This window comes from Moschus berezovskii, chromosome 8, assembly GCF_049115385.1.
Source record: "Moschus berezovskii isolate FMDL1 chromosome 8, NW_MosBer_1.0, whole genome shotgun sequence".
NCBI lineage: Eukaryota > Metazoa > Chordata > Mammalia > Artiodactyla > Moschidae > Moschus > Moschus berezovskii.
The window spans coordinates 103559397-103631485 of NC_142467.1; the positions used below are offsets into that span (position 1 = coordinate 103559397).

A 72089-nucleotide genomic window follows, 5' to 3' on the forward strand; every position below is an offset into this window, starting at 1 on the left:
AGGTCTTGTAGGTCTTCATAGCACCGTTCAACTTCAGCTTATTCAGCAATACTGTTCAGGGCATAGACTTGGATTACCGTGATATCAAATGGTTTGCCTTGGAAACAAACAGAGATCATTCTGTTGTTTTTGAGACTGCATCCAAGTACTGCATTTTGGACTCTTTTGTTGACCATGATGGCTACTCTATTTCTTCTAAGGGATTCCTGCCCACAGTAGTAGATATAATGGTCATCTGAGTTAAATTCACCTATTCCAGTCCATTTTAATTCACTGATTCCTAAAATGTCATCGTTCACTCTTGTCACCTCCTGTTTGACCACTTCCAATTTACTTTGATTCATGGACCTAACTTTCCAGGTTCCTGTGGAATATCGCTGTTTACAATATCGGACCTCACTTCCATCCACAACTGGGTGTTCTTTTTGCTTTGGCTCCATCTCTTTATTCTTTCTGAAGTTATTTCTCCACTGATCTCCAGTAACATATTGGGCACCTACCGACCTGGGGAGTTCATCCTTCAGTGTCCTGTCTTTTTTGCCTTTTCATACTATTCATGGGATTCTCAAGGCAAGAATACTGAAGTGGTTTGCCATTCCCTTCTCCATCAATACAGGAAGTCAAAATGGGTAAAGGGAATTAATCATTAAAATTATTTAAACATTAAAATAAGTATATCCTTTATGTTGTACATTACATCCCAATGACTTACTTTATATAACTGGAAGTTTGCACCTTTTGACTTTCTTTACCTATTTTATTCACCTTCCTTCTCTGGCAACCTTCAAATTTTCTCTGTTTCTGTGAGCTCATTATTTTTTCAGTCAGGATTTGTCATTGTTGTTGTTTTAGAATTCACATGAGTGATTACTATATTTGTATTTTTCTGTCTAACTTATTTCACTTAGCTGAAGACACTCATGGACTTCCTTTGTGGCTCAGACAGTAAAGAATCTGACTACAATGGAGGAGACCTGGATTTGATCCCTGGGTCAGTAGGATCCCCTGGAGAAGGAATGGCAACCCATTCCAGTATTCTTGCCTGGAGAATTCCATGGACAGAGGAGCCTGGTGGGCTACAGTCAACAGAGTCACAAGAGTTGGACAAGACTAAATGACTAACACTTTCACTAAAACACTCGAGATCCATCCATGCTATCACAAATAGCAATATTTTACTACGTTTCATGGTTAAATTAAAAAGGTATATCTTCTTTATTGATCATCACCCATCCCATCATTGATGGACTTATGTTGAATCTGTAGGTTGTGTAGAGGAGTATGAAAATCTTAACAATAATAATTCTTTCAATTATGAGTAGAGTATACTTTTCTATATATTTGTGTCTTCTTCAGTTTCTTTCGTCAATGTCTAATACTTTCCAGTATACAGGTCCTATGCCTCCCCCATTATTCCTAGGTATTTTATTCTTTCTGATACAACTGTAAAAGCAGTTATGATTATTTTATTTTTGATAGTTTGTAATTAATGTATAACAGCCTAGTTTACAAGCCAGAACATGGAAACAACCTCAGTATGCATGAATAGATGAATGGATAAAGAAATTGAGGTGAATGTATACAATGGAATACCACTTAGCTATAAAAAGAAATTAGAAAGTCCTATAACTTATGGCAGCATAAATAGGCCGTGTTGCTAAGTGAAAGAAGTCAAACAGAGAATTCAGATATTATATGATCTCACTTATGTGTGAATTCTTAAAAACTAAAAGCTACAAAAAAATCATAGAGAAAGAAAACAGATTTGTGGATATCAGAAGCAGAGGGTTGAGGCCAAGGCAAATAGAGAAAAGTTCTCCAAAGACCCAAACTTCCAGATGTAAGATAAGCAAGTAGATGTAAGTAAAAAGTGATAACCAGTTCCCTCTAGTAATTGGTGTCCTCACATTTTCTATTTCATAATGATTTAGTCTTAGTAGTTGTGTTTTTCAGGGCTTCCCTTGTAGCTCACCTGGTAAAGAATCTGCCTGCAATGCAGGAAACCTGGGTTAGATCCCTGAGTTGGGAAGATCCCCTGGAGAAGGAAGGGCTACCCACTCCAGTATTCTGGCCTTGAGAATTCCATGGACTATATAGTCCATGTCTTTCAAGAAATTAATACTTTCTCTAAGTTTTCCAATTTGTTGACATATAACTATTTCTAATAGTCTTTTGTAAATCTTTGTATTTCTCTGGTATCAGTTATAACATCTCTTTCGTTTCTGATTTTATTTGAGTCCTGACCATTCCTTCTGCCAGGCACACACTTCCACCACAGTCCTTCATCTCCCTCCCTCTCTTACATGAAGTCATTGTTCAAATGTCACCTTGTTTTCAGGTCTTGCCTAAGTACCCGTCGTAAAAAGAATGCATTATTCACTCTTTTCTTTATATCTGCTTTACATTTCTTGAAACCACTTGTCCCCACTTGAAGTATTATATGATTTTATTATTTGCTTATATATTTTTTCTATGATTGAATTGTAGAAATTTTTATTCTTCATCACCATAACTTATAACCTCAACAGTAACTAAAACATGGTATGAGCAAAACTAACTTACCCGAAATTCATGAAGAATTCTTTATTAAAATCATAGAATACATGACCTTTTTGGGAAAAAAAATCTGATTATAACAAAAATTCCTTGTCAAAAGTGCCACAGGAATCCACTAAAGAACCAGATCCATATACAAACTATTAAAATTAATTTTGTGTCTGTAAAATATAATTTGTAGTATTTCAAATGTATAAATAATGCAAGTCTGTGTGAATATTAGTAATATTATTTCCTTCTTTCCTGCAAGTGACCTTGAACACATGGAGCCAGATAATAATACACACATTTCCAAATTTCTTCTTCTGGGATTTTCAGAGGAACCAGAATTGCAGCCTCTCATATTTGGGCTTTTCCTCTCCATGTATCTGATCACTGTGTTTGGAAACCTGCTCATCATCCTGGCTGTCAGCTCAGACCCCCAACTCCACACCCCCATGTACTTCTTCCTTTCCAACCTGTCCCTTGTAGACATCTGCTTCACTTCTACCACCATCCCGAAGATGCTGTGGAACATCCAGACCCAGAGCCAAGTTATCACTTATGAAGGTTGCATTACACAGATTTATTTTTTCATATTTTCTGCAGCATTGGACATCTTTCTACTTGCTGTGATGGCCTATGACCGCTTTGTGGCCATTTGCCACCCCCTGCACTACACAGTCATCATGAACCCCCTGTTCTGTGGACTGCTGATTCTCGTGTCCTGGATCATCAGTATCCTGGATTCCTTGTTGCAAAGTTTAATGGTGTTGCAGCTTTCTTTTTGCACAAATGTAGAAATCCCCCATTATTTTTGTGAAATCAGTCAGATGATTCAACTTGCCTGTTCTGACACCTTTCTTAATAATATGGTGATGTATTTTTCAGCTGTACTGCTGGGTGGGGGTCTCCTGTCTGGAATTCTTTACTCTTACTCTAAGATAGTTTGCTCTATAAGTGGAATATCATCATCTCAGGGGAAGTATAAAGTATTTTCCACCTGTGCATCTCACCTCTCAGTTGTCTCTTTATTTTTTTGCACAAGTCTAGGAGTGTACCTTAGCTCTGCTATGACCCACAGCTCAGAAGCAAGTGAAATAGCTTCGGTGATGTACACTGTGGTCACACCCATGCTGAACCCCTTCATCTGCAGTCTGAGGAATAAAGACATAAGGAAGGCTCTGAAAAGATTCTTTGTGATGGTGAGTCTAAAAAGGTCAATTATTTGGGTCTAGAGAAGTGCCCATGATTGCAAGACTCAAGGCCTCACTGTCAGTAGTTGTGATTCTTTAGTCAGATTGTGGACATGTATCTGGCTCTTATTTATTTCCTGGACTTTTCATTTTTTCAACTAATCTATACAATCCATTTGGGATACCCTGGTGGTTCAGACAGTAAAAAATCTGCCTGCAATGGAGGAGAGCCGGGTTTGGTTCTTGGGTAGGGATGACCCCCTGCAGAAGGGAATGGTTACGCACTCCAGTATTCTTACCTGGAAAAACCCATAAATAGAGGAGTCTGGCAGGCTACAGTCCATGGGGTCCAGAGAGTCGGACACAACTGAGCAACTAATACATACAATTTACTTACTCACTTTATTAAGCTCTCTTTGCTCTCAAATATATAACAACTTTATCTTTTTTTTCTTTTTACTTTCACTTCATTCTTTTTTTTTTTTTTTTTGGTTTTGCCATACATTGACATGAATCCGCCCCTGGTGTACATGTGTTCCCCATCTTGAACCCCCCTCCCACCTCCCTCCCCATACCATCCCTCTGGTTTTTCCCAGTGCACCAGCCACAAGCATCCTGTATCATGCATCAAACCTGGATTGGGGATTCGTTTCACGTATGGTAATATACATGTTTCAATGCCATTCTCCCAAATCATCCCTCCCTCGCCCTCTCCCACAGACTCCAAAAGACTGCTCTATACATCTGTGTTTCTTTTGCTGTCTCGTATACAGGGTTATCAATACCATCTTTCTAAATTCCATATATATGCGTTAGTATACTGTATTGGTGTCTTCTTTTTCTTCCTTTCCATTTTTCCGTTGAAAAACAAATAATATATTATTTCTTTTGTCCCCAATCTTTGATATGAGAAAATTGGAAATCCCCATTTATCTCACGTAACTGCTTGGATTTAATAAGAACAATTTCCTCTCAAATGACAAATATTACCTCAGTTAATGTATCTTTCACTTCATTAAGGAATATCATGAGGTACCACTATGATACAAAAAATTGAACTTGACAACTAGGCCATTTTTACCACTTTATAGGAGTGAAAAATCTGAGACCACAGCTTTTCACTTTTGTATCCAATATTCCTTTGCATATCACTTACTGTGTTTCACAAGAATCATTGTGTTTTATTCTCCTAATTAGGATTCTGTTCTCTTATTAGAATTGCTTATCTCTCTTGTTTACATTGCCTACTATACTCACTGGCAAAACCAATCATTAAATACATGTCTGCAAGTGTAGTCTACATAGAAACATAAATTGCAGTAAGTCAACTGACTTAGTATGACCTTTCAGTCTGAAATGACCTTGCATATAATGAAGTAAATATTAAATTATACTTTGTATTATTATGCATGACATTTCTTTTCAAGCTGTATTTCTACTCATTGAAGTAGGAAATACTAGTGTCAATGTATAAGAAGATTTATTTATTGAGGTAAAGGATTGATGAAACTGTTCTATATTTTCTTATTGAATTATCTAACTGTTCCTACTTGAAAACTTCCAGTAATACCTACAACTATGATTTTTCCATTGTTTTAAATAAAATATTGCATCCATTCCAAAAGTTTTCATAAACAAAATGAACAAGGAATAAAATATTATCTACTTAATATTTTCCATATTATACAAAGGAATTACATCAGTTTTCATGATCATTTTTCATAGGGCTTCTCTGATAGCTCAGTTGGTAAAGAATCCACCTGCAATGCAGGAGACCCTGGTTCAATTCCTGGGTCGGGAAGATCTGCTGGAGAAGGGATACAATACCCACTCCAGTATTCTTGGGTTTTCCTTGTGGCTCAGCTGGTAAAGAATCCGCCTGCAATGCGGAAGGCCTGGGTTTGATCCCTGGCCTAGGAAGATCTTCTGGAGAAAGGAAAGACTACCCACTCCTGTATTCTGGCCTAAAGAATTCCATGGACAGTCCATGGGGTCGCAAAGAGTCCAACATGAGAGAGACTTTCGCTCATGATCAAAACTGATGCATCAAAAAACTTGAATTTCTGCCAGTCATATGATTCAGGGTCAAGGGTTTTTGTGCAGAAACATGAATGCTCTTGCCAGCTTTCCTGGGTATCTGGAAAGGAACACCAATGAAGTCACTTTTTAATACAATTGTGTGAAAAAAGAAAAGAATTGAATAACAGTGTAATCAGATATACTGTCTTCAAATGTCAGAACACAGTGAAACATAAGAATTAGTAAATTATTATCTTTGTCCTCAGTATTATTCACTTTTTAAAAAAAAAAATTTATTGGGATACAGTTGATTTTGGTTTCCCAGGTGGTGCAGTGGTAAAGAATGCTCCTGCCAATGCAGGAGACACAAGAGACGTGTTCGATCCCTGGGCCAGGAAGATCCCCTGCAGAAAGAAATGGCAACCCTTTCCAACATTCTTGCCTGGGAAATTCCAGAGAAGCTTGGTAGGCTACAGTCCAGGGGATAGTAAAGAGTCAGACATGACTGAGCAACTGAGTGCACGTGGGTGCACACACACACACACATAGTTGATTTTCAATGTTTTGTTAGTCTCAGGTATACAGCAAAGTGAATCTGTTATGCATATAAATATATCCACTCATCTTTAGATTCTTTTCCCTTCTTAGGTAATTACAGAGTGTCAAGTAGAAGTCCCTGCACTATACAATTTGATTCTTACATTTGTTAGCAGGCTGCATAACCAGTCATCCTAAAATCAAATAGTAAAGCATAACATACATTATCAAATGAGATGATATGGTTTGGAGTTGTTTCAAACTCTGCTGGGTTTCTCATGAGTCTGTAATTAGCTGTCAGTCTCTACACAGTGTTTCTAAGGCTCATCCATGGTCCTGCCCTTAGCTGTAGTCCTTTTCTCTCTAAAACCAAGTGGTAGACAGTTCATTCCTTTTTAGTTAATCTAGTTTACAGATAAAAAGAGTTTGCCATATGTAAACTGCCTTAATTTACTCCACTGCTCCACCAGAATACCTTCACAGGAATGAAGCATTGCAGGTGAGGCATCACAGCACCTTGATGAAACAAAATAAATTTTAAAATATGCATGGCATCACAGCTATAATAAAGTTCCAAGGGAAATGGAGTTACAGAAACTTGATGTCTCAGTTATCATGGACCCAGAGTGTGACCGTTTCCCCAACATCACTTCAGATGAGTCTTATAATTTGACTGTGAAAGGACAAGTGGCTACACTCACTGACAACAGAGTTTGGGGAGTATTTCGAGGTTTAGAGACCTTTAGCCAGTTGATTTATCAAGATTCTCATGGGACTTCCATTGCCAATGAATCCAACATTGTAGATTCTCCAAGGTTTCCTTATAGAGGAATTTTAATTGATACAGCTAGACACTTTCTGCCCATTAAGACTATTCTGAAAAATATGCATTAAGTAAGTCAGAAGTACAATTTCACTTGACCCCCACCCCACCCCTACCCCAAACCCAGACATCACAATACAAAGAGAAAAACCTCTAAGTAGGGAAAGAATGGTGAAGTGAGCACCTGACTTCACCTCCAACTCTAGTGTCAGGCCCATCCTAGTGTCAGGCTAGCTCCTGTGGTTCTAGACATCAGACCAGTTCCTGCACACATGAGTTCCCAGCTTACACCAACATCAGGCTACACCTCATGGTCTCAGTGTCCATACAGGCATCTGCAGGTACAGTCCAGTAAGTCTTCTGAAGACATAGGCTCAAGGACCAGGCTGGCCCCTGAGACCCAACTTTGAGCTTTGGCATGGCAGCAACCCAGCATATGAGTCTCCAGCTTCTAGGTGATCTCCCTCAAACTAAAGGCCTCAGTCTTTACCAGGACAAAGCCAATATCCACTGACTGAGTTGCTAAGCCCATCACAATTGTCCCTGGCCCTGGCTGGTGACCCTGGACCATTAACCCCTGCCTGAGCACATAGTACCAGATGCCATGCTCATCACCTCAGGTTCAAGTGACAATTACCCTAGTGACACTAGGCTCCAGGCCCTGCTCCTCATGGTCTCAGACACTAGGACAGACCCCAGGGACCAAAGAACCAGGCATGTCACCTGTTGACCCAAAGGCACTGAACCGGCCCACTCAAGGACTTCAGAAGCACCATCACCTGTAGACAACACCAGAGAGCCCACCTAGTACCTTTGACAGGCTGACTGCTGAAGGTCTTTGCCTACCAAGACTGCATCGTGAAAAAATAGAACCAAAACAGAGAGTAAGGAGAGTGAATCGGTAACTATAAACTGTTTTCCAAAAAACAGAAAGAGCATCATCAACATCAGTAAATTCCAAGGACCTAATGAGTTCACTGTTCAATTCTACCAAAAATTTAAAGAAGAATTAATATGAATTTTCTTCTTTCTTCTTCTCAAACTCTATCAAATGATTTAAGAGTAGAGAACACTCACAGTTTATTTTATATGACCAGCATTCAGTTCAGTTCAGTTCAGTTGCTCAGTCATGACCGACTCTTTGCAACCCCATGAATCACATCACACCAGGCCTCCCTGTCCATCACCAACTCCTGGCGTTCACTCAAACTCATGTCCATCGAGTCAGTGATGCCATCCAGCCATCTCATTCTCTGTCGTTCCCTTCTCCTCCACATTACCTGATACCAAAACCAGATAAAGACACTACAAAAAAAGATACAAGCTGATAATCCTTGATTAATACAGATGTATAAATTATTGAAAGTACTAGCAAACCAAAGTTAACAGCACAATAAAAGAACCCTATATCACTATCAAGTGGAATTTATTCCTAGAATGCAAGTATGGGTCCCTATAAGCAAATAATAAAATTAATGTAATGCACCACATTGATAGAAGTAAAGATAAAATAGACATGACAACTTCAGTAGATGCTGAAAAAGCTTTTAACTCAACCAATGTCCTTTAATGATACAAAATCTCAAAAGCTCTGTTTAGATGGATCATACCTCAAAATAACGAGGGTCATAGATAGCAAGTCATAGCTAACATCATACTCAATAGTCAAAGTTTCAAAATTTTTTCTCCAAAACAAAGAAAAAGACAAGGGGGCAAGACTCACCACTACAATTTGCTATAACACTAGACTCTTGTTAGTTCACTCAAAAAAGAAAAATCACTGAAGACCATCCAAAACCAAAATGTTAAGAATACAAATGTTCTATTTGATGATAATATCATCTTATGTATAAATCACTCTGTGCATGCTAAGTTGCTTCAGTCATGTCTGACTCTTGTGACCCTATGAACTCTAGCCCTCCAGGCTCCTGTCCATGGGATTCTCCAACCAATATTACTGGAGTGGGTTATCATGCCCCACCTCCAGGGGAATCTTCACAACCCAAGAATCGAACCCAAGACTCCAATGTCTTCTATACTTGGCAAGCAGGTTCTTTATTACTAGAGTAACCTGGGAAGCCCAAATAAATCCCTAAAGTACACTAAAAAGAAACTGTTAGAAATACCAAACAAGTTTCGGGATAAAAATCAATATATACACTAACACTGAACCATCTGAAAATAAAATAAAAACACAATTTACATTAAAACAATAAAATATCTAAGATTAAAGTAAACCAGGGAAGTGAAATACATACACACATAGAACTACCAAACACTGAATATTTTTAAAAAAGAACAAGATTGAAGTAAATGGAAAGACTGTGCTAGTTTAGGGATCAGAGAGTTAATATTATTAAAATTTCCATAGAACTCAAACTTATCTACAGATTCCATGAAAACCCTATCAGAATTCCAAAAGCATTAGTCACAGAAATATAAAAAACTATCCTACAACTTATATGAAATCAGCAGTTTAATTCAGTCATTCAGTCACGTCCAACACTTTGTGACCCCATGGACTGAAGGATGCCAGGTTTCCCTGTCCATCACCAACATCCTGAGCTTGCTCAAACTCATGTCCATCGAGTCAGTGATGGCATCCAACCATGTCATCCTCTGTCACCTCATGCCTTCAATCTTTCCCAGCATCAGGGTCTTTTCTATGAGTCAGTTCTCTGCATCAGGTGGCCAAAGTATTGGAGTTTCAGCTTCAGCATCAGTCCCTCCAATGAATATTCAGGACTGATTTCCTTAAGGGTTGACTGGTTGGATCTCCTAGAAGATAAAGGGACTCTCAACAGTCTTCCCAACACTACAGTTCAAAAGCATCAATTCTTCAGCACTCAGCTTTGTTTATAGTCCAATGCTCACATCTGTACATGACTACTTGAAAAACCATATCTTTGACTAGATGGACCTATTTCAGCAAAGTAATGTCTCTACTTTTAATATGCTGTCAATTTTGGTCACAGCTGTTCTTCCAAGGAACAAGCGTCTTTCAATTTCGGGGTTGTAGTCACCATCTGCAGTGATTTTGGAGCCCCCAAAAATAAAATCTCTCACTGTTTCCATTGTTTCCCCATCCTATTTGCCATGAAGTGATGGGACTGGATGCTATGATCTTCATTTTTTAAATGTTGAGTTTTAAGCCAACTTTTTCACTCTCCTCTTTCACTTCCATCAAGAGGCTGTTTAGTTCCTCTTCTCTTTCTGCCATAAGGGTGGTGTCATCTGTGTATCTGAGGTTATTGATATTTCTTCCAGCTCTCTTGATTCCAGCGTGTGCTTCATCCAGCCCAGCATTTTGAATGATGTACTCTTCATTTAAGTTAAGCAAGCATGGTGTCAATATACAGCCTTGACATTTCCCATTTTGGAACTGGTCTGCTGTTCCACATCCAGTTCTAGCTGTCGCTTCTTGACCTGCATACAGACTTCTCAGGATGCAGGTCAGGTGGTCTGGAATTCCCATCTCTTTAAGAGTGTTCCACCATTTGTTGTGATACACACAGTCAAAGGCTTTAGCGTAATCAATGAAGCAAAAGTAGATGCTTTTCTGGAATTCTCTTGCTTTTTCGATGATCCAACAGACATTGGCAATTTGATCTCTGGCCCATCTGTCATTTCTAAATTCAGCTTGAACATCCAGAAGTTCTCAGTTCACATAGCTTGGAGCCTAGCTTGGAGAATTTTGAGCACTACTTTGCTAGCATGTGAGAAGAGTGCAATTGTGTGGTAGTTTGAACATTCTTTGGCATTGCCTTTCTTTAGAATGAAAGGCAATTGGAATGAAAACTGACCTTTCTTAATCCTGTGGCCACTGCTGAGCCTTCCAAATTTGCTGGCATATTGCATGCAGCATTTTAACAGCATTAGTTCAGTTCAGTTCAGTCACTCAGTTGTGTCTGACTCTTTCTGACCCCATGAACCGCACCACGCCAGGCCTCCCTGTCCATCACCAGCTCCCAGAGTCTAGGCAAACTCATGTCCATTGAGTCAGTGATGCCATCCAACCATCTCATCCTCTATCATCCCCTTCTCCCCCTGCCCCCAATCCCTCCCAGCATCAGAGTCTTTTCCAATGAGTCAGCTCTTCGCATGAGGTGGCCAAAGTATTGGAGTTTCAGCTTTAGCATCAGTCCTTCCAATGAACACCCAGGATCGATCTCCTTCAGAAAAGACTGGTTGGACCTCCTTGCAGTCCAAGGGACTCTCAAGAGTCTTCTCCAGCACCAGTTCAAAAGCATCAATTCTTCGGTGATCAGCTTTCTTCACTGTCCAACTCTCACATCCATACATGACCATGGGAAAAACCATAGCCTTGACTAGGTGGACCTTGGTTGGCAAAGTAATGTCTCTGCTTTTTAATATACTATCTAAGTTGGTCATAACTTTCCTTCCAAGGAGTAAGCATCTTTTAATTTCATGGCTGCAATCAGAATCCGCAGTGATTTTGGAGCCCAAAAAAATAAAGTCTGACACTGTTTCCACTGTTTCTCCATCTATTTCCCATGAAGTGATGGGACCAGATGCCATGATCTTAGTTTTCTGAATGTTGAGCTTCAAGCCAACTTTTTCACTCTCCTCTTTCACTTTCCTCAAGAGGCTTTTGAGTTCCTCTTCACTTTCTGCCATAAGGGTGGTGTCATCTGCATATCTGAAGTTATTGATATTTCTCCTGGCAATCTTGATTCCAGCTTGTGCTTCTCCCAGCCCAGCGTACCTCATGATGTACTCTGCATATAAGTTAAATAAGCAGGGTGACAATATACAGCCTTGACGTACTCCTTTTCCTATTTGGAACCAGTCTGTTGTTCCATGTCCAGTTCTAACTGTTGCTTCCTGACCTGCATACAGGTTTCTCAAGAGACAGATCAGGTGCTCTGGTATTCCCATATCTTTCAGAATGTTCCACAGTTTATTGTGATCCACACAGTCAAAGGCTTTGGCATAGTCAATGAAGCAGAAATAGATGTTTTTCTGGAACTCTCTTGCTTTCTCCATGATCCAGCGGATGTTGGCAATTTGATCTCTGGTGCTTCTGCCTTTTCTAAAATCTGCTTGAACATCTGGAAGTTCACGGTTCACATATTGCTGAAGCCTGGCTTGGAGAATTTTGAGCATGACTTTACTAGCATGTGAAATGAGTGCAATTGTGCGGTAGTTTGAGCATTCTTTGGCATTGCCTTTCTTTGGGATTGGGATGAAGACTGACCTTTTCCAGTCCTGTGGCCACTGCTGAGTTTTTCAAATTTGCTGGCATATTGAGTGCAGCACTTTCACAGCATCATCTTTCAAGATTTGAAATAGCTCAACTAGAATTCCATCACTTCCATTAGCTTTGTTCTTAATGATGCTTTCTAAGGCCCACTTGACTTCACATTCCAAGATGTCTGGCTCTAGGTGAGTGATCACACCATCGTGATTATCTTGGTCGTGAAGATCTTTTTTGTACAGTTCGTCTGTGTATTCTTGCCACCTCTTCTTAATATTTTCTGCTTCTGTTAGGTCCATACCATTTCTGTCCTTTATCGAGCCCATCTTTGCATGAAATATTCCCTTGGTATCTCTAATTTTCTTGAAAAGATCTCTTGTTTTTTCTATTCTGTTGTTTTCCTCTATTTCTTTGCATTGATCACTGAGGAAGGCTTTCTTATCTCTCCTTGCTATTCTTTGGAACTCTGCATTCAGATGCTTATATCTTTCCTTTTCTCGCGTCTGCATGGCCAGAGCTGGTGAAAACAACACTGTGATAGCATCAAAATAATAAATGCCTAAGAGTAAATTTGACCAAGGAAGTGAAAGACACACAAAACTATGAGATACTGATGAAAGAAATTGAACAAAACACAAATAAATTGAAAGATTTTCTTTATTTGTGGATCCTAAGATTTAGTATTTTTAGACTGCCCTTATTTCTCAAATCCATCTACAGTTTCTATGAAATCACTAACAAAATTCTAATGGCATTATCTGAAGAAATATATTTTAAAATCCTAAAACTTTTATGGAATCATAAAAGATTCCAAATAGCCAAAACAGTCTCGAAAAAGTAGAAAATTGGAGGCATCATACTTCCTGATTTAACATTTCATTATATAACTATAGTAATTAAACCTGTATACTACTAGCATAAAAACGGCTGTAAATGAACAGAATTGAGAGGCTGAAAATAAACCCTTTTATATATGGTCTACTATTATTTAACAACAGAGCCCAGAAAATTCATTAAAAAGAACAGTGTCTTCAAAATATGTGCTGGTAAAACTGGATAAAAAAGAGAACAAAATGGATCCCTATCCTGCACAAATAAAAACTTAACTTGAAATGGATTTAAAAATTAAACATAAAAACTAAAATTGTAAAATTCCTGGAATAAACTACAAGGAAGACCTCCCTGACATTGGTATTGTCATTGATTTCTTTTGACGTGACGCCAAAAATACAAGGAACAAAAATAAAAATTTTTAAATGGGAAAATAGTAAACTAAAAATCTTCTTTGCCGTGAAATAGTCAACAAAATGAGGAGGCAACTGATTGTCGTTGTTGTTCAGTCTTTCAGTAGTGTCTGGCTCTTTGCGATCCCATGAACTGCAGCACGCCAGGCTTCCCTGTCCTTCACCATCTCCCAGAGCTTGCTCAAACTCTTGTCCACTGAGTTGGTGATACCATTCCACCATGTCGTCCTCTGTCATCCCCTTCTCCCCTTGCCTTCAGTCTTTCCCAGCATCAGGGTCTTTTCTAATGAGTTAGCTCTTCTCATCAGGTGGCCAAAGTGTTGGAGGAAACTGATGGAATGAAAGAAAATATTTAAAACCCTATATCTAAATATTTTCTAAATATAAAAGGAACTCCTACAACTCAATAGTTAAACACAAATAATCCATTTAGAAAATGAGTAAAGGACTTGATAGAAATGTATTCTTTAAAAAAGACATACAAACACCCAACAAGTACATGGAAAGATGCTCAACATGGCTAACCATTAGGGAAGTCAACATCTAAATCACAAAGAAATATCATCTTACATCATTTAGAGTCCCTATTATGGAAAAGATGAGATAAATAATGTTGTTGAAGATGTGTGGAAAGTGAACCCCTGTGCACTATTGATGAGAATGTAAATTGGTACAGCCACTATGTGCTATAGTACGAAGTTCCTGAAAAAATTAAAAGCAGAACTTACCATCTGATCCTTGATCTTTGGAATTAACTGAAGTAGAGCACTAGGTCATTAGCTGAGGATGGATATACAATGAAGTGAAGACGCTTTTTTTTAAGATGGGGCTTATTTGACCTTCTATATTAATGAAAAAAATCCAGAGCAAAGAATGCTTGAAAATATTTTCTTGAAAAGAAATTTCTGAGATATACCTCTCATGGTATCATCTCAGAATGGGTATTCACATGAAAGAAAATTATAGGTGAAAAGAGATGTGTTAACACGTTTTACTTTGCAATTCACCTATGAAGCTTAATGTGTCCGCAGGTTTGTTAGACATATATTATCTGTATCATAATTATCTGTGGGAGTCCTTTACTTTTATATAGTGAGGTCTCGGTGTTTTTATTCCCTTCTTGTTTGCACTTATTCAAACAAATGGGAGTTTTTTTTTCACCAGCTAGCTGTTCATTTATATACATATAAATTTGCTAGGGAGAAAGTAAAAATTTATACACTGTGTGTAGTTAATTCTATCTAGTCATTCATAATGTGTTCCCCATTTTTTTGACAGAGAATAGAGCTGTCACTTTATTGTTATTCATTTGAGAATCTGTAATTCAAACAAAATACAAGGTGGAGATTCTTCTGCATACTTTGTTCTAATATATCACCCTTTATGCATATGTACAACTAGATTTCAAATCTCACTTATTCTTCTTTCTTTCTTTTGTACTTTTATGAATAGATCTGTTTATGAAACTTATGTCACCTTTGTCCATCAGCTGCAAGGCATTCTCTTTTACACTTGATTGAAGATTAGCTTCCAAAGCATCTTTAAACACATATATCTTTATATACGATAAAATTATAACTTTTAGATACTGTTATATCCTCTTTTAGAAGGCTCTTGTTACATTCATTTATTCCCAAGGCTTTGGCAACATAATTGTGAATTAATTACTTATATCAAGGTCACTTAATGACAAACATTTTATATTTATATAAATTAGCTTAATATTTTTCTATCTATTTTGTTTCCTACAGTTATTTTAGAGCCACTGGAGATCAAATCAGTCAACCCTAAAGGAAATAAACCCTCAATATTCACTGGAAGGACTGGTGCTGAAGCTCCAATATTGTAGCCAACTAATGCGAAGAACTGACTCATTGAAAAAGATCCTGATGTTGGGAAAGATTGAGGGCAAAAGGAGAAGGGGATGACAGAGGATGAGATGGTTGGGTGACATCATTGACTCAATGGACATGAGTTTGAGCAAGCTCCAGGAGATAATGAAGGGCAGAGAAGTCTGGCGTGCTGCAGTCCATGGGTATGCAGAGAGTCAGACATGACTGAGCAGCTGAAAATCAGTTCAGACATTGCCAATATCCCCAGAGGACAAATCATCTCTGGTTGATGACCAGTGCCCCAGAGTTTGAGAGTTAGAAGCATCCTGATGGAATTTTCAATCAAGACTACACTCCTTACTTGGTTTATACTGGACAGAATATTAAATCCCTCTAAGATACATTTCTACAATGGAAAATAGAGTTTATAAAACTATTACTTCATAGATTGAAATTTCATTAAAAAATAAATCAAAGAATCTCTTTGTTGTGCTAAGCTAGATTACGGTGCATAAAATCTAAGTGTACCTCCTCCTGTAACTACTAAGTATTTTATAATAAAGAACTAATGATATCTGTGAGCTTGTGGCATAAGTTTGAAATTCTTAATTGTTTTTTTAAAATATTATCATGAAGCCAATGAATTTGGTGCCCAAGTTTTTGTTTTGTTTTTTAATTAAAGATACAATGTTACTCTCTTTTCTGAGGAGGAGAATAATAATTGTCTTGAGATACTGACTTGACCCCACAAGTCAATGCTTTGAAGATCCAAAGTGTTAGTTAAGGCAAATTCCTCAGTATTACACTTTTGAGGAAATTCGAATTCAGTATTGTGATGAAGTGCTAGAAGGTTTACAGCTCTTGAAGACAGGAGTGTTAATATAGGGGTAGTGATAAGACCTGAATTACCTGGCTTCTCTACATAGTCTCCTAGGAGCAGGAAATCAGCTGGAAACTTTCCTTTCTGTCAGAGCAGTGTCCCAGAGGGAAATCATGTTCTTAGAGTTTTGAGTAAAAAAAGGAAACATTCTTAATGAGCAGATAAAGGGAGCAGCAGTCCCTGGGCATGTGCAACCTTAGTCTGCACAGAACACAGTTGTTTAGACCCTTAAATCTTCCTTGGAGACCAAGGCTTGCCCCCTTCCTGTTGCTTTGTCTGGATATAGAGCTTCAGTCTCCATCATCAACCATAAATTTGGACTTCCACCCAGTGTTCTTCTTCTCAGAGTTCCCATCAAGGTGAGCCTGAGATTTCGGTAGATACTGCAGGAAAAGATGAAAGAGAATAGAAGCCTAGAAAGTGACCTGAGGTCACCCAAGGCCCATTGCAGCCTAATGCTGAGCCCAAAGATCACTGTGGCTATTTGCTAGCTTGCTTAATAAATTAATGTATTTATTTATGTGGGAGAGGGCGAGGGTGGGATAATTTGGGAGAATGGATTGAAACATGTATATTATCATATGTGAAATGAATCTGACGTGGTTGGGAGCTCCCCACCTCAACACTCTGTGGATTTAAGAGGCCGTTCCTTCCGGAAGTGTATAAATTAGCCTGGGATAGAACCTGTATGCTGAATTTACTAATTAAGAAATGAGAAACCAGAACTATAAAAATGGCATAGAAATACAAGAATCTATTCTTAAGTAATCTTTTAAAACTTTGAACAGAGTTACAGATTTTACCATTTGTTATAAACTGGTATATATAATTTAATCAAAACCAAAAGAAAATTAGTATTGTGTGAATTCTGAAGCACTTTCAACATGTTGTAGGAATAATGTGGACTTTCTTGAGCTTTACATATTCATAAGTAAATGGTCTGTATCTCGTGCCTTTGTTGGTTTTCTGTGAGCTGTAGTTTCTGGGAAGTGTGCAGCTCTCATTCTTGTAATTCTTGTAATCCAGTCATTCGTGTGCCTCCTTCATGAGGATTCAGTACAGCTGTGGTGCTGTTATCCCTCTGATAGGAACTCTAACTCGGTGTAAAGCCCCAAAGGTCTGTTACTTATTTTTATTTTATATTGTACTGTATTTTATTTACAGTGTTGTGTTTGTTTCAGGTGTATAGCAAAGTGATACAGTTATATATATATATATATATATATATATATATATGAATTAACAAAAGCAGTTCCTGTCTTTTAATGGGGTGCTCATGGTTTATAACATAAATGGTATTATTTTGAGAGAGGGATAATGTAGGTATGGCATTGGGTTTTTTTTTTTTTTTTCTTTTTGCAGCTTGAGGCAGTTGTAAAATAACTTAATGTAGCTTTTTACAACTGTGTATTTTATAGTATTTTTTCATTTGTTGAAATTTTAACTGTTAATGTTTTTGGCATTGTGCTTTGTACCATTTATTAAATAAAAAAAGAAAAAATAAATTAATTAATATATTTATTTATGATGGCAAAGGCGAAGGGAACTTGATCTCAGCAAAGCAATTGTCATTTTTGATACTTAAATAATAGTAGAGTATAAGCCCAAGGATCTTGTTAATAAAGGGGAGTAGAAGAGTAAAATATTGATCTGGCAAGATATACAGTGAAATGATGGCATTTCTTTTATTTTTAAAATGGAGCATAATTGACTTTGTTTCCACATTGATGAGAAAGATCCAGACCAGGGAATGTTTGCAAATACATACTTGCAGTAGCAGTAAATGAGACATACATTTCACAGTATCTTCCCTCATTCTGGGTATTCACATAGAAAAAAAAATAATAGGTTAAAAGTTATATGCAAATAAATATTACTTTATAATTATATCATTCCTTATGAGGTAACACATTTTCATGGGTTAGTTAACCACTTACATTCTCTTTTGCAAATTGTCTGAGTCCTTTATTTTTAACAAAGTGGGTCAGAGCATTTTTATTCCTCATTTTGATTGCTTTCTTTCAAAAGAGAAATTACTATTTTTGTTACCAACTAGAGAATGATCGGAGAAGGCAATGGCAAGCCACTCCAGTACTCTTGCTTAGAAAATCCCATGGATGGAGGAGCCTGGTAGGCTGCAGTCCGTGGGGTCGCTAAGGGTCGGACACGACTGAGCGACTTCACTTTCACTTTTCACTTTCACACATTGGAGAAGGAAATGGCAACCCACTCCAGTGTTCTTGCCTGGAGAATCCCAGGGACTGGGGAGCCTGGTGGGCTTCCGTCTATGGGGTCACACAGAGTCGGACACGACTGAAGTGACTTAGCAGCAGCAGCAGAGAATGATACTTAGTTCTTTTATGTGTATGTAGAAAGAAGGCAATGGCAAGCCACTCCAGTACTCTTGACTAGAAAATCCCATGGATGGAGGAGCCTGGTAGGCTGCAGACCGTGGGGTCGCTAAGGGTCAGACACGACTGAGCGACTTCACTTTCACTTTTCACTTTCACACATTGGAAAAGGAAATGGCAACCCACTCCAGTATTCTTGCCTGGAGAATCCCAGGGACAGGGGAGCCTGGTGGGCTTCCGTTTATGGGGTCACATAGAGTCGGACATGACTGAAGTGACTTAGCAGCAGCAGCAGCAGACATACATGTAGTGACTGTATGATAATTTGTAAATTGTGAAGTTGAGCCTATTAGCTTTACTGATTCTCTCTATTGCTTTTTTTCTTTTTTCTTTTCCACTAAAATGGCTTTCATTCTAGTAATTTTCACTTGTGAATCTTTGTTTTAAGTGAAAGTGACAATGAAAAGTGAAAGTTCTCCTGCATCCCTTAAGGATAATAAATCACTCTTTATATATAGTTCTGACTGTTTTTAACATTCCTTTATTCCTTACTGTTCTGTCTGGCATTTTGGGATTAGATGTATTTCTAAAACTCACATCACCTTAGGCATTTGAAGACATTCAACAAAAGGAAGACCTATTTTTTTTTTAACCATAAGACTAGAGACAACCTATATCTCAGTAAACATGTTGAACTCATATATCTTTAGATAAGATGAAATTATAACACAGATACTACCTCCCACTTGAAAAGGTTTTGCTATATTATTTTATGTCCAAGTCTTTGATAATTTAGTCTTCAATTAGTGACCTATATTGATGTTATTAAATTATTGCTATTTTATATTTTATATGTTGGATGTAGATTTTCATTAAATTTTGTTATAAAGTTGTTTTTAAACCACTATATTTAACCTAATTCATTCTTACTGACAGTTTTTTCATAAGTTGTGATTGTGTCATTGCTAAGTCATGTCTGACTCTTTGCAACCCCATGAACTGTAGTCTGCAATACTCCTCTGTCCATAGGTTTCTCCAGGCAATACTGGAGTGGGATACCATGCCCTCCTTCAGGGGATCTTTCTGACCCAGGGATTTAACCTGCATCTCCCTCAGTTCTCCTGAATGACAGGCAGATTCTTTACTGCTGAGACACCAGGGTTATTACTTTCATTTAAAATTTATTTCTATATCATGCACACATGCCTATTCATACCCTTTTCTAAAAATGCATGAATAGAATCATATGTACATTATAGATACTCTTTTTGTTTAATTCTTTCAGTGGCTGTATATTATGCCACAATGGTGGCAGAAACCAACATGACATTGTAAAACAATTATCCTTCAATTAAAAATAAATTTTAAAATATCCCTGGGTGGGAGGGAAAGGCAACTAGATCTCATGTCTGCTTCTACATTCAGCTATTTTGATGCCACGTGTCATATGCCTGTAGAACCCTCTGCTGTACCTTCATGATGGAACCAGAGTGAAAAGAATCTTACCATTGCTCTGAAAACAGTTTTGATGTCACAGAATTCCTTTGTAAAGTTCTCAGAGACTCTTTGAGAACCATTGTTTTGTGTCATCGGCAGATAAGTATAACCACAAACTATGTAAAATCCTATCATTGTTTTTAAAAAATTGGTATGATGGGACTCGGCTGCTCATAATTTTGAAGGTCTTTCATATTCTCTGTTATTCCACTGCTGTTATAACAAGACTATAAAAATATTGTGGGATTGTGAAGTTCAAACTGTAGTTCTAACCAGGAGTGATTTTTCTCCCAGGAGACATTGAGCAATGTGTGGGAAAATGTCTGTCTGTCACACAGAAAAGGAGTGGATGGAAACCAGGGAAGCTCTAGACATCCTACAAGGCACAGGACAGATCCCACCACAGAGACCAACCTGCTCTAGGTCAATAATGCTGAGACTGAGAAACCTCCAGTTAAAAAACTTCTGTACTATTAATATCTATACCTTTCTTCAGCCTGCTTCCTCAAACTTGGAACATTTTACATTTGTCAGAAGCATTAATGAACTCCTTTGCTACCCATTTAAAAGTCCCAATCCCTATCAATGTGACAGCTCTTTAACATTTTTTTGTGAAAGAGGTATTTATTGTTTTCCAAACTATTCCTGACTTTGGTCAAAGACTCATATATTTGATCACCATTTTGACTTGCCTATATTATTTTATGCACATATACCATATGCCTATTATTCTACCATTGTCAACTTTTCAAATGATTTTTTTTTTAATTACTGTTTCTCAACTGACTTTTGGAGGGTGGTTTAGCTATTAAAATGTTTTACATTGTATTTAGTTAAATGTATCTTATCTTCTTCTGAGTTTCTTTCCTTAGTTAAGATAGTTGGCCCTCTTGCTATATTTAAAATGGGGAACCAACAAGGGCCTACTGTATAGCCCAGGGAACTCTGCTCAATGTTACGTGGCAGCCTCGACGGGAGTGGCATTTGGGAGAGGATGCATACATGTGTACATATAGCTGAGTTTCTTTGCTGTCCACCTGAAACTATCACAACATTTAAAGGAGATCAATCCTGGATGTTCATTGGAGGGACTGATGCTAAAGCTGAAACTGCAATACTTTGGCCACCTCATGCGACGAGTTGACTCACTGGAAAAGACTCTGATGCTGGGAAAGGTTAGGGGCGGGAGGAGAAGGGGACGACGGAGAATGAGATGGCTGGATGGCATCGCCGACTCTGTGGACATGAGTTTGAGTGAACTCCGGGAGTTGGTGATGGACAGGGAGGCCTGGCGTGCTGTGATTCATGGGGTCGCGGAGAGTCGGACACAACTGAGCGACTGAACTGAACTGAACTGACGCTAATATACAAAGTTCAAAAGGAAAATAATAAGATAGTTGGCCTTCCTGTAGATTTTATGTGTGGTTTTCTATTTTCTAAATGTTCACCTGAAGGTATTGCTTACTCTTACAATGAATATATAATCCCTCTGATTCATTGCAGTAGGACCAAGACTGGGAATCAATTTAATTTTCTTCCAATTAGATATCTATTCTGCCAGATTTCATTCAACAATCCAACCTTTTCAAACCTATTGAAATACTACCTTGACATACTAAATACACTTACATACTGAGACCTAATTTATTGATTCATTCAACAAATAATAATCAAGCACCTGCTAAGTGCCAAAATTTCTAGGAACATTATATATCATATTCTTTTATGTCTATGTTTTTCAACTTAATTATCAGTTCATGTTGAAGTCATCAAATTATTTTATATCTCATTTCAGTTATCTTTTGATGCATCTTTCAATTATGTTAAATATAGTTCCTTTGAAACTACTGTGTATAACCTGGTTCATCCTCCCTGTCATTTTTTTCTACTTTATATAACTTCACATTTATTTAAATTTGTAGGTGCACATATTTTTGCATGGCTTCCCCAGTGGCTCAGTGGTAAAGAATCTGTCTGCAGGGCAGGAGACATGAGAGACACGAGTTCAATCCCTGGGTGGGCAGATCCCCTGGAGAAGGAAATGGCAACCCACTCCAGTAATCTTGCCAGAAAAATCCCATGGACAGAAGAGCCCAGCGGGCTCCAGTCCATAGCGTTGCAAAGAGTCAGACTGAGCAATTGAACACAGCACATATATTTGCATACTTTTGAAAATAGAAAAATGAACAAAACAAGTGAAATCCTGCTTGCTTGGATCTTGCATTATAATGAGAAGTCAGAGTACAATGGAATAAATGTTTCTGTCACGTTTGCCCAGGCTTGAATCATAAAAAGTAATTCAGTTATTGAAAGGATGAAATTGTCATGGTATGTATAGAATTTTACAGGCTGTTGTCTGGGAGGTCTTTGCATGTCTTTGCAGGTTGGATAAAGATTGATATTAAAGTATGCCCACTGGGCTTATCAGAATGAGATCAAAACCCGCAGTAGAAGAAAAACAAAGGAAAGATGCCACATAAGAAAACTGAGAAAGGGGCTTCCCTAATCTTCTGTTCAATCACATAAAAACCGACTGGTCAAATACAGGACAGTCACAGGAAAAACAAGTCTCCTTCTGTTTGATATTAACAACAGTCAAGGCATATTTTACTTTGTATATTTCCTTTTGTGAATTATTTTTTTTCCAACTTTCTCATGGTTCTGGTTAAATTACATATACCAGTTTATAACAAATGGCAAAATCTGTAACTCTGTTCAAAGTTTTAAAAAATTACTTAAGAATATTTTCTTGTATTTCTATCCCGTGGTCATGTATGGCTGTGAGAGTTGGACTGTGAAGAAGGCTGATCGCCGAAGAATCGATGCTTTTGAACTGTGGTGTTGGAGAAGACTCTTGAGAGTCCCTTATACCGCAAGGAGATCCAACCAGTCCATTCTAAAGGAGATCAACCCTGGATGTTCATTGGAGGGACTGATGCTAAAGCTGAAACTGCAATACTTTGGCCACCTCATGCGACGAGTTGACTCACTGGAAAAGACTGTGATGCTGGGAAAGGTTGGGGGCGGGAGGAGAAGGGGACGACAGAGAATGAGATGGCTGGATGGCATCACCGACTCTGTGGACATAAGTTTGAGTGTACTCCGGGGGTTGGTGATGGACAGGGAGGCCTGGCGTGCTGTGATTCATGGGGTCGCGGAGAGTCGGACACGACTGAGTGACTGAACTGAACTGAACTGAACTGATGCCACCTTTATAGTTTTGGTTTCTCATTTCTTAATTAGTAAATTCAGCGTGCACGTTCTATCCCAGGCTAATTTATACACTTCCGGAAGAAACGGCCTCTTAAATCCACAGAGTGTTGAGGTGGGGAGCCCCCAACCACGTCAGATTCGTTTCACATATGATAATATATATGTTTCAATCCATTCTCCCAAATCATCCCACCCTCACCCTCTCCCACAGAGTCCAAAAGACTGCTCCACACATCCAAGTCTCTGCTGTTGTCTCGTATACAGGGTTATCGTTATCCTCTTGCTATATTCCATATATGTGTGTTAATACACTGTATTGGTGTTTTTGTTTCTGGCTTACTTCGCTTTGTATAATAGGCTCCAGTTTCATCCACCTCATTAGAACTAATTCAAATGTATTCTTTTTAATTGCTGAGTAATACTCCATTGTGTATATGTACCACAGCTTTCTTATCCATTCATCTGCGGATGGACATCTAGGTTGCTTCCATGTCCTGGCTATTATAAACAGTGCTGCAATGAACATTGGGGTACATGTTTCTCTTTCAATTCTGGTTTCCTCGGTGTGTATGCCCAGGAGTGGGATTGCTGGGTCGTATGGCAGTTCTATTTCCAGTTTTTTAAGGAATCTCCACACTATTCTCCATAGTGACTGTACTAGTTTGCATTCCCACCAACAGTGTAAGAGGGTTCCCTTTTCTCCACACCCTCTCCAGCATTTATTGTTTGTAGACTTTTGGATAGCAGCCATTCTGACTGCCGTGAGATGATACCTCATTGAATTATGAGGTGAATTATTATTTTATTTTCTCTGATCAGTTTTCACTAAGGGGATTCAATCTTTTGGGTTTTTTGTTTGGTTTTTGTTTTGTTTTTATTTTATTTTGTTAATTAATTTATTTAGGGGCATTCAATCTTTAAAGTGTTTTACATCATAAATTTATTACCACTTTTATCTTTTAAGCAATTTTATTATTTTTTTTTTTTTTTGCTTGGCATCAAATGAGGTTAATCAGGGTGCCAGAAACCAAAGAAGTTTTATCTACCTCAAAGTCTCTCAGGGACCAGCTGAGTTTATTAGATATTTTCTTTCTTGAGTCCATTTCAGTCCTCTCTCTCTATGTTTATGGACAGATTGCTTATGTTTATTTAAATACAAAGCAGAAAAATGGACATACCAATATGGAGCCCAAGTCTATTTGTCAATGAGAGGCTTAAGATAGGAATTTCTGGATACCATTTCTAAATTCTCTAGAGAAAAGATATTTGATCTGGACAGCTAGAGTTGTATCTGCTCAGAGCCTAAACAGTGAAACAGTGTGAGAGGGAGTGAAAGAACATGGAAATAACATTGATTCAGAGGCCTGGGAATGTTATGTGAGTGTGTGTGTCTGTGTGTGTGTGTGCATGCCTTGTGAACTGAGAGCAGTCCTCAGAGTAGGGGTACCTGGAATGATATGTTCCAAAGTAACTCATAATACAGGGACCATAACTCAATTCAATAAGGTGCTAAGGAAGAGATCATTTTCAATTCACCAGATGCCTTTGCAATGAGATTAATAAAGTACAAGATTTACATACATAGTGTGGACAATGGGTTCCCTGTATCTTAAAGCCTGAGCAGCAGCAGGCAGGATTCCTCTTTCCTCGACATCCTCTAACATCATCTGTCATCACTCTATGGCTTATTCATTCCCCACCACACACTGGCTCATTCTGGGCCTTGAGTTTCTGAAGCACACTTCTTCCCCAGGGCCTTTGCACTGGCTGTTCCTTCTGCCAGGCACATACTTCCTCAGGTAACCTTGCCTCTTTCTCTCTCTCATTCTTCTTTAAGGTGTCTGTTAAAGTGCTACCTTCTTGGCATGTCTTGGTTGAACTCCCAATAAAAATAACACATTCTAGCCAAGCTTTCCTTTTCTCCACTGCATCTGTGCTATTAGCCATGTTACATTGTTATTATTTTTGTTTGATTATATTTTCTCTCTGTCATAAGTCTTTAGATTGTAAAAACTTCTTTTTAAATATCCCTATACTCTGGCTATGCCTGGAATATGGTCTGTAGTCAATATATATTCCTCAAATGCATGAAAGATATTCTCAAAAACAGTAGTATACATTATGCTTGAATATCAGGCTGACAGTGGGAAAGAAATTTCTATAAAAAATGGAATAAGGATGCCCTTAATGGGCAAGCCACCAAATACAGAAATTAATGTATTGGATCAACAATATAAGCATAGCATTAATTCTAGGTTCTTAAGTCGGTTATTAATTTTAAGTTATTAAGTTGCTTATGTGAAAATTAATCTTTTTAAATTTTTCTGGTAGTCACTTCCAGCACATGGAACCACGGAATGACACACGAATTTCAGAATTTTTTCTTCTGGGATTCTCAGATGCACCAACACTGCAGTCTTTCATATTTGGGCTTTTCCTCTCCATGTACCTGATCTCTGTATTTGGGAACCTGCTCATCATCCTGGCTATCAACTCAAACTCCCACCTCCACACCCCCATGTACTTCTTCCTCTCCAACCTGTCCTTTGTAGACATTTGCTTCACCTCCACCACCATCCCAAAGATGCTGTGGAACATCCAGAGCAAGAGCAAAGTTATAACTTATGAAGGCTGCATCACACAGCTGTATTTTTTTGTACTCTTTGCAGGGTTGGACGACTTACTCCTGACTGTGATGGCCTATGACCGCTTCGTGGCCATCTGTCACCCCCTGCACTACACAGTCATCATGAGACCCCGGCTCTGTGGAGCGCCGGTGCTGGTGTCCTGGATCATCAGTGTCCTGAACTCTTTGCTACAAAGTTTAATAGTTTTGGATCTGACCTTCTGTGAAGACTTGGAAATCCCCCAGTTTTTCTGTGAACTCAATCAGGTCATCCAACTTGCGTGTTCTGATACCTTTCTTAACAACATGATGATATGTTTTGCATCACTGCTTCTGGCCGTTGGTCCCCTGGCTGGAATCCTTTACTCTTACTCTAAGATAATTTCCTCCGTATGTAGAAAAGCATCAGCTCAGGAGAAGTATAAAACATTTTCTACCTGTGCATCTCACCTCTTCGTTGTTTCCCTATTTTACTGTACAAGCCTAGGAGTATACCTTAGCTCTGCTGTTACCCACAGCTCCCACTCAAGTGCAATAGCCTCAGTGATGTACACTGTGGTCACACCCATGCTGAACCCTTTCATTTACAGTCTGCGGAATAAAGACATAAAGAGAGCTCTGAAAGCATTTATGGGACAGCAGCTCTAACCAGGACGACTTCCCTGAGTCTCAAGAAGTGCCCTTGATTGCAGGACAAAGAGCAACTGAGCCAGGAACTGCTTTTCCTTGATCACATTGTGGACGTAGACCTTGTTCTTTCTATTGATTTCCATGAGTGTCCCTTTCTTTGTCTCCACCTCTTTGTACAATTTAAGTAACTCACTTTGTAATTCACTTCCTGAGTCTGATAAAGTTTTCCCATTTATCCTTTGTCCTATGCCACAAATTTTTTCCCAAGTTTTGATCTGAAATATTTGGATATTTTTATTTCGTTCATAGAACAACAAGGATTTCTTTAGAATAATTTCTTCTCAAATAATATATACTATTCCAAGTAATTTTCATCTTATTTTCCTGAAAGGATAGTCATGTTACATAAAAGAGAAAAGTAAATTGTTTACTTTCAATTAAGGGTTAATTTATCTCCCTCATAAAAGAAGAACATGAACAATGTCTCAGGGTTCATTCTATCTCTCTGTTCCTGCATCTATAGTGTGTAGTTTTCCAAGGTATGTCAGCTCCATGAGTCTCATCGTCTTATGCAAATTCCAGATAGAAAGGGAAAAGGCTGCTACAGAGCATTTCAATATTCCCACCCAATAACTTAACATATTATCCATGACTGTCCATGACTGAAAAGGGTGTAGAAAATATGGTATCTTTGCTGGGCATCTGACCACTTCCAGACATAATTAGGCTCTGTCAAGAGGGAAGAGGGGAATGGAAAAGTTACATAACCAATCTATAATGAGCAATCACAAGATTGACAGTATCTAGAACATCAAAGCAAACAAATACTTGATAGAAGCAGGAAGATCTTGTCCAAAAGGACATTGATCTTCCTAATTCTTGTAAAACAGTCACATTGTGTGATGAAGAAAGCACTGTCACCAGACAATTCCTTCAAGGAGCTGAAAAACATTTTAACTTTTTTGAAGTATTTCTTTTTTTAATTTATTTCTTTTAATTGGAGGTTAATTACTTTACATTATTGTATTGGTTTTGCCATACTTTGACATGAATCTACCATGGGGGTACATGTGTTCCCTAGATACATGACACATGATAATCCACACACTGTGGTAAAACTGAGGCAGTGATGTTGTATTATGGCTTGGGTATTGAGGTATTTGGGGGAAAAATTCAGCAGCCAACCTTGACCAGAGTGATAGGGCAAATCCCATCTGAGTGTCAAGAGCTTTCAGAATCCTGAGTAAACACCTAGTGCACTGCCTTAGATAGAGAACAATTTCCTTTATTAACATTAATTTAGTGGCTCCAATCAACACATATGCATCTGATTCAGGGCTTTCCTGGTGGCTCAGACAGTAAAGAATCCGCCTGCAGTGTGGGAGGCCAGGGTTTAATCTCTGGGTTGGGAAGATCCCCTGGAGAAGGATATGGCAACCCACTCCAGTATTCTTTCCTGAAGAATCCCCATGGACAGAGGAGGCTGGTGGGCCACAGTCAATGGGGTCACAAAGAGTCAGACACAACTGAGCAACTAAGCACACTATTCAATCCTAACATATGATGCTGTCAAAGTACTTACTTAATATGCCAGCAAATTTGGAAAACTCAACAATGTCACAATGTCCACAGGATTGGAAAAGGTCAGTTTGCATTCCAATCCCAAAGAAAGGCAATGCCAAAGAATGTTCAAACTACCGCACAATTAAACTCATTTCACATGTTAGCAAGGTAACGCTCAAAATCCTTCAAGCTAGGCTTCAACAGTACCTGAACTAAGAACTTCCAGATGTAAAAGCTGGATTTAGAAAAGGCAAAGGAACCAGAGATGAAATTGCCAATATCTGTTAGGTCATATAAAAATCAAGGGAATTCCAGAAAAACGTCTGCTTCATTGACTATGCTAAAGCCTTTGATTGTGTTGATCACAAAGCATTATGTAGAGGGTACATCTACCAAAAACAAACTTCAACTTGTTTATCTGGGAATGTCTTAATTTCTCCTTCTTTAAAAAATAATTTGAGTTGAAATTCACATAACATAAAATTAACCATTTTAAGACAAACGGGGGAGCACGGGAAGATGGCAGAGGAATAGGATGGGGCAACCACTTTCTCCCCAAAAAATCAGCAAAAGAACATTTGAACGCTGAGTAAATCCCACAAAACAACTTCTAAATACTGGCAGAGGACATCAGGCACCCAGAAAAGCAGCCCATAGTCTTCGAAAGGAGATAGGAAATAGTATAAAAGATAAAAAGAGAGTCAAAAGGGGGAGGGACAGAGCTCTGTCCTGGGAAGGGAGGCTTAAATAAAAAGAGAGAGAAGTTTCCAAACACCTGGAAACACAGGCAAGTCTGTGGCGAGGCTTGGAACCTCAGAGGGCCACAAAACTGGCAGAAAAAAGACATAAATAATTAAAACCCACGGACTAAGTGTCCAGAGGAAACTCTCAGTGGAGAAGCAGCGCAGACGCCTGCACCCCCCACTAGCAGGCACGGCAGCAGCGCTTAGAGAGAGCACCAGGCCTGAACGCCCCAAGGGCAAGCTGAGGGCGCTAACGGGAGGCAGATAAGCAAAGTGTGCAGAGAAAAGTCCCAACCTAAGACTCCGCCAGCCCCACTCACAAAACAAAGGACTGAGCAGAGCGAGCCAGCTGAGGGTGGCAAATCCCCCAGACCCTGCCGGGACAGGCAGGGTAGGTGGCCAGCACTGGAAGTGGCAACCACAGCCCCAGAGAGGCTTCCCATACCAAGCTGCAGGCAGGCTTCATTGCTAACCAAGACTTCTTGGGTTCAGGCCGGTCGATATCCACCTGAGAAAGTGCGCCAGTTGTACACCCAGAAAACCGAGTGACAGGGACCAGGCAGGCAATAAGTAGCAGCGACTGCACTTGCCCAATGCCTGGTCACCTGAGCTGCTTGGACCGGGGAAGGCACAAAACGCAGGCCCAGCCAAGTCTGCGCCTTTGTGGAGTACCCGAGTACCTGAACCTGATCCTCTCAAACCTGGGAAGTGCATGCAACGCAGCGCCGGCCACGGACAGCTCCCAGTAGAGCGACCTAGAGCCTGAGCAGCATAAACAGAGAAAGCACACACACCGCGACTAGGAGCATTTCCAGTCTAGTCGAGACACTGCGAGCACTCCCCACAGATGCCAGTGATATTTGTTAGCAGCGTTCCTCCCTCCCCACAGCACGACTGAACAGGTGAGCCAGAAAAAAATGTGTCCACCACCGCCCCCTGGTGTCAGGATAGGAATTAGACACTGAAGAGACCAGCAAACAGAAGAGTTTTTACAACAGAAGGAACTGCCTTGGAAGTAACAAAGGGAGAAGTCACGAGCCTACTGCAAGAATAAGACTGAAAACCAGAGGCAGAGGCTTAAGTCCAAATCCTGAGAACACCAGAGATCTCCTGTTCCAGTGAACATTAATTGAAAGGTGCTCATCAAATGCCTCCATACATACACTGAAACCAGGCACCACCCAAGGATCAACAAGTTTCAGAGAAAGACATACCACGCAAATTCTCCAGCCACACAGAAGAATAGCACTGAGCTTCAATATAGAGGCTGCCCAAAGCCACTCCAAACCCACTGACATCGCAAACTCATTACTGGACACTTCATTGCACTCCAGAGAGAAGAAATCCAGCTCCACGCACCAGAACACTGACACAAGCTTCCCTAACCAGGGAACCTTGACAAGTCACCCATCCAACCCCACACGCAACGAGGTAGCTACATAATATAGAGAACTCTACAAACTGACAAGAGATGGAAAGGCCACCCCAAGCACAGCAATATAAGCAAGATGAAGAGGCATAGAAATACCCAGCAAGTAAAGGAACAGGATAAATGCCCACCAAGACAAACAAAAGAGGAAGACATAGGGAACCTACATGATAAAGAATTTCGAACTTTAATTGTGAAAATGATTCAAAATTTGGAAAGCAAAATGGAGTTACAGATAAATAAACTGGAGAAAAGGATTGAGAAGATGCAAGAAATGTTTAATAAGGAATTAGAGGAAATAAAAAAGAGTCAATATACAATGAATAATGCAATAGATGAGATCAGAAACATTCTGGAGGGAACAAACAGTAGAATAATGGAGGCAGAAGACAGGATAAGCGAGCTAGAAGATAGAATTGTAGAAATAAATGAAACAGAGACAGAAAAAGAAAAACTAATTAAAAGAAATGAGGACAATATTAGAGACCTCTGGGACAATGTTAAACGCTCCAACATTCGAATCATAGGAGTCCCAGAAGAAGAAGACAAAAAGAAAGACCATGAGAGAATACTTGAGGAGATAATAGTTGAAAATTTCCCTAAAATGGGGAAGGAAATAATCACCCAAGTCCAAGAAACCCAGAGAATCCCTAACAGGATAAACCCAAGGCAAAATACTCCAAGGCACATATTAATCAAATTAACAAAGATCAAACACAAAGAACAAATATTAAAAACAGCAAGGGAAAAACAACAAATAACACACAAGGGGAGTCCCATAAGGATAACAGCTGATCTTTCAACAGAAACACTTTAGGCCAGGAGGGAATGGCAAGACACACTTAAAGTGATAAAAGAAAGTAACCTACTACTTTGGCCACCTCATGCGACGAGTTGACTCACTGGAAAAGAGTCTGATGCTGGGAGGGATTGGGGGTGGGAGGAGATGGGGATGACAGAGAATGAGATGGCTGGATGGCAACACCGACTCGATGCACATAAGTTTGAGTGAACTCCGGGAGTTGGTGATGGACAGGGAGGCCTGGCGTGCTGTGATTCATGGGATCTCAAAGAGTTGGACACGACTGAGCGACTGAACTGAACTGAACCTACAGCCCAGATTACTGTACCCAGTAAGGATCTCATTCAAATATGAAGGAGAAATCAAAAGCTTTACAGACAAGCAAAAGCTGAGAGAATTCAGCATCATCAAACCAGCGCTCCAACAAATACTAAAGGATCTTCTCTAGACAGGAAACACAGAAAGGGTATATAAACTCGAACCCAAAACAATAAAGAAAATGGCAATGGGATCATACTTATCAATAATCACCTTAAACGTAAATGGGTTGAATGCCCCAACCAAAAGACAAAGGCTGGCTGAATGGATACAAAAACAAGACCCCTATATATGTTGTCTACAAGAGACCCACCTTAAAACGAGGGACACATACAGACTGAAAGTGAAGGGCTAGAAAAAGACATTCCACTCAAATAGAGACAAAAAGAAAGCAGGAGTAGCAATACTCATATCAGATAAAATAGATTTTAAAACAAAGTCTGTGAAAAGAGACAAAGAAGGAAACTACATAATGATCAAAGGCTCAATCCAAGAAGAAGATATAACAATTATAAATATTTAGGCACCCAACATAGGGGCACCACAATATGTAAGACAATTAATAACAAGTATGAAAGGGGAAATTAACAATAACACAATAACAGTGGGAGACTTGCAGCAGCAGCAGCACACCTATGGATAGATCAACTAAACAGAAAATTAACAGGAAACACAAACTTTAAATGATACAATAGACCAGTTAGACCTAATAGATCTCTATAGGACATTTCACACCAAAACAATGAATTTCACCTTTTTCTCAAGTGCACACGGAACTTTTCCAGGATAGATCACATCCTGGGCCATAAAGCTAGCCTTGGTAAATTCAGCATTCCAAGCATCTTTTCTGACAACAAGGCAGTAAGATTAGATCTCAATTACAGGCAAAAAACTATTAAAAATGCCAACAAGGGGAGGCTGAACAACATGCTGCTGAATAATGAACAAATCATAGAAAAAATCAAAAGAGAAATCAAAATATGCATAGATATGAATGAAAATGAAAACACAACAACCCAAAACCTCTGGGACACTGTAAAAGCATTGCTAAGGGGAAAGTTCATAGCAATACAGGCACACCTCAAGAAACAAGAAAAACGTCAACTACATAACCTAAATCTACACCTAAAGAAACTAGAAAAGGAAGAAATGAAGAACCCCAGGGTTGGTAGAAGGAAAGAAATCTTAAAAATTAGGGCAGAGATAAATGTAAAAGAAACAAAAGAGACCATAGCAAAAATAAACAAAGCCAAAAGCTGGTTCTTTGAGAAGGTAAATAAACTTGACAAACCACTAGCCAGACTCATCAAGAAACAAAGAGAGAAGAACCAAATCAATAGAAATGAAAATGGAGAGATCACAAACAACAGCACAGAAATACAAAGGATTATTAGAGAATACTATCAGCAATTACATGGCAATAAAATGAATAACTTGGAAGAAATGGACAAATTCCTAGAAAAATACAACTTTTCAAAACTGAACCAGGAAGAAATAGAAAATCTTAATAGACACATCACAAGCATGAAATTAGAGGCTGTAATCAGAAATCTTCCAGCAAACAAAAGCCCAGGTCCAGACGGATTCACAGCTGAATTCTTCCAAAAATTTAGAGAAGAGCTAACACCTATTCTACTCAAACTCTTCCAGAAAATTGCTGAGGAAGGAAAACTTCCAAACTCATTCTATGAGGCCACCATCACCCTAATCCCAAGACCTGGTAAAGATCCCACCAAAATAGAAAACTACAGGCCAATCACACTGATGAACATAGATGCAAAATTCCTTAACAAAATTCTAGCAGTCAAAATCCAACAACACATTAAGAAGATCATACATCATGACCAAGTTGGCTTTATCCCAGGAATGCAAGGATTCTTCAATATCTGCAAATCAATCAAAGTAATACACCACATTAACAAACTGAAAAATAAAAATCATACGATTATCTCAATAGATGCAGAGAAAGCCTTCGACAAAATTCAACATCATTACCATTTATGATAAAAACCCTCCAGAAAGTGGGAATAGAAGGGATCTATCGCAACATAATAAAAGCTATATATGACAAACCCACAGCAAACATTATCCTCAATGGTGAAAAGCTGAAAGCATTTCCCCTAAAGTCAGGAACAAGACAAGGGTGCCCACTCTCACCACTACTATTCAACATAGTTCTGGAAGTTTTGGCCACAGCAATCAGAGCAGAAAAAGACATAAAAGGAATACAAATTGGAAAAGAAGAAGTAAAACTTTCACTATTCGCTGATGACATGATCCTCTACACAGAAAACCCTGAAGACTCTACCAGAAAACTACTAGAGCGAATCAATGAATACAGTTGCAGGATATAAAATCAACACACAGAAATCCCTTGCATTCCTATACACTAATAATGAGAAAATAGAAAGAGAAATTAAGGAAACTATTCCATTCACTGTTGCAGTGAAAAGAATTAAATACTTAGGAATATATCTACCTAAGGAAACAAAAGACTTGTACATAGAAAACTATAAAACACTAGTGAAAGTAATCAAAGAGGACACTAACAGATGGAGAAATATATCGTGTTCGTGGATTGGAAGAATAAATATTGTCAAAATGAGTATACTACCCAAAGTAATTTATACATTCAATGCAATCCCTATCAAGCTACCAACGATATTTTTCACAGAATTAGAACAAATAATCTCACAATTTGTATGGAAATACAAAAAAACTCGAATAGCCAAAGCAATCTTGAGGAAGAAGAATGGAACTGGGGGAATTAACCTGCTGGACTTCAGGCTCTACTACAAAGCCACAGTCATCAAGACAGTATAGTACTGGCATAAAGACAGAAATATAGATCAATGGAACAAAATAGAAAGAAATAAATCCACGCACCTATGGACACCTTATCTTTGACAAAGGAGGCAAGAATATACAATGGAGTAAAGACAGTCTCTTTAACAAGTGGTGCTGGGAAAACTGGTCAGCCACTTGTAAAAGAATGAAACTAGAACACTTCCTAACACCATACACCAAAATAAAATCAAAATGGATTAGAGAGCTAAATGTAAGACCAGATTCTATAAAACTCCCAGAGGAGAACGTAGGCAAAACACTCTCCGACATAAATCACAGCAGGATCCTCCAAGACCCACCTCCCAGAATATTGGAAATAAAAGTAAAATTAAACAAATGGGACCTAATTAAAATCAGAAGCTTCTGCACAGCAAAGGAAACTATAAGCAAGGTGAAAAGACAGTCTTCAGAATGGGAGAAAATAATAGCAAATGAAGCAACTGATAAAGGATTAATCTCCAAAATATACAAGCAGCTCCTGCAGCTCAATTCCAGAAAAATAAACGACCCAATAAAAAAAATGGGCCAAAGAACTAAACAGACATTTCTCCAAAGAAGACACAAAGATGGCTAACAAACACATGAAAAAATGCTCAACATCCCTCATAATCAGAGAAATGCAAGTCAAAACCACAATGAGATACCATTTCACACCAGTCAGAATGGCTGCTATCCAAAAGTCTACATGCAATAAATGCTGGAGAGGGTGTGGAGAAAAGGGAACCCTCTTACACTGTTGGTGAGAATGCAAACTAGTACAGCCACTATACAGAAGAGTGTGGAGATTCCTCAAAAAACTGGAAATAGAACTGCCATATGATCCAGCAATTGTACTCCTGGGCATACACACCGAGGAAACCAGAATTGAAAGAAACACATGTACTCCAATGTTCATTGCAGCACTGCTTATAATAGCGAGGACTTGGAAGCAACCTAGACGTCCATCTGCAGACGAATGGATAAGAAAGCTTTGGTACATATACACAATGGAGTATTTTTCAACCATCAAAAAGAATGCATTTGAATCAGTTCTAATGAGGTGGATGAAATTGGAGACTATTATACAGAGTGAAGTCAGCCAGAAAGTAAAACATCAATACAGTATACTAATGCATATATATGGAATTTAGAAAGAGGGTAACCTTAACCCTGTATACAAGACAGCAAAAGAGACATAGGTGTATAGAACAGTCTTTGGGACTCTGTGGGAGAGGGTGAAGGTGGGATGATTTGGAAGAATGGCATTGTAGCATGTATATTATCATATATGAAATGAATCACCAGTCCAGGTTCAATGCATGATACAGGATGCTCAGGGCTGGTGCACGGGGATGACCTGGAGGGAGGATATGGGGAAGAGGGAGGTGGGAGGGGGGTTCAAGAAGGGGAATACATGCACATCCGGGGCGGATTCATGTCAATATATGGAAAAATCAACCAATATATTAATGTAAAGTAATTTTCCTCCAACTAAAAAAAATTTTTTTAAAGACAAACAGTTCAATATCATTTAGAGCATTCAGAGTATTATACAACTACCACCTCAATATAGTTCTAAAACATTTTCATCATTTCAACATAAAATCATTTATACATTATAAGAATAGTTGTTCCCCATTACTTCCTTTTCTAGTCCCTGAAAAAGTGTTCCATGTATGGCTCTATGTATCTATATATTATATGCAGTTTACATACAAGGAATCATACAATACACAGTCTTTGTGTTGACCATCCTTCACTTTCATAATATTTTGCCTTTTCATGCAAGTTGTATCATGGCTTAATTTGTTAATAGATATTATTCTTCATTTTTGAAGGATAGTTTTGCTGGATATAGTTTTGCTGGTTAACACTTTTCCCCCGGAACTTTAAATATGACATCCCATTACCTTCTAAGGCTCATACTTCCCATTAGAAATTAACTTTTAATCTTCCTAATACACTTCTTCTGTGAGAAGTCACTTCTCTTGTGCTGCTTTCAAGGTCCTCTTTTTCTCTTTTCTCAGTTTGATTACAATATGTCTCGGGATAGCTCTCTTTAAGTTTATCCTGTTTGGAGTATTTTGAGCTTCCTGAACACATAGATTCGTGTCTTTCATCAACTTTGGGAACTTTTCAGTCATTATTTTTTTAAACATTTGTTCTGCCACTTTCCCTCAACTACTCTTCTGGGACTCCCTTTATACATAAATTGTTTCATCCTCCTGGTTTCTTTTACTTCTTTGTACATGGCTCTCTTTAGCTCTCAGAGTATATTTAAGACAGTTTATATTCTTTTTCTGACAAGTCCGGAGTCTCAAATTCAGATTCTACTGTTTGATTTGTTCTTGTGAAAGAGTCATACTTTCTCATTTCTCTGCATGCATCATATTTGTTCTCCTTATTGTTGAAAACTAAATATTGTGAATACTAAATTGTCACAATTTCAGAAATCAGGTAGGTACCTCCTCCTTGAGATATATTGTTGTTGTATTGTAGACTGCATTTGTTTGTTTGCTTAATGATTTTTATAGACTATATTTTTTGCTATATGGGATCACTAAAGTCTCTGTTCTGTTATCTTAATGATCAGTTATAGATTTCCTAAACTCTGGATCCAAATAAACTTTCTCAAACTTTATTGTTTGGCTGTGTGTGTGTGTGTGTGTGTGTGCACACACGTGCGCATGTCCACATGCCTGTGTACACTTGGATTTCTTTTAATCCTCTGCTGAACGTTTAATAATTATTTACCTTTGTCTTCACATGCTGCTTGCCCAGAGCCTTGACTATCAGTCAGAGGTGAGAAATTAGGACTTTTTTTTCTGATCAGGCTTTTTGCCCAGTCTTTTGATTCTAAATAATATGTGAATACTTTCATAGTCATACTTCCAAAGCATCTCCCTCTCCAGTCTTTCCTCTCAGAAATTTCAGTGTGCCTAGTATTTGCCCCATTTCATATCTTCTGCCCCAGACACCAGGAGGTAGTTCATCTGTCTTTAAATATGCTCAACAATCACATTCCATATGGCTGCTTTCCCACCTTGAGAGAAATTCCAAGTTAGGCAAAGTAACTTAGAATCTCCTTGTTCAAAGTAAATTTTGCAAATCCTTTGAGGAGTCAAAAGAAAGGTCAAAACAGAAAACCACATCTTTTTGCTCTCCATCACTAAGAATCCACACAGGGACTGTGGTGCCATCTACAACACTGCCACTGACCCAGGAAAGGGATGTTGGGGAAATAATAAGTTAAATTATCAAAAAGCTTTCTAACCGGATTCCAGTTGCCTTCTTCTTAAGTGTTCACTGCTTTGCTCTGAACCATCGCTAGTTTTTCATATTCATGAAGTTGATACTGACCATTTTCCCTGTTATTTTACGTGTTTTTGTGGAGTGTTAAGACATTAGAGTTTCCTGTAAAAGCAGAAAAGTTTGGAAAGATGGGAGGACAGAGAGAATAAGAATTGAAATCAAAGATATAAAGAGTTTCAAGGAAGAAATGTTGAAATGTCAAACATCAGAAGATAATTAAATGAATGATCATCAGATGAGGCTATTAGTAGATTATTAGTGATATTAACAGGCACAAGTTAGTTGATATTAAAAGTGGAAGCCAGATTATGGGAGAAAATAGATGAAAAAAAATGTTCAAGTATAGGAAGTACCCAGTAGTTATAAAATTTGGGAATTCAGATCCACCATGAGTAGAATAGAAAACAGCACATCCCTCATGAATGGAGAAAAGGAAGTAAAATGTAACAGACATGCAAGATCATACCTAAGCACCCTACATGATGGCCTGTTCCTATTTTCTGAAAATGCTTTGATAGTGTTGATTATGACTTTAAAAACTCTGTGGGAGAGGGCGAGTGTGGGATGACTTGGGAGAATGGCATTGAAACATGTATATCATCATATGTGAAATGAATCGCCAGTCCAGGTTCGAAGCATGATACAGGATGCTCGGGGCTGGTGTACTGGGATGAACCAGAGGGATGGGATGGGGAGGGAGGTGGGAGGGGTGTTCAAGATGGGGAACACATGTACACCCAGGGCGGATTCATGTCAATGTATGGCAAAACCAATACAATAATGTAAAGTAATTAGCCTCCAATTAAAATAAATTAATTAATTTTTAAAAGTACCTTATGAATTAATAAAGATGGTGTTATCCTCTGGATTGGAAAGTCAAGGAGGATCTAATGGACTTGTTTTGACCTTGTAAAGCTATGGATATCTGCAGAGTCCTGCCTATATAGCCAGACATCCACCTCTTATCTTACCATAGTTCTCTCATTGAATGCCTGGAAACTTCTGTAGATTGCACCTTGAATAGTGTGAATAGAAATAATTAGAAATGGTTTTGTTAGGAGGTGGGTATGTGCCAGTTCTTTCTTGACAACTCCAAGTCCAGGTGCTTGGGGCTCATGTGGTCCTGAACCATTTGCCAGCATGTCTTTGATAGTCAAAGAGATTTCAACTGAAATGTTGATGAAATACTCATGGGAAAGGACACTAGAGACAAGACCTATGGAGAAAAGAGCATCATGACTAAGGTGCATGGGAAGGAGTATGCATATCTCAAAGCCAAGATGCCCCCATGGGTACAAACCTAGCAGAAAAAAAATACTCCTTTCTGTTTTAGCTTCCTCACTCATGGGAACCAAATTTCTCCTGGAATAGAGTGATATGGAACAATTAATTTAATGAGCACTTGTGAGAATTCAACCTCAGAAGCCCCAGAAATGGTAAATATGCCCCTTTCTCCTCTCACTATAGCTCCACAGTCCCAGGAAAGAGGAATTTCAGTGGTGCCCTTTCAGAGAATGTATGCCTGATGTCACTTCTCTGCACTTCCTTGGAGCTGAGTTGACCATCCATCACCCAGGAAAGAAAGGACCGAGGGAACTAGAGACCCACTGAGGGTGTTAGAGTGTGTGCCGTGGGAAACAGGTACAGAGACAGGCAGAATTCTCAGAGTATTAACATGGGTGGCACAAATGAGGATAACACAATAGTAAGAGTCAATTTGCTAAAACATTCTACACAATTCACATCCTGATTCTCTTTCGATCTCTTTCAGCTTTCTCCTCTCTTCTGAAACCCAATTCTGAGAATATCTCACCATTCTAATGGGAACTGATACCTTGGCTGCCAAAATGTCTCCAGAGATTCTTATCAAGCTGTCTTAGGCATTTTTAAGGAGCCATTACAGGTTCCTATATTTTCCTCTATCAAAGATGCACCTCTATTCTTTCGTCTATCAAATTCCATGCATTCATTCGTCCAAAAAAGAAACATTCCCTGGGATTCCATATAGTTAACACTTGCAAATCTGTTTATATTCTTCTCACATTAAGTTAGTTAACGATTCTGGATCTCAATTTTAAATTTTGTAAAATGGGGGTCATGGTACTATCCACTTCATAACATTAAGATGATTAAGTTAAAGGAGAAAATGAGTTTTTATAAATTTGTATTTGTTTATTTTTGGCTGTGTTAGGTCCACTACTGCAAGGGCTTTTCTCTAGTTACAGCATGTGTGGTCTACTGTCTAGGCATGGTGCACGGCTTCTCACTGCTGTGACTTCTCCTGTTGTGGAGCACAGGCTTTAGGGCACTCAGGCTTCAGCGGCTGTGGCTCCCGGGCTCTAGAGCACAGGCTCAGTAGTTGTGGCACAAGGGCTTAATTGCTCCTCAGCATGTGGGATCTCCCCCAATCAGAGATTGAACATGTGTCTCCTCCACTGGCAGGCAGATTCTTTACCACCGAGCCATCAGGAAAGCCCAGGAGATAATGTCTTTTAAGTCCCTAAATTGGCCCTAACACTCTGTGATCATCTATACATATTAATCATTATCACTGCATTACTGTAAACACATATTCATTCTTTTAAAAATGTAGTGAAGCACTGTTTATAATAATGAGGACATGGAAGCAACCTAGATGTCCATCTGCAGATGAATGGATAAGAAAGCTGTGGTACATATACACAATGGAGTATTACTCAGCCACTAAAAAGAATACATTTGAATCAGTTCTAATGAGGTGGATGAACCTGGAGCCTATTTACAGAGTGAAGTAAGCCAGAAAGAAAAACATCAATACAGTATACTAACGCATATATATGGAATTTAGAAAGAGGGTAACCTTAACCCTGTATACAAGACAGCAAAAGAGACATAGGTGTATAGAACAGTCTTTGGGACTCTGTGGGAGAGGGTGAGGGTGGGATGATTGGGGAGAATGACATTGAAACATGTATATGACATTGAAACATGTACATGTTTCATATACATATACATGTATATGTATATACATATACATGTGAAACATGTATATGTATATGTGAAACGAATCACCAGTCCAGGTTCGACGCATGATACAGGATGTTCGGGGCTGGTGCACAGGGATGACCCAGAGGGAAGATATGGGGAGGAGGGAGGTGGGAGGGGGGTTCAAGAAGGGGAACACATGTACACCCAGGGCGGATTCATGTCAATGTATGGCAAAACCAACCAATATAATATTGTAAAGTAATTAGCCTCCAATAAAAAAAATAAATATAAAAAATTTAAAAAAATAAAAGTAAAGATAAAAAAGTAGTGAAGTTCAGTATCTGCCTGAGACAGTGGGTGGAATGGGTTAAGGAGGTCAAAAGATACAGATTTCCAGTTGTAAAATAAGTGAATCATGGAACTATAATGTACAGTATGGTGACTATAGTTATTAATACTGAATAGTATATTTGGAAGTTCCTATGAGACTAGATCTTAGAAGTTCTCATCACAAGAAAAAAATGTCATAATTACATATGGAAATAGTTATTAATTATACTTATTATGATCATAAGTTTGCAGTACATACACATATCAAATCATTATGCCATACACCTGAAACTAATATAATGTTATTTGTTAACTATACCTCAATACGGGGCATCCCCAGTGACTCAACATTAAAGAATCCGCCAGCAATGCAGGAGCCACAGGAGACAGTGGTTTTGATCCCTGGGTTGAGAAGATCCCCTAGGGGAGGAAATGCCAACCAGCTCCATTATTCCTGCAGATAATTCTATGGACAGAGAAGCCTGGCAGCCTACAGTCCATTGGGTCACAAAGAATCAGACACGACTGAAGTGACTTAGCAGGCACACACCAATTGTGATGATGATAAAATGAGCTAAGGCTATTAAACATAGCACAGGTCCTTGACATTTGGTAGTCCTCAATAATTTTTAGCTTAGATAAAAAATTTATCATTCTTATTTACTGTATGTTTGTGGTTTCCAGTTCCTGTTCCAGATTTCTATTTTTGTTACTATTTAAATGATTGTAATCTGTTTTTGATAATGATACTGTTCATGGGGTTCTCAAGGCAAGTATACTGAAGTGGTTTGCCATTCCTTTCTCCAGTGAACCACATTCCGTCAGACCTCTCCACCATGACCCGCCCGTCTTGGGTGGCCCCACATGGCATAGCTTAGTTTCACTGAGTTAGACCGGGCTGTGGTCGGTGTGATCAGATCGACTAGTTTACTGTGATTATGATTTCAGTGTGTCGGCCCTCTGATGCCCCCTTGCAATACCTACCATCTTAAGAACCTTGGTCGTGGGGTATTCTCTTCACGGCTGATCCAGCAGAGCACAGCCGCTATACCTTACCTTGAACGAGGGGTATCTCCTCAAGGCCGCCCCTCCTGACCTTGAACGTGGAGTAACTCCTCTCGGCCCTCCTGAGCCCGCGCAGCCACAGCCTCTTGGACATAGGTCAGCTCTTCTTGGCCACCGCCCTGATCTCAGGGGTTGGGTAGCTCCTCTCGGCCGCCACCCCTGACCTCGGGCGTGGGGTAGCTCCTCTTGACCAGGCTTCTGCGCGAGGTCGGTTGCGCCACAGCCGCCTGCCTCTCTCAAATCTGCGCTGCCAGAGCCGGCGTCTCTCCCGTCTGCGCAGCCGGAGCTGCCTGGTTCCATATAGGAAAAGGAGTACGTCAAGGTTGTATATTGTCACCCTGCTTATTTAACTTATATGCAGAGTACATCATGAGGAACGCTGGGCTGGAAGAAGCACAAGCTGGAATCAAGATTGCTGGGAGAAATATCAATAACCTCAGATATGCAGATGACACCACACTTACGGCAGAAAGTGAAGAGGAACTCAGAAGCCTCTTGATGAAAGTGAAAGAGGAGAGTGAAAAGGTTAGCTTGAAGCTCAACATTCAGAAAACAAAGATCATGGCATCTGGTCCCATCACTTCATGGGAAATAGATGGGGAAACAGTGGAAACAGTGTCAGATTTCATTTGTTTGGGCTCCAAAATCACTGCAGATGCTGATTGCAGCCATGAAATTAAAAGACGCTTACTCCTTGGAAGGAAAGTTATGACCAACCTAGATAGCATATTAAAAAGCAGAGACAACACTTTGCCAAAAAGATCAGTCTAGTCAAGGCTATGGTATTTCCAGTAGTCATTTATGGATATGAGAGTCGGACTGTGAAGAAAGCTGATCGCAGAAAAATTGATGCTTTTGAACTGTGGTGCTGGAGAAGACTCTTGAGAGTCCCTCGGACTGCAAGGAGATCCAACCAGTCCATTCTAAAGAAGATCAATCCTGGGTGTTCACTGGAAGGACTGATGCTAAAGCTGAAACTGCAATACTTTGGCCACATCATGCGACTAATTGACTCACTGGAAAAGACTCTGATCCTGGGAAGGATAGGGGGAGGGAGGAGATGGGGACGACAGAGAATGAGATGACTGGATGGCATCACCGACTCGATGGACAGGAGTCTGAGTGAACTCTGGGAGTTGGTGATGGACAGGGAGGCCTGGCGTGCTGTGATTCATGGGGTCGCAAAGAGTCGGACACGACTGAGCGACTGAACTGAACTGAACTGAATCTGTTTTTAAGAGATTAACTGTAATTATGAATGCTACTTTTTTCTCTCACACTTATTTTTTCTGCCAATTTTCATTTTTGAATATTTTGAGATTTACAGAAAAGTTACTACAGAGATTTCCATAATGATGATAATGTTTTGGAACTATATAGAAGTGATTTTTGTAAAACATTATAATATATTAGTAGCTGCAACTGAATGTCACCTTAACATAGCTATTGGTTTTTACAAACTTGTGTTATATCACCTGCCTTATTAAAATCATATTCAGTGAAAGAGGTTTTCAGCATTCAATTCATTATCAGAAACCAATCTATAATCTTCAAACAATAATTTCAGATCTCAATGGTGTTAATAAATAGTATTAGTGATTGTAAACTTTCTTTTCTTCTTTAATACTTAAACGGGAATTCTTTTAATGTTTCTCTCACATATTTCCATGGTAATTTTGAAGGTAAGTTTTGATGTTGTTCTAATTATTGATCTGTTATCCTACATGCTGAATTAACCAGTCAATCAATGAATTTATTTCTTAGAGATTTTCAATTTTTAATGAGGATTTATAAGTAATATCATCTTGCAAAGTTAAGTATTTTCTTCTATGTGTGTATGTTTTTCAAGACTCTTGAGAGTCCCTTGGACTGCAAGGAGATCCAACTATTCCATTCTAAAGGAGATCAGTCCTGGGTGTTCATTGGAAGGACTGATGCTAAAGCTGAAACTCCAATACTTTGGCCACCTCATGCGACGAGTTGAGTCACTGGAAAAGAGTCTGATGCTGGGAGGAATTGGGGGTGGGAGGAGATGGGGACGACAGAGAATGAGATGACTGGATGGCATCACTGACTCGATGGACATGAGTTTGAGTGAACTCCAGGAGTTGGTGATGGACAGGGAGGCCTGGCGTGCTGTGATTCATGGGGTCGCAAAGAGTCAGACACGACTGAGCGACTGAACTGAACTGAACTGAATTTTAGACATTTTTTGTTCTTTCTCTTTTTATTGCTTTCATTAAGCATCTGATTTTCTCTATTTGACTTTTGTCAAAGAATTAGCACTGGAATTTATTTCTTGGTTGTAAAATTTTTCTTCTTTTTCATTTATTAGCTCTGTTTCTAGCTTTATTTTCTGCTTTAGTTAGTTTTGTTTTGTAAAACTTAACTGCATCTTCAAATTTTTTCACTCTTGGGATAGAGTATCCGTGTGACTATTTTTGAAAGAAATAGTAGGATAAAATGAATCTAAAAATCCAGACTTTTGTTACCACTCAAAGATGATTCCTGTCCACGATTTAGTGTATCTTGTTATAGGTCATTTCCCCTTGGGTTTGTACAAGTATGTGTCTAATTATAAAAGATCTGCATGCTGATTTAATTTCTCAAGGCCAGAAAAGCAGGTCAACTATCCTCTCATAGCAAGTATTTGAAATTTTATTTTTCTTTCCACGTGATGGAATTTTGACTTCTTAATCTTTTTTGAAGAGACATAAATTCTAGCAATGAAGACAGTATCCCTCATAGATCAATAGTAGAAAGAATTTTTTTTTGTTTGTTTTTTTTTTTTTTTATTGGAGGCAAATTATTTTACAATATTATATTGGTTGGTTTTGCCATACATTGATATGAATTTGCCCCGGGTTTACATAAGTTCCCCCTCCTGAACCCCCTCCCACCTCCCCCCTCCCTCCATCCTCCCTCTGGGTCATCCCCGCATGCCAGCCCCGAGCATCCTATAACATACATTGACCCTGAACTAGTGATTCGTTTCACATATGACAACATACGTGCTTCAATGCCATTCTCCCAAATCATCCCACCCTCACCCTCTCCCATAGAGTCCCAAAGACTGTTCTATACATCTGTGTCTCTTTTGCTGTCTCGTATACAGGGTTATCATTTGCATCTTTCTAAATTCCATATATATGTGTTAGTATACTGTATTGGTGTTTTTCTTTCTGGCTTACTTCACTCTGTATAATAGGCTCCAGTTTCATCCACCTCATTAGAACTGATTCAAATGTATTCTTTTTAATGGCTGAATAATACTCCATTGTGTATATGTACCAAAGCTTTCTTATCCATTCGTCTGCAGATGGACATCTAGGTTGCTTCCATGTCCTGGCTATTATAAACAGTGCTGCAGTGAACATTGGAGTACACGTGTCTCTTTCAATTCTGGTTTCCTCGGTGTGTATGCCCAGGAGTGCGATTGCTGGATCATATGGCAGTTCTATTTCCAGTTTTTTGAGGAATCTCCACACTGTTCTCCATAGTGGCTGTACTAATTTGCATTCCCACCAACAGTGTAAGAGGGTTCCTTTCTCTCCACATCCTCTCCAGCATTTATTGCATGTAGACTTTTGGATAGCAGCCATTCTGACTGGTGTGAAATGGTATCTCATTGTGGTTTTGATTTGCATCTCTCTGATTATGAGGGATGTTGAGCATTTTTTCATGTGTTTGTTAGCCATCTGTATGTCTTCTTTGGAGAAATTTCTGTTTAGTTCTTTGGCCCATTTTTTGATTGGGTCATTTATTTTTCTGGAATTGAGCTGCAGGAGCTGCTTGTATATTTTGGAGATTAATCCTTTATCAGTTGCTTCATTTGTTATTATTTTCTCCCATTCTGAAGGCTGTCTTTTCACCTTACTTATAGTTTCCTTTGCTGTGCAGAAGCTTTTGATTTTAATTAGGTCCCATTTGTTTATTTTTGCTTTTATTTCCAATATTCTGGGAGGTGGGTCATGGAGGATCCTGCTGTGATTTATGTCGGAGAGTGTTTTGCCTACGTTCTCCTCTAGGAGTTTTATAGTTTCTGGTCTTACATTTAGCTCTCTAATCCATTTTGAGTTTATTTTGGTGTATGGTGTTAGGAAGTGTTCTAGTTTCATTCTTTTACAAGTGGCTGACCAGTTTTCCCAGCACCACTTGTTAAAGAGACTGTCTTTTCTCCATTTTATATTCTTGCCTCCTTTGTCAAAGATGAGGTGTCCATAGATGCGTGGATTTATCTCTGGGCTTTCTATTTTGTTCCATTGATCTATATTTCTGTCTTTATGCCAGTACCATACTGTCTTGATGACTGTGGCTTTGTAGTAGAGCCTGAAGTCTTGCAGGTTAATTCCCCCAGTTCCATTTTTCTTCCTCAAGATTGCTTTGGCTATTCGAGGTTTTTTGTATTTCCATACAAATTGTGAGATTATTTGTTCTAGTTCTGTGAAAAATATCTTTGGTAGCTTGATAGGGATTGCATTGAATGTATAAATTATTTTGGGTAGTATACTCATTTTTACAATATTTATTCTTCCAATCCATGAACATGGTATATTTCTCCATCTATTAGTGTCCTCTTTGATTGCTTTCAGTAGTGTTTTATAGTTTTCTATGTACAAGTCTTTTGTTTCCTTAGGTAGATATATTCCTAAGTATTTAATTCTTTTCATTGCAACAGTGAATGGAATAGTTTCCTTAATTTCTCTTTCTATTTTCTCATTATTAGTGTATAGGAATGCAAGGGATTTCTGTGTGTTGATTTTATATCCTGCAACGTTACTGTAATCATTGATTAGCTCTAGTAGTTTTCTGGTAGAGTCTCTAGGGTTTTCTGTGTAGAGGATCATGTCATCAGCGAACAGTGAAAGTTTTACTTCTTCTTTTCCAATTTGTATTCCTTTTATGTCTTTTTCTGCTCTGATTGCTGTGGCCAAAACTTCCAGAACTATGTTGAATAGTAGTGGTGAGAGTGGGCACCCTTGTCTTGTTCCTGACTTTAGGGGAAATGCTTTCAGTTTTTCACCATTGAGGATAATGTTTGCTGTGGGTTTGTCATATATAGCTTTTATTATGTTGAGGTATGTCCCTTCTATTCCCACTTTCTGGAGGGTTTTTATCATAAATGGATGTTGAATTTTGTCGAAGGCTTTCTCTGCATCTATTGAGATAATCATATGATTTTTATTTTTCAGTTTGTTAATGTGGTGTATTACGTTGACTGATTTGCTGATATTGAAGAATCCTTGCATTCCTGGGATAAAGCCCACTTGGTCATGATGTATGATCTTAATATGCTGTTGGATTCTGATTGCTAGAATTTTGTTAAGGATTTTTACATCTATGTTCATCAGTGATATTGGCCTGTAGTTTTCTTTTTTTGTGGGGTCTTTACCAGGTTTTGGGATTAGAGTGATGGTGGCCTCATAGAATGAGTTTGGAAGTTTCCCTTCCTCAGCAATTTTCTGGAAGAGTTTGAGTAGAATAGGTGTTAGCTCTTCTCTAAATTTTTGGTAGAATTCAGCTGTGAAGCCGTCTGGACCTGGGCTTTTGTTTGCTGGGAGATTTTTTATTACAGTTTCAATTTCCGTGCTTGTGATGGATCTGTTCAGATTTTCTATTTCTTCCTGGTTCAGTTTTGGAAAGTTGTATTTTTCTAGGAATTTGTCCATTTCTTCCAGGTTATTCATTTTATTGCCATATAATTCCTGATAGTATTCTCTAATAATCCTTTGTATTTCTGTGTTGTCAGTTGTGATCTCTCCATATTTGTATATGAATTTTTGTATAATATTTGTTGTCTTTTTACACTTTCTTTTATGAACCTTTAATATCCTATGCCTTTTTCTAAATTCATGCATTAATCTTTCTATGATTACACTGAGGACTTCATAAATTAAACACATTAATTTTTATCAGTCAAATAGATTATTTTTTACATACTAATTCTCTCCATATTATATTCTCATTTATAATTTTTCTACTTATGGTCCAATTATTGACCTTTTCTCCCTTTATTTCTACCAAATACTTTTTATTCAGAGAGAGCTACCAAAGCTAGGAACAGATTTTCCAAGTAGCAATGGCAACCACAATTTGTTACCAAATAGATCAAAATTTTAGCCCCAAATGAATGACATCTCCCTGGATTTGGGTTAAGGATATTTCTGTCATTTGCAGAAATTATTATCTGGAGTGATTTCTGTATTTCTTTTCAGCTGATTCTGAACAAGCCCAGCAGCCACATGGAAATAAACCAAACAAGAAGCTTTCTCCTCCTGGGATTCTCAGAGGACCCAGACCTGCAGCCTCTCTTCTTTGGGCTGTTTCTGTCCATGTACCTAGTCACATTCACCGGGAACCTGGCCATCATCCTGGCTATCATCTCAGACCACCATCTCCACACCCCCATGTACTTCTTTCTCTCCAACTTGTCATTTGCAGACATAGGCTTCACCTCTACCACCATCCCAAAGATGCTATGGAACATCCAGACACAGAGCAAAGTTATCACCTATGAAGGCTGCATCAGCCAGATATTTTTTTTCTTTGTATTTGGATGCCTGGACAATTTAATCCTAAGTGCGATGGCCAATGACCGCTTCATAGCCATCTGTCACCCCCTGAACTACATGGTTATCATGAACCCCCACCTCTGTGGGCTGCTGGCTCTGGGGTCCTGGTGCCTCAGTGTCACAGGCTCCTTGCTTGAGACTTTGACTGTCTTGAGGCTGTCCTTCTGCATGACCATGAAGATCCCACACTTTTTCTGTGATCTTCCTGAAGTGCTGAAGCTCACCTGTTCTGACACCCTCATCAATAACGTAGTGGTGTATTTTGTGGCTATTGTTCTAGGTGTTTTTCCTTTCTTTGGGATTCTCTTTTCTTACTCTCAGATTTTCTCCTCCATCCTGGGAATTTCATCGGCCAGGGGCAAGCATAAAGCTTTTTCCACCTGTGGATCTCACCTTTTTGTGGTTTTCTTGTTCTATAGCACAGGCCTAGGGGTCTACCTCAGTTCTGCAGTCACTTCATCCTCTAGGACAATTCTGGTGGCCTCAGTGATGTACACTGTGGTCATCCCCATGCTGAATCCCTTCATCTACAGTCTGAGGAACAGAGACATGAAGGGGACCCTAGGGAGACTCCTCAGTAGGGCATCATCTCTCAATGATGGGATTGTTGTAGGACTCTCATAAGTAGCAAGGATCAAACCATTGTAGGCATTTTTCACAGTCTTGGATGTATCTAAACATTAGTTTAATTTTTCTAGTCCTGTAATCACTATATCTTACTGTGCCTTGACTTTGACTATATTTAAAGGTGGTGTATTATTTTTCTGGAGCTATTATGACAAAGTACCATAAATCAGTTGGCTTAAATTTATTGCTTCACATTTCTAGAGACTAAAATTCTGAAATTAAGGGGTAAGCAGGGTCCATTCATCCTGAAGCTGTGATCAAAAACGTATTCCATACCTAGCTTATTTTAGTTTACATTCTGTAGTTTTCTAGTTTCATACAATTGTGGTCAAGGAAAATGCTTGATGTAATTTCTATTCTCTTAAATTTGTTGAGGGTGTTTTGTGACCTAGTATGTGATCTATTCTGGAGATCATTTCATCTGCACTTGAAAAGAATGTGTACTCTGCTGGGTTTGGATGTAATTTCCTTTAGATAGCAATTTAGTTCAATTGGCCTATTTGTCATTTAGGCCCACTGATACCTTATTGATTTTCTATCTGGATGATCTTCCCATTGGTGGAACAAGGGTGTTAAAATTCTCTGCTATTATTATATTATTGTCAGTTTCTCCCATCATGTCTGTTAGTATTAGCTTTAAATATATAGGTGCTCCTGTATTAGGTATGCATATGCTAACAACTGTAGCATCCTCATCTTGTAACGATCCCTTCATCGTTATAGAATGTCCTTCTTTGTCTTTTGTTATAGCCTTTGTTTTAAACTCTGTTTTGTCTTACATGAGTAGAGCTACCCCTGCATTCTTGTTGCTTGCATTTGCATTAACTATCTTTTCCATCCCCTCACTTTCAGTCTGTTTGTGTCTTTAGCCCTGAAGGACTTTTTTTCCCAACCAGCCACCCTATGTCTTTTTACTGGAACGTTTAGTCCATTGGTATGTAAATATTGATAGCTGTGTATTTATCGCTATTTTATTCCTTGTTTTTCAGTTGTTTTCATAGTTCTTCTCTGTTCATTTCTTCTTTTTGTTTCTCCTGTTATGACTTGATGAGTTTATTTAGTGGAATACTTGGGTTCCTTCTTTTTTTTTTATTTTTGTTTATCTCTTATAGGTTTTTGATTTGTGTTTGCCATGAGTTCATATTTCTTCACTCATAATTATATCTACTTAAATAAATTGATAGTCATTTAAGTTCAAACATATTCTAAATATTTACATTTTTATACTCCGGGCTTCCCTGGTGGCTCAGAGGTTAAAGCGTCCACCTTCAATGTGGGAGACCTGGGTTTGATCCCTGGGTCAGGAAGATTTCCTGGAGAAGGAAATGGCAACCCACTCCAGTATTCTTGCCTGGAGAATCCCATGGATGGAGGAGCCTGGTGCACTATAGTCCATGGGGTCGCAAAGAGTCGGACACGACTGAGAGACTTCACTCACTCACTCATACCCCACAGGTTGTGTTTTTATGTCATATTTTACATATTCATGCTTATCTCTTTACTGTCTATTATAGTTATAGTTGCTTTTAAATATCTTTGTCTTTTAATCTATGTACTGATTATTTAAGTAATCTTTAATCCTTACTATATATTTGCCTTTCCTAGTGGAATTTTCCCTTTCTTGTAGATATTTCTTTTATATTTAGAGAAAACTACAACTTTTCTTTTAGGGTAGGTTTCCTATTGATGAAATATTTCCATTTTTGCTTGTCTGAGAACTTCTTTGTCTCTGCTTCTATTCTAAATGATGATCTTCCAAGTTAGGAGATTCTAGGTTGCAGGATTTTCCCTTTCAGTAGTTTGAATGTATCAGGTCACTCTCTTCTGGCCTGCAGACTGTCTACAGATAAATCAGATGATATGTGAATTCCCTTATATATGACTGTTTTTCTCTTGCTGCCTTTAGAATTCTCTCTTTATCTATCTTTTCCCATTTTGATTATAACATATTTTAGTGTAGGTCTGTTTGTCATCATCTTGCTTTGGGGCCCACTGTGCTTCCTATACTTGGATACCTGTTTCTTTCTTAAGTTTGGAAAGGTTTTAGTCATAATTTCTTCAAATACCTTTTCAATACACTTCTCTCCCTCTTCATTTTCAATCCCTATAATGCAAATGTTGACACAATTGATATCACCCCAGAGATCTCATATGTTGTACTGTTTTTTTTAATTTCTTTTTTCTGCTCTTATGATTAGATAATCTCCACTATTCTATCTTCCAAATCACTTATGTGTTCTTCTGTGTCATTGAGAATGCCCTTCATTTCTTCTAGAGTGCTTTTTATTTTTGATATTGAATTATCTATTTTTTATTGGGTCTTCTTTATACTTTTGTTGTTGTTCAGTCACTCAATCATGTCCAACTCTTTGTGACCCCATGGACTGCAGCATGCCAGGCTTCCCTGTCCTTCACTATCTTCTGGAGTTTGCTCAAACTCATATTCATTGAGTTGATAATGCCATCCATCCATTTCATCCTCTGTTGCCCCTTTCTCCTCCTGCCCTAAATCTTTCCCAGCATCAGGGTCTTTTCCAATAAGTCAGCTCTTTGCAACAAGTGGCCAAAGTATTGGAGCTTCAGCTTTAGCATCTGTCCTTCCATTGACTATTTAGGGTTGATATCCTTTAGGTTTGACCGGTTTTATCTCCTTGTTGTCCAAGGGACTCTCAAGATTCTTCTCCAGCACCACAGTTCAAAAGCATCAGTTCTTTGGTGTTCAACCTCTTTTACTGTCCCACGACATCTGTACACGACTACTGGAAAAACCATAGCTTGGACTATACAGAGCTTTATACCTTTGGGTCTATGCTAAGTCACTTCAGTCATGTCTGACTCCTACAGACTGTAGCTCACCAGGTTCCTTTTCCATGGCATTCTCCAGACAAGAATATTGAATATTGAATTGGGTTGCCATTTCCTCCTCTAGGGGACCTTCCCAGGGATTGAACCCGCATCTCTTATGTCTTCTGCATTGGCTGGTGGTTTCTTTGCCACTAGTGCCACCAGGGGACTTTTAGTTCCCTATTAAATTGATCTGTGTTTAGGTTAATTCTTTTCCCTAGTTCATGTGTATTATCAATATATTTTTATTACAAATGATTTTAATTCTTTGGTATATTACTTATTTCTGTCTGTTTCACTTACATTTCTTTTAATTTATACAGAGATTTTCTCTTGCTCTTTCAAAAGAGAATGCTGCTATTTAGTTGCTTCAGTCATGTGTGACTCTGTGGGACCCTATGGACTGTAGCCTGCAAGGCTCCTCTTTCTATGAAATACTCCAAGCAAGAGCACTGGAACAGGTTGCCATTCCCTTCTCCAGGGGATCTTCCCAACCCAAGAATCAAACTCAGATCTCCCGCATTGCAGGCAGATGCATGGCTGGATTTGACATGGATGACAGTCATATCTTTCCATGGGGGTGCTGGCTGCTATAACCTTGGTGATGGGAGAGCTAGAGCCTGGTGTAGTGTGTGACATGTGTCTTCCTCTTTACTTAGTGGCCACCACCATCCTGTTAGTGTCTTGTTGCTCCCAAGTTGCTGGAGCAGAAAGCCTGTTCATCAGGCTAGAGCTGGCTCTGTTCTCTTTCAGTGTATGTTTTCCTTCTTCACACACTGGGACCTTTGTCTCAATAAAGGGGAGTGCTGAAACAATAAAGGTTTGTGTGCTTATGGAGGTCCAATACTCTGCCTGTGTAACATCTTTGGATCCTCTCAGATGCAAGCCACAGTTATATCCCCTGCTACAGCCACCCCAGATCTGTGCTAGGCTGTAGCATGGAGCAGTTGGGGCCAGAGCATCCACACAGCTTGGGTTGGGGTACACAGTGAAGCAGTCAAGGGAATTCACAACCAATATTATCAAATAACCTTAAATGGGGCATAATCTATAAAATTTTGAATCGTTGTTTATATGCCGGAAGCTAATATGATATTGTAAGTCCACTATACTTCAATAAAAAATTTTAAGCATACAAATAAAAATACACTGAAATAATTTGTCATAGTAATTATCTGATTGGTAATGGTAGGATGAATGATTTTGTCTTTGCATTTTTTAATACTTTAAAGCCTGCTTGCTTTTTGCTATCAGAAATAACAATATAGGGGCTTCCCTGGTGATTCAGTGGTTGAGAATCAGCCTTGAAATACAGGGGACATAGATTCAGTCCCTGATCTGAAAACTAAGAACCCATGCACCACAACTAGAGAGCTACACAGCACAACTACTGAGCCCATGTGTTCTAGAGCCCATGCCCTGCAACAAGGGAAATCTCTACACACTGCAACTAGAGAAAACCCTGTGTGCCCCCAGGAAGACCCAGCGCAGCCAAAAGGGGACAAAAAGTAATTGCATATGTTATGAGTTAAATGAATCTAACAAAACATAAGGCATCACAAAAAATGAGTTGAGAAACTTAAATTCAGTTTCTAAAAAGAATTATTAAATAATTGTCTGTATTACATTTATTAATACATCCATAGCTATGGTAACAAATTACCACAATAGGGATTGAAATAAAAAATATAGTGCTCTTACAATTGGAAATCAGAAGACAAATACCTCAGTGAGCTAAAGTCAACATGCCTGCATGGTCTCTGAGGAGAATCTGATTCATTTCCTTTTCTAGTTGGCAATAGCACCCCACTCCAGTACTCTTGCCTGGAAATTCCCATGGACGGAGGAGCCTGGTAGGCTGCAGTCCATGGGGTCACTAAGAGTCAGACATGACTGAGCGACTTCACTTTCACTTTTCACGCTCATGCATTGCAGAAGGAAATGGCAACCCACTCCAGTGTTCTTGCCTGGAGAATCCCAGGGACGGGGGAGCCGGGTGGGCTTCCGTCTATGGGGTCGCACAGAGTCAGACACGACTGAAGCGACTTAGCAGCAGCAGCAGCAGCAGTGACCACAAGAATTTCTTGACGCCTAGGCATTTCTCCAGCTTCAAAGACAGCAATGTAGCATTTTCAAATCTTTCTCTGATTTCAATCTTTCTGTCTTCCTCTTCTACAGTCAGAGGTTCACTGTGATTCCATTAGTCTCTTCAGATAATCACAGTCGATCTTCTTAACTTAAAGTCGCTGATTAGCAACCTTCCTCCATCTGTTACCTTAATCCCCTCTTGCTACATAAAATAATATAATCAAAGGTTCTGGGATTAGGATGCAGTCATCATTTGGAGGCTCTTACTCTGATTATCAAAAGTAATTTTCATAGACTTATTATTTGCTGTCACTTAAGGACACAGCATCACTACGAACAAAGCTAGTGGAGGTGACAGAATTCCAGTTGAGCTATTTCAAATGCTGAAAGATGATGCTGTGAAAGTGTTGCACTCAATATGCCAGCAAATTTGAAAAACTAAGCAGAAGCCACACAACTGGAAAAGGTCAGTTTTCATTCCAATCCCAAAGAAAGGCAACGCCAAAGAATGCTCAAACTACCACACAATTGCACTCATCTCACATGCTAGTAAAGTGTTGCTCAAAATTCTCCAAGCCAGGCTTCAGCATACGTGAACCGTGAACTTCCAGATGCTCAGGCTGGTTTTAGAAAAGGCAGAGGAACCAAAGATCAAATTTCCAACATCCACTGGATCATCAAAAAAGCAAGAGAGTTCCAGAAAAACGTCTATTTCTGCTTCATTGACTATGCCAAAGCCTTTGACTGTGTGGATCACAATAAACTGTGGAAAATTCTGAAAGAGATGGGAATACCAGACCACCTGACTTGCCCCTTGAGAAACCTGTATGCAGGTCAGGAAGCAACAGTTAGAACTGGACATGGAACAACAGACTGGCTCCAAATAGGAAAAGGAGTACATCAAGGCTGTATATTGTCACCCTGCTTATTTAACTTATATGCAGAGTACATCATGAGGAACGCTGGGCTGGAAGAAGCACCAGCTGGAATCAAGATTGCCAGGAGAAATATCAATAACCTCAGATATGCCGATGACAACAACCTTATGGTAGAAAGTAAGGAGGAACTAAAAAGCCTCTTGAGGAAAGTGAAAGAGGAGAGTGAAAAAGTTGGCTTAAAGCTCAACATTCAGAAAACCAAGATCATGGTATCTGGTCCCATCACTTCATGGGAAATAGATGGGGAAACAGTGGAAACAGGGTCAGACTTTGTTTGGGGGGGCTCCAAAATCACTGCAGATGGTGAATGCAGCCATGAAATTAAAAGACGCTTACTCCTGGGAAGGAAAGTTATGACCAACCTAGATAGCATATTAAAAAGCAGAGACATTACTTTGCCAACAAAGTTCCGTCTAGTCAAGGCTATGGTTTTTCCCGTGGTCATGTATGGATGTGACAGTTGGACTGTGAAGAAAGCTGAGCACCAAAGAATTGATGCTTTTGAACTGTGGTATTGGAGAAGCCTCTTGAGAGTCCCTTGGACTGCAAGGAGATCCAACCAGTTCATTCTAAAGGATATCAGTCCTGGCTGTTCATTGGAAGGACTGATGCTAAAGCTGAAACTCCAATACTTTGGCCACCTCATGTGTCGAGTTGACTCACTGGAAAAGACTCTGATGCTGGGAGGGATTGGGGGCAGGAGAATAAGGGGACGACAGAGAATGAGATGGTTGGATGGCATCATCAACTTGATGGACGTGAGTTTGAGTGAACTCCGGGAGTTGGTGATGGACAGGGAGGCCTGGTGTGTTGTGATTCATGGGGTCGCAAAGAGTCGGACACGACTGAGTGATTGAACTGAACTGAATGGAATGAACACGGATGTTCTCCTCAAATATAAGAGTATATGCCAAAAATAAAATGCGATAGATTATTATAATTGCTCTCAGTTCTGTTCATTTGGATTATTGTATCAGTTAGCTGTTGCTGCATAACAAGCCATTCTATGTCAATTTGGTTACCATAATACCCTTAATATCCAGTGAAGTTTTATGCTGCGGATTTTTTTGTGTAGCTCATGAGTGTGTAATCAGCTGTCAGTCTCTATACTGTGTTTTTAGGGCTCATCCATGATGTTAGTAAGGCTGTAGTGGTTTTCTGTCTTGAATCAACTTATCTTCGGTTTACTATAGTTCTGTTAAGAGTAGTCATATATTTACAGAAAAGAATCGGTTTACCATGCAAATTACTTAAATTTAGTTCCACTGTCTCTACATCCATAAATAATACTTGGCTTTCTTCCCTGTTAGACGACACATCTCCTACCTTTGCTAAATGAGAACCAGCTACCTATGCTTACACCCTACCCTTAGCCATACACCATTGAATTCTTTAAATTTAATTAAATAATCACAGTATAATTGCACACAAAAAAAATGCATACTTAGAGTGTAAAATTTAATAAATTAAAGCAGTTATACAAAAGTTAAAGAGCATATTGCATGTTTCCACTTCTGTATAATTTGATAGTTTGCATATCTTCAAATGCTTTGTTACAATATTATGAGAAATTTCAATTCCTTGAGCCTCAGTTTGCATGTTTCTAAAGTTATTGTGGGGATACTAAACGAAACTTCACGTAGATGCTCTGAGAAATAAATGAAAGGTGTAGAAGTTCATTTTTCAGTCCAAAGAAATCAAGGGTAAATGTTGTATTTGATTATCTGTGTGCTTGTATACATTTTTCCTTCAAATAAACACAATCATACACACACATATACACATGTGGACACAATTATGAATTCCTCTATGTTAAAAGGAAACCTGAGAGAAATAGAAATGAAAACAATGAACATTTTGGGAGTTCACTGGTGATCAGGTGATAAGAATCCACCTTTCAATGCAGGGGACATGGGTTCAATCCCTAGTCAGGGAAGTAAGATCCCACATACCATGGGGCAACTAAACCTGTGCGCCACACCTAGAGCCCGCATGCTGCAACTAGAGAAACCTACAAGCAACAACTACTGAGACTGCTAGCCCTTGAGTTCATGCACAACAAATAGAGAAGCCTGCACCCCACAAAAGAGAGCCTGTACACTGTAGAGACCCAAAAAAATGTTGAACATTTGAATTATCATGAAGCAGAGAATGTAGAAATATAGACACAAAATTTTAAGGTACAATAGGTGACCTCAACTTGCATAATGGGTTCTTTTTCTACCATGATATCACAAGGCATCCTGGTCAGGCAACATTTACAATTATCTAATGAGGAGTTCACTGTATCAGCTAATGAGGTGGAAGATCTTCAAATTGATTTAAATGAATTTTTTTCCTACGTACACTTTTCCACATAAAATGCCCTTACCCAAGGCCAGCTAATGAATGAATTGAGAAGTTTAAAATCAGTTCTTGTAAACAAATTTTATTAAATGAATGTCTATATTAGATTCATATTACTGTTGTAAAATACTGCCAAATAAGTTGCTTAAAATAAACAAATATATGCTTTTATAGTTCGGGTGTCAAAAGCTTAAAATGAATCTTGTTGGGCTAATATCAAATGTTGGGGTGGCAGTTCAAGATGACAGAATAGAAAGATCCTAAACTCACCACAACCCATGGAAACACCAAATCTACAGCTACATGTGGATTAACTTCCTCTGAAAACTAGCTGAATATCTGTGCTGCTGTGCTGTGCTTAGTCACTCAGTTGTACCCAACTTTTTGTGACGCCCATGAACTGTAACCTGCCAGGCTTCTCTGTCCATGGGGATTCTCCAGGCAAGAATACTGAAGTGGGTTGCATGCCCCTCCTCCAGGGGATCTTCTCAACACAGGGTCAAACCGAGGTCTCATGCATTGGAGGCAGATTCTTTACCATCTGAGCCACCAGGGAAGCCCATGAATACTGGAGTGGGTAGTCTATCCCTTTCCTAGGGCACCTTCCTGACCCTGGAATCAAACTGGTGTCTCCTGCATTTCAGGCAGATTCTTTATCAGCTGAGTCATCAGGGAAGCCCCAAATGAACATCTGCTCCACAGCAAAGGATAATAGGACCACATCAATATGGCAGGAGAGACAGAGAAGTAGTCTCTTCAAAAATCTCACCCCCAGCATAGTAACCTACAAATGGGCTGGATTTCACATTTACAGGGATCTTTTCCTGGTGACTCAGATGGTAAAGAGTCTGCCTGCAATGCGGGAGACCCAGGTTCAATCCCTGGGCTGGGAAGATCCCCTGGAGAAAGAAATAGCAACTCACTCCAGTACTCTTGCCTGGGAAATGCCATGGACAGAGGAGCCTGGCAGACTACAGTCCATGAAGAGTCGGACATGACTGAGCAACTTCACTTTTTCCTAAAAGACGATAGGTTTGTGCCATACATTTTACGTATCAAGCCTTGGAACCTGCACCAGAAAGACAAGTCCCCAAAATATGTGACAATAGGGCTTATTTCTAGAAGACCCCAAAGTCAACGTGGAAGGGAAAACTTGGGATAAAGTACTAGAAGTTTGGAACTCTAGAAGGCAGAAGAGTTCATGGAGAAGGATTAGTATAAACAGGATTCACCTGACTTCTAACTTGGTCTCTTGGGAACAGAAAATCATTATGAGAAACTTCTCTCCAGGCCAGCTCACTGTGAGAAATCACGTGCTTAAGGATGGAGTAACAAGAGGGAAATGTCCCTAATGACCAAATCTAGGCATCCATAAATATCTCCGATGCTACAGTCCTTCCGCTTCTGCCACCTCTGAGTAGAGGAGACATGCTCATTGCTTTCAGAGTCCTGATCTGCAAACGGACTTTAGTTCCTCATGGTGTCTTGTCCAAGAACACAGCTTCAGACTCCATCATAAACCATCCTTAAGGAATTCAGACTTCCACACAAGATCTTCCTTTCAAAGAACTTAACTAGGTGGGTCTAGGGACTCACAGATACTTCAGGTAAGATTCGGAGAGAATGGAAGATGAAAAATTTTACCTGAGGTCACAAGAAACTCTCAGGAGACTAGTTCAGAGCCAAGACGTGGACATGTTTGTTTGTTGGTTGACTAATTTATTTATAAGTACTGTATTAGTGGCTTTTCGGATGACACAGTGGTAAAGAATCTGCCTTCTAGACTTTAATTATATTTCACTTAATTTTGTTTTGATACTGCCATATTTAACCTAGTTTCGTTTCCACCTCATTTTCAATTTTTTTCCATATATGAGCACACATTTATGAAAACAAAAATGTGAACAAGCAGAGGAGATTCTTGCTCATTTGGATATTATAATAGAGAAAACAGAACACAATAAAATAAATGCATGAATAACATAACATCCTCAGGGATAATTCATCTGAAGAATGGAGACAGATAGTTGCGGCAAATGCAGTATATTACAGAGTATGAGCTGGGAAGAACTTTGCATGAGGTATAAGGAGCAGAAGCTGGACTGGTGTCAAAAAGGATGCCTACTAGATATGTCTGAAAGAAAAAGAAAGAGAGAGAGAGAGATAAAAATTTACAGCCCAAGAGTAACAAAGAAGAATTCCACAGAGAAAAATAAGAGAAAGGCCAACCTCATTCACTATTGAACCATATGAAAACTAGTGTGGTAAATAAGCAGGAATAGGTACAGGATTAAAAATTAGATCAGGGACCTGACACTGATAACATGACGAAGCAAGTGAAGCAATAAAGGTTCAGTGGTCTGTGCTCCCTTGAATCCAAGGTACTTCAGCACCCAAACAGCTGCCTCTTCTCTCTGAAATCTGGCTCCTCTTTAGGGCTCTTTATTCATATTGATTTTCCCTCATTAGCAGGAACTGCCCTTTTTTTTTTTTTTTTACATTACACTTTCATTTTTAATTTTTCTGTCATTTACTGGTATGATCGGCAAGCATGTGCACACACACACATATATACTTTTCTTTTTTTTAATTTATTTATTTTAATTGGAGGCTAATTATTTTACATTATTGTATTGGTTCTGCCATACATTTACGTGAATCTGCCCCGGGTGTACATGTGTTCCCCATCCTGAACCCCCCTCCCACCTCCCTCCCCATCCCATCCCTCTGGTTCATCCCAGTACACCAGCCCCGAGCATCCTGTATCATGCATCGAACCTGGACTGGCGATTCGTTTTATGATAATATACAGGTTTCAATGCCATTCTTGCCTTTACTGTGGTGGATTCCAGACATTTTGACTAAGTCCCAGAGTAAGTCCCAGATCATGATGCATTTTACATCACGGTCCTGGGTTGATTGAGAAGAATCAGATATGACTGCACAACTGCACATGCAAACTATTATGTCTGTATAGACAAACATAGATAAACATAAACAAACACATATACACACACAACCATGCATATGACTGAGCAAAGAGGGCCAGAAATGATTTTGTGTGTATCCTTACTAGTTATGATACACTCTGATACTTTTTGTGTGTTTCATTTATTATATTCTATTTAATTTTTGCAAACCATAGTTCAGACCCCCAATGGGACCTAATCTGAGAACATGAAAACATTCCTCTTGCTTGTTCTCCATGCCTATTTTAGTGCTTTCCCCTGCATCTTTTCTGTCTCTTATTGTCTTTTATTAGGTGCAATTTTTGTGAGGCCATGTTCTTTCAAGTCCATGCAATATATATTGAATTTGTTACAGTTCCCCACTAAATCTGCTCCGAGTCAGGTGGGGAAAAGGTGGTGAATGCGTGTAACATTGCTGCATGTGTCAAGGTTCTCACAGTCTAGGAGGGAAAAAAGACATGGAATTAAATAAAAGTTACAGAGAGAAGAAATACCCCACCACAGTGCTGTGTGTGTGTGTGTGTTGTAGGCCCTGAGAGTCCTCAAAGGAAGAGTACATGAACTGGTGTACACCAAAATGTTCCCCTGAAAATACAGATGACAGAATGTCAACCAAATATGAAAACAAAAAGTGGATTGATTTCTGTGCTCAGGATTCCTTGGAAATAAAATTAATAAGGTGAAAAGAACAACTTGTGAATTAGGGACTCCCTGTATCTTAAGAATGAGTAGCAGCAGGAAGGTCACTTCATTCCTTAGCATCCTCTGGCCCCCTCTCTCATCACCCTCCCTCTTGTATCTTCCCCTTGGGAAACTGGATTCTTTGGAGCCTGAATACCTGAAACAGGCGTCTTCTTCGGGGCCTTTGCACCAGCCATTCCTTCTACCAGGCAGGCCTCTCTTCCTTGAGATCTCTGTTCAAATGTTACTTGCTTTGCCAGCCTACCTGAACACCCGGTAAAGAATAATACCTCAGCCTCTCTGCCTTATGCCCCCTTTTTCTTCATTTTACCTGTCACCATTTAACATGTTATATGATTTTATATTTGCTAACATTATTTCTCCATCATCCAATTATAGGAACTTTTGTCTCTCAGCACACTCTATCCTTTGCCTTGAAGCTGGTAAGTACTCAATTTATGAGCCCCAAAGGATTGACAGAAATCTCATTAAAAGTATGCAATACCTGACCTCTTGGGGAAATGGCTGCAAAAGAACAGGAATTTATAATCAGAGATGGAACAGGGAATGCCCTGAAGGGGACAGATTACACACCAAAATTATAGGTACTGATTTCATGACTGCAAAATATAAATTGTATCATTTGACTATGTCAGTAATGCTCATTTTTGTGAAACGTGATCATATCATTTTGGGGGATTTAATTCCAGGTCATTCCCTCTACCACATGGAACCAGAGAATGATACACATATTTCAGAATTTCTTCTTCTTGGAATATCAAATGAACCAGAACTTCAGCCCCTCATATTTGGGCTTTTCCTCACCATGTACCTGATCACTGTATTTGGAAACCTGTTCATCTTCCTGGCTGTCAGCTCAGACTCCCACCTTAACACCCCCATGTACTTCTTTCTCTCCAACCTGTCCTTTGTAGACATCTGCTTCATCTCCACCACCATCCCAAAGATGCTATGGAATATCCAGATGCAGAGCAAAGTTGTCACCTATGAAGGCTGCATCAGCCAAATATACTTTTTACTACTCTTTGCAGGGTTGGATGACTTCCTCCTGACGGTAATGGCCTATGACCGCTTTGTGGCCATCTGTCACCCCCTGCACTACACAGTCATCATGAATCCCCGACTCTGTGGATTGCTGGTTCTGATGTCATGGATGATGAGTGCCCTGAATTCCTTGATACAAATCTTAATGATGTTGCCGCTGTCCTTCTGTAGAGTCCCAGAGATCCCCAACTTTTTCTGTGAGCTCAATCAGGTAGTCCGAAGTGCCTGTTCTGACACCTTTCTTAATGACATGATGGTGTATGTTGCAGCTGGGCTACTGAGTGGTGGTCCCTTCATTGGCATACTTTACTCTTACTCTAAGATAGTTTCCTCCATACGAGGAATCTCATCAGCTCAGGGGAAGTACAGAGCATTCTCCACCTGTGCATCTCACCTCTCAGTTGTCTCCTTATTTTATTGTACAATCCTAGGAGTGTACCTTAACCCTGCGGATACCCACAACTCACTCTCAAGTGCAATAGCCTCAGTGATGTACACTGTGGTCACCCCGATGCTGAACCCCTTCATCTACAGTCTACGGAATAAAGACATAAAGGAGGCTCTGAAAAGATTCATTGAGCAATAAAAGGACAAACTCTTCTGGGGCAAATAAGTGGATCCAGAAATTGCCATTCTTCCATAAGACTGTGAATATATAATTTGTCTTTTCTATTGCTTCCTTAATTTTACATTTTTTTAACTTCATCTTCTGTTTATATGTAAATAACACAGTTTATTAAGTTTTCCCATTTATTTCATTTTCCTGCTTTCATGTATTTTCTTCCAAACTTATATCAGAAATATTTGCAAATTCCCTTTTATTTCTTGAGTCTATGTGAATTTCTTAAGAATAGTATCTTTTCAAGTGACATATATCAAGTTTTTCCTTTTATTTTACTAAAAGAATAGTTAGAAGTTGTATTCAGTTCAGTTCAGTTCAGTTCAGTTCAGTCACTCAGTCGTGTCCGACTCTCCGCAACCCCATGAATCACAGCACGCCAGGCCTCCCTGTCCATCACCAACTCCGGGAGGTCACTCAAACTCATGTTCACAGAGTCGGTGATGCCATCCAGCCATCTCATTCTCCGTCATCCCCTTCTCCTCCCGCCCCCAACCTTTCCCAGCATCAGAGTCTTTTCCAGTGAGTCAACTCGTCGCATGAGGTGGCCAAAGTATTGCAGTTTCAGCTTTAGCATCAGTCCCTCCAATGAACATCCAGGATTGATCTCCTCTAGAATGGACTGGTTGGATCTCCTTGCAGTATAAGGGACTCTCAAGAGTCTTCTCCAACACCACAGTTCAAAAGCATCGATTCGTCGGCGATCAGCCTTCTTCACAGTCCAACTCTCACATCCATACATGACCACGGGAAAAACCATAGCCTTGACTAGACGGACCTTGGTTGGCAAAGTAATGTCTCTGTTTTTTAAGATACTATCAAGGTTGGTCATAACTTTCCTTCCCAGGAGTAAGCGTCTTTTAATTTCATGGCTGCAATCAGCATCTGCAGTGAGTTTGGAGCCCAAAAAAATAAAGTCTGACACTGTTTCCACTGTTTTTCCATCTATTTCCCATGAAGTGATGGGACCAGATGCCATGATCTTTGTTTTCTGAATGTTGAGCTTCAAGCCAACCTTTTCACTCTCCTCTTTCACTTTCATCAAGAGGCTTTTGAGTTCCTCTTCACTTTCTGCCGTAAGTGTGGTGTCATCTGCATATCTGAGGTTATTGATATTTCTCCCAGCAATCTTGATTCCAGCTTGTGCTTCTTCCAGCCCAGCGTTCCTCGTGATGTACTCTGCATAGAAGTTAAATAAGCAAGGTGCTCATATTAAATAAGCTCTACTTGGCACCTTCACTATGTAATTTAAGTAACTCACTTTATCAGGCCTTTTCTTCTGTCTCATACAGAATAATGACTGAGAACCAATAACTTAGAGCAAGAGAACTAGAAAAATCTCATGTTCTAATCACCACACACACCTTACTCACTTCATAGCTTTGGTTTTTTAAATATAAATTTATTTATTTAAATTGGAGGCTAATTACTTTACAATATTGTAGTGGTTTTGCCATACATTGACATGAATCCACCCTGGGTGTATGTGTGTTCCCCATCCTGAACCCCCCTCCCTCCCCATCTCATCCCTCAGGATCATCCTAGTGCACCAGCCCCGAGCACCCTGTCTCATGCATTGAACCTGGACTGGCGATCCATTTCACATATGGTAATATACATGTTTCAATGCTATTCTCTCAGGTCATCCCATCCTCACCTTCTTCTAGAGTCCAATAGACTGTTCTATACATCTGTGTCTTTTTTGCTGTCTCGCATATAGGGTTATCATTACCATCTTTCTAAATCCCATATATATGCATTAGTATACTGTACTGGTGTTTTTCTTTCTGATTTACTTCACTCTGTATAATAGGCTCCAATTTCATCCACCTCATTAGAACTGATTCAAATGTGTTCTTTTTAATGGTTGAGTAATACTCCATTGTGTAAATGCACCACAGCTTTCTTATCCATTCTTCTTCTGATGGACATCTAGGTTGCTTCCATGTCCTGGCTGTTATAAACAGTGCTGCAATGAACATTGGGGTACACGTGTCTCTTTCAATTCTGGTTTCCTTGGTGTGTATGCCCAGCAGTGGGATTGCTGGGTCATATGGCAGTTCTATTTCCAGTTTTTTAAGGAATCTCCACACCCTTCTCCATAGTGGTTGTACTAGTTTCCATTCCCATCAACAGTGTAAGAAGGTTCCCTTTTCTCCACACCCTCTCCAGCATTTACTGTTTGTAGACATTTGGATAGCAGCCATTCTGACTGGCGTGAGATGATATCTCATTGTGGTTTTGATTTGCATTTCCCTGATAATCAGTTTAATCACCTCACCCTTCTGAACCACAATTTTGCAAATTTAGAATGAGGCTTATAATTGTACATCCTCATAAGATATTCTGTTGCAAAGTAACAAATGAGACAACAGATAAAAGATGCTAAGCTCAGTCCATGGTGCATTAAAAGATCTATGTGGATCTCTTATCATTACCAAGTTTTTTATGGTTAAAGGACTGAACCCTAGCTTTTCACTTGTGTTAAAACAGAAAACACCTAATTGATGTGTCAAAAGCATTTTGAAGTCAAGGATTATTTTACCTACTGTTTCATAGCAAGGGAACATAGATCTGTCCCTTATTGAGGAGGAAATAATAATTTTCCAGAAATATCAGGAGCTGCATTCCCATCGTGCTTTTGAAACCCAAGGGCCCTAGTCCAGACAGGTTCCTCAGACTTAGATTTGGAGGACACTTTGACCCAGGGTTGCAAAAAGTGTCAGTGTTAGAACTCTGGGATACAGGAGGGTTCATGGAGTAGTAATAAGAATTGGATACACTTGACTTCTAACCTGGTCTCCTGGGAATGACCAATCAGCTGAAAAAATTCCATTCTGTCCAGACAAGTTCCCCTGAGGAAATAAGGTGTTTGAGGACTGAAGTAATAGTGGAAAATGTGCTGAACACATATAATGAGCAGATACAGCAAATACACAGAGCTATAAATATCTCCGCTGCTGCAGTGGCTGAGCAGCTCCACAGCTTTTTGAGCTGAATGGAGCATGGTTTTGCATTTGGATTCTTAAGTATGGTTCAGAGACCCACGCTTCACTCTTTCCTTCTTTCTCGTCTGGATTCAGAGCTTCAGTCTCCACCATCAACCCTTCAGGAGGAATTTGGACTTCCACACAGAGACCTTCCTCTCAGACTGCTTATCTGGGTGAGTCTGAAAGCCCAGCAGGAGAAAGTCAGAGAGGATGAAACCCAAGAACATTTACTTGAGGTCACCTGAAAGCTCAAACTGCTGGTCCAGAGCCAAGGTTGTCTTAATAATTTCACCCGGGGCAGATTCATGTCAATGTATGGCAAAACCAATACAATAATGTAAAGTAATTAGCCTCCAATTAAAATAAATAAATTAAAAATATATATGTAAAAAAGACAAGTGTCTATGGCATTCAGAAATTCAAGAATTGTTGATAATTATGTGATGGGGATGAAAATCTAGTTAGGGGAGACTCAAGAAGAAATGGCAGGCATAGTGGTGTCAGTAAAATTTGAACATTTCCAAGGAGATTTGCAGTTTAAGAGAGTAGGAAAACACTATATGGTCAAGAGTGGCTTGCAGTGAAATGATGACATTTTATGTATTTATTTTTTATTTTTGAGATGGGGTATATTTGAGCATGTTCTAAATTCATAAGGAAGATCCAGATCAATGGAATAGCTACTACCTGGAAGCTTACAGTTCTTAAGACACACATTTCAAAGAATCTTTTCTCACATTGAGTATTCGCTTGAAAAAACTGAATTTAGTATACAGAGTCACATTATGCTAAAAGGCTTAATTTTGCATTAGGTTCGTTACCTGAGAGGCTGAATATATTTGTGGGTTGATTAATCAATTGCTTCTCTATTACATATTATCTATGCACATTGTTTCATATACTGGCATTTGAGTGTTATTGTTCCTTTCTTTTTTTTGCTCTATTATTTCCTCTGTAATTTTATTCATACCTCTATGAAGGCACCAGAGTGTATAAAGCAGGTGAGGTCTCTGATGATTTGGATCTAACATTTTAATGGAGAAATATTTCAGAATAAAATAAACGCATATATTGCAAAGTGTCATCAGGTACAAATCACATGAAAGAACGGGTAGGTTCTGTGGCATTATAAGACTTTGTAGGGTATATCGTGAGGAGGTTATCACAGGTGGGACAAGTCTCAGAAACAGAAGTAGAGTGTGACCATGGGGTTTGCCACCAAAAAAAAAAAAAAATCAAAGCCTGGGAATAACAAAGAAAAATGTCGCTTAAGAAAAATGATAGGGGGTTTAAGTACTGGCTCAGTAGTGAAGACTCCCCCTGCCAATGTAGAAGACATGGTCCGATCCCTGGTCCAGGAAGATCCCACACACTGTGGAGCAACTAAGTCGGTTCACTAAGCCTCCTGAGCCTGCGGTCTAGAGCCCTGGAGGGGCAACTCCTCAGACCCACACACCCTAGAGCCTGGACTCTGCAGCGAGAAGTCACAGCAATGAGACAGCCACACCACAACTACAGAGTAGCCCCTGCTCGTTACATCAAGAGAAAAGTCCGCACAGCGGTGTAGACCCAACGCAACCAAAATTAAATAAATAAAATCTTCTTTAAAAAGAAAGAAAAGCAATAGAAGAAAAAGTCTCCTTCCCTACTGGACCCTATGAAAATGAATGTGGACAAATACAAAGGAATAAATAGGCAATAAAGAATTGACCAAGGGCCTGATGTGGACACTGGAGGAATCTAAGTGCAGTCAGCGTGTGGGCCCTTGAATCTGAGGTCACTTCAGCCCCCACACTGCTGTCTGGTCCTTCTGAAACCTGCTCTTGCCTTGGCCTCTATTTATACTGCTTCTCCCTCAGCAGGGACTGGTCTCTTATAAATGTCTTCTTGCATTTATTGCAGTGGATAAGAAACTTTTTTGACTCTGTCCCAGCTAAGACATGCCTTTTACATGTGATCCAGCCATAATGTATGCATGGGCATGAGCATACACAAACACAGGCATCTAAACAAAGAGAATCAGAAAAGTCTTACTATATGTGATGCACTCTGACATTTTAATTTTGCATTTTATTTTTTCTACCTTATTTTGTTCTTACAAACTACATAGTCTGAACCTCTAGTAGATGTGAATCTCAGAATATGGGAAACGTTTCTCCAGCATGTCTTTGAAAACTATGTTAGTGTTTCCCTGGTCCTTTTTGTTCTCTCATCGTTAGCAATTTCTATGAGAACATGTCTTTTTCATTCCTTCATGCAGTATGTATTTATTCAGGTACTGCTCACAACTAAACTAAATCTAAGGGGTTGAAGAGTATGTGTGATATTAACATAAGCTTCAAGGCACTTATAGTTAGCAAAGAATAAAAGATGCAGAATTAATTAAAACTTCACAATGATAACCCTATATCTAAATGACTGTAAGTGAAATTCCCCATTTTCTGTACAAATGTTTAAAAAGGGGGAGGGCTCATGAAAGAAATTATCTAGGCAGTCTAAAAAAGATGGTGTTTTGGAGATAGGGAGGGATGAAATTCCAAATAGAGTAGTTGATTGTCTAAGGAGGTGCATATAAGCTCTGAGTCTTGAGCCCGTGGCATCAAGTGAAGCTGTGCCTCAAGTTTAATGTTCTTGAGATTGATGTGAGTGAGGGCAGCACGAGGGTGAAGTGGTGCTTCATTCAGAGAGTCAAGGCTAGGATTTGAAGCTGTGGAATTTGGGGCTCGTTTCACAGTGGGGAGTCACTGGGAGAGAAGGAAGTCAGGGAGTTGGTTGTTTCGAAACACAGCTGTTCCCTCTGACCAGCACACATTTCTACCCAAGAGACTCATGTCTCCTTCTTTCTCTTTCTTGAGGTCTCTGATCAAATGTTTTCCAGGCTACCTGAACACCCAGTAAAAAGTGACACCCTCATCAACTCTCTTCTTTATATTTGATCTATTTTCCTTTTCAACACTTGTAAATGTATGATCATTTGTATGAGTTTTTAAATTTTTTCCTTATATGTTTTCTCCACCACCTAACTACAGGACCTATTGTCTCTCAGCACCCTCTCCTCTTTCTCCAGAATTTGGTAGGTCTTAAATTTGTATTCCCTCAAATGCATGACAAAATCCCTCATTACAAATGTAGAATACCTGACCACTGGTAGAAAAAACTGACCGTAAGATAGGCTTTCCTATTCAGAGATGGCACAGGAGATTGGCTTGAAGGGGAAATTTCTATGCAAAGTCATGACTATTTTTTGAATGCAAAATATAAGTGTTAGAGTTCCCCTGTGTTTGCAATGCCAATTTTTGAAAAATTAATCATGCTATTTTTTCCAGGTAGTCATTTGCATCACATGGAACCTGGGAATGAGACACCAATTTCAGAATTTATTCTCCTGGGATTATCGAATGAACCAGAACTGCAGCCCCTCATATTTGGACTTTTCCTTTCCATGTACCTGATCACTGTGTTTGGAAACCTGCTCCTCATCCTGGCTGTCAGCTCAGACTCCCACCTCCACACCCCCATGTACTTCTTCCTCTCCAACCTGTCCTTTGTAGACATCTGCTTTATCTCCACCACCATCCCAAAGATGTTGAAGAACATAGGGACACAGAACAAAGTAATAACCTATGAAGGCTGCATCACCCAGATGCATTTTTTCATACTTTTTGCAACATTGGACGTGTTCCTCTTGACCGTGATGGCCTATGACCGCTTTGTGGCCATCTGCCACCCACTCCACTACACAGTTATCATGAAACCCTGGGTCTGTGGACTGCTGGTTCTGCTGTCCTGGATCATGAGTGCTCTGAATTCCTTGATACAAAGCATAATGGTGTTGTGGTTGGCCTTCTGTACAGACTTGGAAATCCCCCACTTTTTCTGTGAAGTTAATCAAGTGGTTCAACTTGCTTGTTCTGACACTTTTCTTAATGACATAATGATGTATTTTGTAACTGGAGTGTATGGTGGCATTTCCCTCACTGGAATTCTTTGCTCATATTCTAAGATAGTTTCCTCTATACTAGGAATTTCATCAGCTCAGGGGAAGTATAAAGCATTTTCCACCTGTGCCTCTCACCTCTCAGTTGTCTCCTTATTCTATTGTACAGTCCTGGGAGTGTATCTTAGCTCTGCTGATACTCACAGCTCACAATCAAGTGTTGTTGCCTCGGTGATATACACTGTGGTCACACCCATGCTGAACCCTTTCATCTACAGTCTGAGGAATAAAGACATAAAGAGGGCTCTGAAAAGGATCGTTGGGATGGCAGCTATATAAGGACCAGTTTTCCTGGGGCTGAAGAAATGCCTGTGATTTTAGGGCTCAAAACCTCAGAGCCCAATTTTTTTATCAGGTTGCTGAAGTAGAACTTGATCCTTCTATTTATTTCCCAAAATTTCCATTTTTTTGAATTCAAAGCCTCTACATTTTATTATCAAATGAAATTATATACTGGGGAAATGTACCAATTTCTATTGTGCTCCCTATGAGTGTGTAGTCTGTAAATCTGTCTATTATGTTTCTAAGTGGTATTGAGTAAGGTTGCCATGCCCTTCTGTCTTGGATTGGTTTATGGTTATTTCTGTATCTATGCTGATTTTCTATTTACAGAAAAAAATGAGTTTACCATGTGAATTACTTATATTTAATTTCATCATTTCTATATCCATAAATGATGTTTGACTTTCTTCCCAGTTAGAAGACAACTTTAAACCATGTTAAGTGAGAAACATCTGCCTAGGCTCTAGATTCAACCCTTAGCCATGCACCATCGGATTCTTTTCCATTTAGTTAATTTATTGGAATATAATTACACAAATAAACTGCATATTTAAAGTGTTCAGTTTGGGGGGGCTTCCCTGATGGTCCAGTGGTTAAAAATCTGCCTTCCAATGCAAGGGACACAGGTTCGATCCTTGGTCCGGGATCTAAGATCCCACATGCCACAGGGCAACTAAACCCCTGCACCTCGACTAGAAAGCCCACAACTAGAGAAAAGCCTACACACCATAATGAAGAACCTGTGCAGCCTAAAGAAGTAAATAAATAAAAAGTGTACAATTTAATGAAGTAAACAAGCTATCCAAAACTGAGAACATAATACTACTTCTCTTTGTGTTTAATTTGACAGTGCACATAGCTTTACATGCTTTATTATGTAACTGTGAAAAAATTTAAGCTCCCTGAGCCTGTTTCGTTGTTTATGAAGGTGTTGTGAAATACTAAACAAAACTTCATATGGATGCTGTGAGAAACAAATGAAATGTGTGGAAATTTCTTTTGTAATCCAAAGAAAACAGCTAAGGGCTAAAGTCTGTTTCTGTGTGTAAACATTTTTTTTCTTTCAAATAAACGCTGTAGTACACATGTGTGCATGCACCCAGACATCTTTTATGTGGAAAGGAAACTTGAGAGAAACTGGGAGAGAATGGAAATGAAAATAATGAACATTTTAATTAATATAAAAATATAGGCACAAAAATTTACAGTGCAAACGAGTAACCTCAATTTGATGTGAATTACTTTTCCTACCTCAATGTCACAAAAGACTCACAGGCAGACAGTTGACACTTACATTTATAAAATAAAAAATTTATTGCATCAGTTAATGAGGCAGAATATCTTCAAATTGATTTAGTATTTTTTTTACTTAGTATGGGCTTTTATTTATTTAATATGGGTTTTTGACATAACATGCCCTTACTCAAGCTAAGCTAATGAATGGAGAGGATTAAATTTTATTCTTGCAAACAAATTTTATTGATAAGTGTCTATATTAGATTTCTAGTCCAATTGCAAAATACTCCCACACTCGTTGCTTAAATAAGCAAATTTATTTTCTTGGATGTCAGAAGCTTAAAATGAGTCTTGTTGGGCTGTTACTTCACCATGGTGGTTCTTTCTTGGTATCAGACTCAAAGAAGGAAAGAACCGATGACACTAGGGTAGTTCACAGAACTGGTGTAACTTTAGGAACTGGAAATGTCCTGGCTCACGAAGCAGCAGCTTTCTACCAGCCGGGATGAATCAGATTAGATCTCAGGCTTGAAAACTGTTTGAGGTTAAAAAGCCAAGATGAATATAGTATCCCTCAATATTTTTAGGATGTTAATTTCTTTTCATGCTGCCTATAACTTTAAATTGAAGATTTTGAGACAATGATTTATAAATTATGTATACATGGACACACAGCTGTTATATGTGATGGCTTGGAGAAGTGAACTTCTGTGGAATATGAGACCAAAGGAAGAACTCCCACATGGATAAATAAAGTATGTGGAAAGCATCGTTGCCTCTTGAAAAACTGGAAAAAAAAAAAATATTTGGGTGACAGTTCAAGATTGCAGCATAGAAAAAACAGAAAGGGTTCAAATAAATGAGAAATGAAAGAGGAAA

General features: G+C 39.1%; 4 protein-coding genes and 1 pseudogene across 4 annotated transcripts; all 5 read left to right on the plus strand.

Moving 5' to 3' along the window:
- Positions 1 to 2756: 2756 nt before the first annotated feature.
- Positions 2757 to 3787, plus strand: LOC129559285 (olfactory receptor 7A17-like; annotated as a pseudogene).
- Positions 3788 to 25656: 21869 nt separating this feature from the next.
- LOC129558534 (olfactory receptor 7A17-like) lies at positions 25657 to 26619 on the plus strand. The gene has a single exon (XM_055429741.2). The coding sequence runs from the start codon at positions 25690 to 25692 to the stop codon at positions 26617 to 26619; it is 930 nt and encodes a 309-aa protein (XP_055285716.2). The 5' UTR covers positions 25657 to 25689.
- A 21579-nt stretch (positions 26620 to 48198) lies between these two features.
- LOC129559172 (olfactory receptor 7C2-like) lies at positions 48199 to 49152 on the plus strand. Its single transcript, XM_055430704.2, has one exon. The coding sequence runs from the start codon at positions 48199 to 48201 to the stop codon at positions 49150 to 49152; it is 954 nt and encodes a 317-aa protein (XP_055286679.2).
- A 12593-nt stretch (positions 49153 to 61745) lies between these two features.
- LOC129558451 (olfactory receptor 7A17-like) lies at positions 61746 to 62672 on the plus strand. Its single transcript, XM_055429606.2, has one exon. The coding sequence runs from the start codon at positions 61749 to 61751 to the stop codon at positions 62670 to 62672; it is 924 nt and encodes a 307-aa protein (XP_055285581.2). The 5' UTR covers positions 61746 to 61748.
- Positions 62673 to 69005: 6333 nt separating this feature from the next.
- LOC129558328 (olfactory receptor 7A17-like) lies at positions 69006 to 69971 on the plus strand. The gene has a single exon (XM_055429399.2). The coding sequence runs from the start codon at positions 69006 to 69008 to the stop codon at positions 69969 to 69971; it is 966 nt and encodes a 321-aa protein (XP_055285374.1).
- The last annotated feature ends 2118 nt before the right edge of the window (positions 69972 to 72089 follow it).

Bases quoted from the DNA above. Each gene is read 5' to 3' on its own strand.
- LOC129558534 (XM_055429741.2), top strand. From the start codon at position 25,690: ATGGAACCACGGAATGACACACGAATTTCAGAATTTTTTCTTCTGGGA.
- LOC129558451 (XM_055429606.2), top strand. From the start codon at position 61,749: ATGGAACCAGAGAATGATACACATATTTCAGAATTTCTTCTTCTTGGA.
- LOC129558328 (XM_055429399.2), top strand. From the start codon at position 69,006: ATGCTATTTTTTCCAGGTAGTCATTTGCATCACATGGAACCTGGGAAT.
- LOC129559172 (XM_055430704.2), top strand. From the start codon at position 48,199: ATGGAAATAAACCAAACAAGAAGCTTTCTCCTCCTGGGATTCTCAGAG.